Consider the following 72,089-nt stretch of genomic DNA (forward strand, 5'->3'; position numbering starts at 1 on the left):
TAATTATTAGTTTCCTTCGAATCTTTCCCCTTCTGTACTCGTTGTTGAATTTTCTTGCTTCTTTTTCAATGCTTTAGGTTGCTTTGGTTCACTTTTTCTGTCATATATACCTAGTTAATTAGAACTCAATTTATTCTAATATTTCGAACTTTCTTTGTACTGTTGAATTATTCGAAGGTGATGAAATTATCCACACACTACCCTTCTGTTATTTATCTTTCTCTTTTTAATTTTTTGTCTAGTTTAATAATTTTGAAAATTCAATTTTTATTGGTTAGTTTACATAGGCAGACCTAGATTCTGCACCATACCTTTCAGCCTTTGGTGTCGCTTTACCCTTTGAGGTAGGGTATGTTTGCTGATAATTCGATTCTACTCAAATAATGATGAATGAAGTAACAATGTCATCTACAGGTTCCTACGTACCTATTCTACAGGTTCCTACCTATTAAAAATCAACCAAGATATTCCAAGTTACCTGTGTGAAAACATGTGCAATCTATGTTCCTCTTCATCCTACTCAAACACAGTCCTTACCTGCATGTGCTTTGTACCATAGAATTTATTCATATATATATATATATATATAATAAGTCTAGAGGTACAACTAACTTCACAACTAAAGTAATAAGTTTTTAATAATGGATAATAAAATAATGTTAAACAATAGATTCATATGAGAATCAATAATAATGTGTTACCTCAATATGTGTGAAATTTAGAGTTGTTTGGTATGCTAGCTTAAACTCACATTTTTACATTTTAAACAATATTACACACTTTTTTATACATTTTTTCATCCATACGTATTTTAAAAAATTACAAACAATATTACTCAAACTACTTTACCAAACACCCCTTATTGTCTCAATGTCTAAAATTTGTTGTTAAAACTGAAAAGTGAAAACTTGCTGATAAGGAGGTTGGAAGGAGAGTTGCAACACCAAACATTAAATTATACCATAGAAGAAGCCAATAAATAAAAAATGACGTTTACCAAACTCTAATGGCGGAGAAAGAATGCATGATTGATATCGTAGAAGTCACTCAGATGATACAATAAAAATTCCAAAACAAACGATCTAAACATTAGACACAGTTTAAAATATCTGAAAACTTAAGCTAGCATGTTGCTGCACAGTACAGATTGAACGTAGCCCTGTAGGCTTACATATGCAGTACTCCACTGGCATTTAAGCTATTTGGCATATCATACAACAAAATATTGCTGCAGTAACTATCCCTTTCATCTTCAGTACTGCAGTTGGCATAGGTTGTAGTAGACGATGAATTCAAGGGAGTGGGACTCGTTGAAGGTGTCGATATAAGCGTACCAAAACTGAAATTTGGTATGCTCTCATCATTGTTGGACTGTAAAATTTGGTTTTCAAATTGAGGGTCAATAACGGGATCAAATTTTAGTAAGGAATAATCACTCACAGCAAAATCATTAGGATGCTCTCCGTTATTTTGCCACAATTTTGTTGGAGAATTCTGGTAGCTGAAATTGGTAAGATTTGGAGGGAGTTGTTCCATTTTGACTTGTGTGAACTGGGATTCACTGGAAAATGGAGTGCTCATCATGTTTGAAGTTGCACAAGGTTGAATTTCTTGGACAGGGCACTGCAGCTGGTTTGCTTGTGAGGAGGAGTTGATTGGGTTTAGCTGAACTGGTTGGGTGGACTGGAGCTGGTTTTGAACTAAGTTTTGGTCAAGCTGGTTTTGGTGAAGATACTGAGAAGTAATATTTTCTGTGTTTCTGCATTGAGAGGAAAAGAGAGCTGTGGCTAGACTTAGCATATTTGGATTTAAGATAGGTCCAATTCCTAGCAAACTGGGGAGATTAAGTTGAGATGAGTTGTAGAGAGATGAGTTCAGAACTGAAGTGAGTTCAAGAAGATCAAAGCGTGGGGTATGAGTCACTGGATCAATTCCCATTCTTAGTAGCCTCTTCCTGATGTGGGTGTTCCAATAGTTCTTGATCTCATTATCTGTTCTTCCTGGCAAGCGAGCAGCAATTGCAGACCACCTGAGGTAAGCACGAACATTAGGTAAAAGAAGAAGATAAGCAGAAAAAAACAAACTTTTTTTGCCAATGAAACTTAAAATATTCAGCACTTCTAGACTCTAGCTTTGAGTCAAAAATATTCCAAAACAAGAAGTCCATGAAGTAGGTAGCTAGTTACATTGATAGCATCTCTGTTGTACTTTTCTGGGTCATAATAAGAAAGGGATGAATATAATGAACAAGAAAAAACCGCACTTTTGCACAGTAAAGTTGTTTGAATTTCACTTTTTTTTAGGTACCGCTATTTAAAACAGTTTATTTTCAGAAGGCTGGAAAAAAAAAAAGCTCAACGAGCACAAATAATATAGGAGTAAGTAATTAAATGTACTCACTTATTTCCCAAAACACAGTGTAACTGTATTATGGTCTCTTCTTCTTCAAATGAAAACCTTCCTCTCTTGATATCAGGCCTCAAATAGTTTGTCCAGCGAAGCCGGCAACTCTTTCCACACCTTTTCAGACCTAATCAATTCAAGAGTAAAAAAAAAAAAAAAAAGAAATTAAAGAAACAATTAATAAGTCAGTCATGAAAACCGATAGCAAAAAGAAGTTACAAACAGAAAGAAAGAGTCAAATTAACTAAAAATCAAAACTAACTTTTCATGTATGTTAAATTTAATAAAAATGGAGGATCAGTGTATATACACACCTGCATTTTTGGGAAGGATTCTCCATCTACCGTGCCCGTGCTTTTGAATATAATCAATGAGTTTCTGATCCTCCTCTGCAGTCCATGGACCTTTCTTTAATCCTTCTTTGTCACAGCAAGGAACCTTTCCCATTGTATCTTCACAGAAAACTTTGATGGATGCTTTGGTACAAGATCAGTGTGTTTGTGTGTATATTTAAGACAGAGATAGAGAGAGATAAAGGAGATTATGAGCTCAATTTAAACAGAAAACAAGTGTATTGCTGTAGGGTATCAGTGATAACGTGTATATAAATAGTTGAGAAAGAAAGTAAGGTTATGAAGTCAATGGGATTCGGTACCGGCCTTTGTACGCATTAAGAGACGTGTCTTTTTATGTGGAAAAATTACACACCGTCATATTTTCTTTCTGTGTGTACCGTAGAATGTAAAATCAAATTTTATCTCTCTAGTGATCAATGATATGATATCCGAATATAAATAACATTTAAAGCTAAGACTTTTTAATAATGTGATCAATATGGTACCATATTATATATATCAGGCCAATCACATTTCTAAGTTGTAACACATCGTACATACATTGACTGATTGGCAGACACATATTGTGTGCATTATTGGCAATCAGGCTGATTGGTTGTTGCAGAAATCAAGAGTCGGTTTGTTACCGTTGTTTAAACAACAATTTTCAGTATTTAAATAATATTACACATATTTTCACTTTTTTTTTTTATCTATATGTATTTTCAAAAAATACCAACAACGTTATAAGAATAACATTACCAAACAGACTCCAAATAAAACCAGTGAAACAGCAGACTTTAGCTGCTCTGTCTGGTCTCCTGTACTAATACTACACAGTGTCACACCTCGTAATTTTTTATTTATTTTTAGATTAATGTCTGAAATTGTACAACAGTGGTTGACAACTGTGACATAATACAAATTGAAATCGATGAGGTGCTTGTTTAATTTACTGTTGGAATAAGATGGCCACAAACAGTGATTGGACACGTATACGACGCTTCCGTAGACTTTGTAACAGGGAACTCTGGCGTCTGGCTCTGGCGTCCATGCTACGCATATGCATGGCTCCAAGCCTTTAAGCCGATCGAGTTACGTGCTCCATCTAGAGTCGTCTCGCTTGTCCTTTTCTTTGCTTTCTTTATTTATTATTAGTATTAGTTTTTAGACATTTCCTTTCCTTATTTGATCCGTACAGCGGGCAGCTAGGGATGAAAAAAAAAAAAATATTGGTTCTAATTTGAATATTTTAAATAGGATTGAGCTTATGTGTAATAACAAGTGCACTTGATGCAATAATTATAAATGATAAAGACAATTTTCAATCTCAACCATTTATGATTGGATCATGTCAAAGGTATGAAATTTTTGTAAAGACTAAGAAGGGGCACCAGTAGAGTTTTGAGCCTCAGGCACCCCCTTTCTCGATTCACTGTCATACCTGCCAACCATCAAGCCGCATATTTTTAAAGTCAACATAGTTCTGGGAAAGAAAAAAGACCAGAACAAGTGGTGACGAAATCGTGAAAGTCATATTTGAGGCCTTTGAAAACATAAATGTTAAAGTTATGAGTAGAAAAAGACTTTGCCAACTACAGTAAGTTCATTAGCAAAGGATTTTACTTTATATAGGAATTATGTTAGCCTTGTTTGAGACTTTCAAGTTGCTTATGGATTTGCACGTTTTGGGAATTGGAAGCAGAGGCAAGCAAGGATTCAATCAATTTTCTAAGAGGTAGTGAGACCAACAACAAAGGGTCGAATATTATAAAGGAGAGAAGAAATTAGGAGGCTCATTAGGAGTTGGTCTTGACGAGTCCAAGAGAAAGCAAGATTTGGAGTCACGATGTTATTAACACATATTGTAGGAGGACATGGTTGGAACCATCGACAAATTCGATAAGCTCTGGACCTCCAAGATAAGGAATAAATTGTGTTTTTTAGTAGATGTAATTTTGTTGTTAAGGTAAGTGTGATGGATAAAACATAATGAACATTTGATAGAGAAGGAACATAAGCTAATAAGTGGGGAAGGATTAGATGGGTAAATAGTGGGAGAAGATGAAAGAAGATTTTGGAAGTCATGAGGGTTGGGTGACTCTAACACCAAATTAAAACATCAAGTGTTTTAGATGAAATTGTTACTCGCACTGTTTAGCATCGTATGTATTATATTTATATAGTGGAGGATACAAGATAGAATTTGAAACATATTAAAACTACAATGATTCAAATAAAATTAAATACAACTTTTATCATATAGTATATGATATGATATAATTTGAACATGAGTTTATGTAATATATATTTTTATCAAGAATGTTTTGATAAAAATAATTAAATAATTGATTAATATATAATTTCAAAATTCTCATATAACATACCAAAAGACTTTTAGTTTTACATGACACAATTTCAACTCATTAAGTGATAAGACCAAAAGATTATTCATGTATACTTTTAGTAACATGACCTCTTAAATAGTCATGTGTTATACTTAAATAATTTAATAAATAATGTGATTTCATAACCTATTTTGGAGGAAAATTCTTAATGTATAATCGAATAATATATGATGGGTTAATGTTTTTTTTGGGTAGAAGATGGGTTAAGAGCATTCACAGCAGATGTGGTATCTATGCTAAATGCTATAATATGGCATATTTGGCACACCAAACACCAAAAACGGAGCTTTATCAGATGTGTTAAATGTGTCAAACTTTTGCAACATTGAACAGTAACGTTGCAAGTTTGGTCTCTCCTCTCACTTCTTTAATTGATTTTTTCTCTCTCCTCACAATCTGTCTCTCTCTCCCAACCGGTGTTCTTTCCTCTTCAGATTAGATTCCCAGCTCCTCCCTCAACCTCAAACGTCTTTTTCTCTCTTTGCACCTCAAATCAAACCCAAACATCTTCTTTCTTCTCTCTTTGCACCTCAAATCAAACTCCAATTCCCAGTTCAAAACAAAACCCAGAAATGGAATCATCACAAACCAAACAGATCTTCATCCTGTTAGAGAAAGAACAAAGGAATTGGCGATGGAGGTGAGGTAGAGCTTGGTGCCAGGGACGGCGAAGCCATGAAGATCGGCGTGCGAGCAGTAAGCAAGGTTCGTGAGGGAGAGGTCCGTCGCCGGAGTGTTCGTCACGATCATGCTTGTTGACGATGGTGAAACCCAGTTTTTATTCGGGTCGGGCCCATGGTGTTGGGGTTCGGATCGGATCAGATCGAATCGAATGGAATGGGTTTGGTTGCAATCTGTTCAATTTGTGGGTTTTTTTTTTTTGGCTGCAATTTGGGTTGATCTGATATTGCCATATTGGTGAGTAATTGTGGTGGTTGGTTTGCAGTTGAGGTTTTGTTGCGGCAGTGGATATTGGTGGCTGGTGGTTGTGCCGTTGATGTTGTTGCTGTTAACATTGTTGATGATAATGGGAGAGGAAATAATATATTATTTGAATGTGTAATAAATATTATTTTAATATATAGAATTGAATGATAAAACATCTGATAAATGAGATGTTGTAAAATGATGTGATAAAATAATAAAGTAGGCTTTTGGTGTGTTAAAATGACATTTTTTATACCCCATCTGCTGTAGATGCTCTAATGTATGAAGATGGTTATATATATATATATATATATATATATAGTACAGGCAAAAATTAAATAATTAGCCTATCCTTTTGTTTTATTCTACCGTCAAAGGGAATCAATCAAATAAGCAGCTTGGCAGTGAACAGCTGCTTTTATATATCTTAAAGTGCTAAAATCAATGGTTACTACGGAATCCTTTGTTTTCTTTCGGTGTCCATTCCAAAACCCTAATTTTCAGTGGTCAAACAAAAATAAATATATTCAACTCAACTCGCTAGCTGCCACTACAGCTACAGCAAATGCATTGGCACTTCAAAACCTAACTGAACTTTAGTGTGTTTTCACTTATAGATTGATGCTGATTGTAAGGAACAGCCTAACCCAATGTGCACTATAGAGTTTGCTAGTCTATATTTTTGTCTTTCCATCTATACATATCAAAGCAAAAAGAACAGTGGTATGGGTTGTGTAGAAGAAAGAAGCTACACTGTAAGACAGAACTTATAGTCTCAGCTAGCTAGCTGTACAATTCATTAGGTTCCCATAAATATGGCACGCTAGCTAGCGTGAAGAAACCTTAATTCAACCTATGCATTGGATCTATCATCTATATATATATATATATATATATATATGCTTTGTCATGAATTGTTCATCAGGTATCGGTTGTTCAAAAAGAAAAAAAATTAATTCATAGAAAGTGAAAGATCAATTTAATCATTCAAGAAGTAAGAAATTCCTAGCATGCAAATCGCTGATGAGATGGGATTGATTGGGACAGAAATATTTGACTGGTCTTACACTACTGCTAGTAATGTGGTCTTAGTGCACTCAATCATAGTGACCCTTGTTTTCCGAATTCCCCCAACCACCCAATGCTATACTTTAAATTCTTTATTTGTAGGAATGGGGCACAAAAGATAAATTGACACAACTATTAACCATGTGACTATTAAATACCATCTGACAATCAAAGTCAATTGGGCTTTTTATTCTTGTATTTTGGCTATAGTTGTTGGTTGGTCATAAATTTTTATCCATTTACATTGATTTTATAAAGCTCTAGTTGATGCCCTCTTGAACTTGAAAATTAAGGAATAAGAACAGTAACCTTGTAATAATGCTTTAGGAAAGAACTTAATTTCCTGCAATATAATATGTAATGTCTTTTCCTTCATTTCCTGCATGGTTTCCTAGATCGAAACAGGGTCTGAAAGATTTTTTGCTCATCATATCACAAACATGATCTGTTATTTTAGTGAATTAGTTTCTGATGGCTCAAAGCCCAAAGAAGACTGTGAGAACTACTTGGTCAAGTGCACAATTCTATCATGTTAGCTAGGTTTTTCTTTTATACGATTTAGTGTGTATTGAAGCACCAATCATCTAGGTCCTATGACTTTATCCCATTCTTCTTCACAGGTCCCACTAGTTTTCCTTGTCACTGTTGCGGAGGATTTTTTGCTATTGGTACGTTCTCGTCAACAAAAGTTTGGGAGAAGTTTGAATCATTGCAATGAAATAGAATGTGGTATTGTGGCCGTGATGGAGATAACACCTAAATAGGATGTAGATAACACCCAAATAATAACTTGAGTAAATATCTTTGACTCCTACCATCTCTTATATATTGAAAAATATCAAATGTGATTCTAGTATGTTCATTTAGTATTAATAAAATGTAAATTAAAAAAAAAATACACAATAATTGTTTCTCAATATATTTTAAATCAATTATTTATCAAAATGGTACTCAATATTTTTTTTAAACTCAAAAATAATCTATGATTTATACTATACTAAATTTCATAATAATAAATTTTCCTTACGATGTATAAAATTAAAGACTTTTATTTATTTATTTATAAAAATCACCTTCCATGGTTTGTTGTGAATTTTAGTTTTGATAATAGTGATGATGGAAAAAAATAATCTTTTCATGGATGTAATAGAAACTAGAAGTGTATACAAGTAAAATTGTTTTATAAACATGTTGGTAGGTTGCTAATCTTCTAATTTTTATCAATCATTTGACTGAATTTAGGAAATAATTATGATACTAGAATTTCAAAGAAATAATAATATAAAATATATTAACAAAAAAAATGAGGAAGTATATATATACATAGAGACGGAACCAGACTTTAGACTTTGAGAGGGGTGGGGGGGGGGGGGAAGGGGGGGGGGGGGTGGCAGAAGAGGTGGGGAACATAAGCTAAAAACATTTCTTGACTTGTAACTAAATGAGATTTTCTTTTTAAAATTAATATTTCCAATAGTTTCTTTTGTTATTTATTTAATTAATTTTCAGATGTTTTATTAATTTCAAACCTTATAGCTCTACTAATTGAGAATTAAAAAGAATATCTTAACAAAAAGAAGATAAGAAAAGCTCATATATATATATATATATATATATAGAAAAAATTCTTAGGCTACTAAAAAAACTTACAAACTCAAGTATTGGGGATTTTGTTTGTTTGTGTGGAGTGGCCATCAACCAAAGTGATGGGCTTATTTTTATTTATTTATTTTGGTTGGATTCTAAGGGCCAATTTGTAAATTTTTGGGGAGAGGGGGGCATGAGTAATTATGTTGGACCTAAATGTCAAAAAATTCAGAAAAATATATACTATTATGATTTTTTTATTTTTTTTTATTTTTAAATTTGGGGGGCATATTGCCCTCCCCCCAGTCCATGAACAACTTTGTCCCTATATATTATATAGACACACACACAAAATCAACCAACTATCTTACAGTGTTGGAGAGATAATATATTAGGAAGACTCCAAATGAATGATTAAAACCCTTAACTCTTATTATTTCCCGGCTTGTCCTCTTAAATTTTTACTAATTAGAAAATATTTTTGTTCTAAAGCATTTTAGCTTCACAAAACAACAAAAATGTATAATTTTTTTTTAAATACATATTTTATATATTAAAATATATTTTTTAAAATATTTATAAGAAAGGTAAATTAGTTATGTGCTCTTCGACAAATTTTTTTTTTCCTTTTGTCTTTTAAGAATAATTGGGTTCTTGGAAAACCAAACCTCAAATATTTATATAAGTGTATTTTTGTTAATAAATTTTAAGGGAGAAAAGAGGAAGTACTAGGGCATGGTTGCCAAAGGCGCCCTTCCTTTACCTAACTAAGGGCCTCTCTGTTTGCAATCAGTTGAAATATTCCATACCATTTGTTAAGATAAACATGGTGGAGTTAAAAGTTCATATATAAAAAAATTAATGAGAAGAATAATTATTCAGGTGCAAATATCATATTTCAATAAAATTTTGGCACAATTTATCTACTAAGTGTCCATTTTGGAATAATATATTTAGCTTTTTGTTGAAATTTTGTTGCTAAAAGTGTGCTAAAATGTACTTATAGTTTGAAAAAGTGAGATTTTAAAAAACCGTAAATAAAAACTAAAAAGTAAAAACTGGTTTATAATCTAGTCTCAAACACACACTAAATGAAAATTTAAATGAATAGTATATTATTCAATTCTGTTCCATTTCATATCATCAAAAAATTTATCCTTGAATTTACCTTGGCCTAAATCCCAATCCATTATGCTAAATTTTGGTCATTATGGTCATTTCAATTGGTACATGAACAAAATATTAACTTTTTTTTTCCTTCATCCTTTATTTTTTAATTTCCTTAGTAGAATATGAAACTGGAATTTGTTTGTTTGATTTGATATTATTGCTGTGAGAAATTAAAGCAATATGAGTTATTTATTTGATTCTCCTTTTTCTTTTTCTTGATTTGATATTTGAAATTTGAAATTTAATCCTATTCAACTCCACTCGTGATTCATCCTTAATTAATGAGACATTACAAACCTCCTTGTTATGTAGTGGTGATGTTAAGATATGTTTGACTTGGTTTGAAATTTTATCTTCTTCTTCTTCTTTTTTTTCTTTTTTTTTTCTTTGATGATGATGATGATGAAATGCGATGCATTAACAAATCAAAGAGTTACATCAATGTCATGACAGATCCTATTGACATACACACCATTCCTATCATCCTACAAAATATGCAAAACGTCCACAGGCGGACTAAAATAATTAACTAGCTCAAGCTCCTGCTCCACTCCCATTTTTGCCAGCAAGTCTGCACATCGATTAGCTTGCCAATAACAATGCTTGATCTGAATTTGTTGGAAACCTAACACCAGCTGCCTGCAATCATCCAGTATAGGAGATATAATATTGTTATCATAGTTAGAGTTCCTTAGGACATCAACTACCACTTTAATATCCAACTCAACAATCAAACAAGGTATATTCAAAGAGGAGAACAAATTAAGCCCATCCCTTAAGCCTCAAAGTTCAGCTGCAAAGCTGCTAGTAGCCCCTATATGCCTTGTAAAACCTGCTACCCAATCCCCATGTTCATCTCTAACAATACCACCACAGCTTGCTTGTCCAGGACTACCTATAACAAAACCATTAGTATTTAACTTCTTCCATCCCACTGCTAGCCTTTCCCATCTGATGCTTCTTGTCACTACTCAGGTTGGGTTCCTAGGTGAAGCTACATAACACAAAAACTCCACAGCTTGGTTAACAATTGCTTCAGATAGATTCAGGTTTTGGCTTTTCCTCTTAAATATAAACATATTTTTACTCTTCCATAAATTCCACGCCGCTATTGGGAATATAACATTCCATGGAGGATTACCTTGAAAGCAGCTTTTCCTTTCTTTACTATTGATCTTGATCTAGTCTTGCAAATTATTTGTCCAAAAAACTTGGTCAGTCCTCTGAACTCCCAACTGCCCCCAAACTTCTTTGACCTTATGGTAGTCCCTAAGGCCATGTAAGATTGATTCCGAGGTCCTTTGACAGATTGGGCATGACTCCTCCTCAACCACTCCTCTTCTCGCAAGGCAAGCCTTAACCCCTATTCTTCCATGAGCAAACATCCACAAGAAAGTCTTAATACGAGGCAAAGTGTTCAGCTTCCAAATCCACCCGAAATCACGAACAACCATATCAGCTTCTATTCCCATGGCAATTGAATAGGCACTCCTAAGATCAAAGGTGCCCCTCGGGTTGCCCATCCAAGAAATTCTATCCCTTCCTCAACTAGTGATAGGTGTAGATATGGCATGAATCAATGATTTTATATCCAGGGGCAGATCAAAAGGAACTAGGCTCCAATCCCAACCCGTTTTTGTTAGAACATCCTTGATTTCCAAGTGAGTTGCATCTTGAGTTAGAGGCCCGTGAATCAAATTTCGGAGGGGTCCTTAATTTGCTCACCCAATTGCCCCTCTAAAAGCTAATATTACTATCTCTACTAATCATCATCAAACTACCTTTGTTAAAGATTCCCTACCTCTTTTTATGGCTGTCCAAACCTGGGAGCATGGCAATATGTCCGATTTGAAATTTTATCACATCTCTACAAAAAATAGAAAACTATATTTTGGTATCAGACATGTTAAGAATATGTCTGATACCAAAATATTTCATTCCAATAAACAAATCAGAATGATCATTATAATGGAATCAACAACTTTGATTATTATTTTATTAGAACTATAACTCTATAAAGAGTTGGTTTAGTTCTCAAGTTTCATGTGCTTCATAAGGTCATCATGAGTCCATGCATATCCAAATTATTAGTCAAGTGCTCTAAGCTTTAAAAACCCACACACACACACACATATATATATATATATATATATATATATATATGAGAGAGAGAGAATTCGGAACCAATTGTCAAGACAATTTTTTATTTTTTTTTAATGAAAATTGTCAAGACAATTGAAGGTGAACCCACTTGAAGTTAAATTATTGCGTTTTTTCCTAAGCTAATGCTTAGGGCAGGGCCTGCCCAAATTTACCTTTTCCAATCATTGACCCATCATCAATCTGAATGCAATGACTATAATGTCCGATTTGACTACTTTGAAAACGAAAGCCCATAAAAATAGATTATTAATTAGGCCACCACTTGCATCTGCTTAATTAGCGTGTGGAAAGGGCAAACTGAATTCGTTTTCTTTTCGTTTTTATACCTCTATGTTGAGCTGGAAAATTTTAACTCCAAAAATACTAAAAAAATGCCAATTACCTTAAAACTTATTAACTCTTTTATGTCAATCTCTTCTAATACCTATGAGACAAAATAAAAGAGAACCATTAAAATAGAATTTCATATTATGTTTTAAAGATTTCATGAGCTTCCTCATTAATTAAAATAACAAATATAAACTATTGAAAAAGAATCATATTTACTTCTATTTGTCAAGAACTATGTAGTTCAATAGCATTGCATTGCTTGGTATGTGGAATCTTCCCTAAAAAAATAGATATAAACTTTTAAAATTACATTTTAAACTTTATAATTTAAGAATATATCAAATCAAATATTAAGATTTGAAAAGACAATAAATTAAAAATAAGTTAAACCCCAAACATAACAAGGATCTCTAAAATGGATTAAGATTTAATTTATTACTTCTTAAAATATTTTAATTATAACTTTTAAAACTCTAGAGCTTAATTTGTTACATCCTAAACTATAAGGATTAAAATATAATTTTTTCTAGTTTCAAAAAAAGTATATAGTATATGACTTTTCCCCTACCTATTTCAAAGAAAAAAGTCCAACCCGATTTAAACATATTATTTTTTTATAGAAAAATTTAAAGAAAAAGAGTACTAATAATGTCAATTATAAATATTAAAAAAATAAGTTGAACATCCACTTTTTTTATAGAAAAAATATTGATAATGTCAATTATAAATAAATAAAATATTAAAGAAAAAGAACCTACGCCACGGCTCCTACACGTTTGGCTTAAAGGCCAGAAGCTTTAGGAGAAGCTTTGGCTTAAAGAAAGATCTGCAATTTTATTGTTTTAACTGTTTATGTTTTATCACAAATATTTCTATTATTTTAACATGGTATATGGTCAATTCTTAATATAGGCAGAGATCATGTGTTTCATGGACTACTGAGAATGATGGAAATCTGAACTAATTTGGCAATTCGATTCAGATTGTTTTCTGCACCCAAACGTTGATCAGGGCTGTAGATTTATTCCAACATACATAAAAGAAGGTGTGAGTAGTTACACTCGATTTTTCCGAATACAGAAAAAAATATCAAATCTCACTTCCTCTAAGATAAGCTTGCATTGACAATTAAAAAGCATTTCAATCACTATAAACCAGTAAACGACAATGGATTGGTCAAATATTATTTAATTGATTTAACTAAGATATGCACATGGATTTTTCCTTATGATCTTAACAACCCCACTTTATCTCACAATAATGGCAATGATAATTGAGACTTTTAGAATACCTTATTATATATTTTATGAAATAATGGGCCTTTTTTTTTTTTTTTCAAGAGAAATTTTACAAGGGTAACTTTCAAATTATAGCTCCATTCATGAAAGCTCTATTAGGGAGGGTAAGGATTAACAATTTAATACTTATTATAGCTGCATCCCTACTATATTACTGTTGGATTTTTTTTTTTAAATTTTAAACCACCATCAAGAAAATGATTGCTCTAGTGGAGGCTCCTAAAATTTTTATTAACAAGTCAGTTGACATATGCGAAGTTGATCATGTATCAATAATCATATTTAATCTATATACTTAGTATTGCCTACTGCCTAGTGATAAACATTATACTAATAGTAGAACTTGTTTAGTTTAATTATTATTTCTTTTTATAGATTAAATGGGATTTGAAACTTATGTGCTCATTACCATTAAGTAAGAAACTGACAAGTTTCTTTTGGTGTGTGTATTTGAGGTTTGGAAAATATTTTTTATTTTATGACAAAAGTCTTTACTATTTGGGCTAATTAGAATCTCTTTCTTAATTTTGTGTTGAACTTATACCCACTTAAAAAATAACATTATCAATATGATTAATTATATTGTAAAATTTTCGATTTCCTGTTAATTAAATCATTTTAACTTTCTTTTTCTATATAGTACTGTTAACTGTTAAGCATATCTGCATATGGTTTTAGGGCCTAAGCCCATTGCAGTATTTCTAGCGCTAATTGAACCAGTAATCTATTTCCTAATTATGGTACAAGTATTATAATATTGGGGTAAACTTAGGATGATGAGTAGTATATACCTTTCAATATATTCATTCTAGCTAAGACGCAAAATATATTAGTTCTATTTTAAACTCATTCGTGTTCTTGCTCTTATTAATTATATTGTAGAGAACCGTAACCTAGGCTCTTTGTCTCTACGTTTGGTGGCAAAGAGATCTTATAACGTTTACTAATTGAGGATATGATGATGTACTTCAAAAGGCAGAACTCTTAGGTCATGTACTTATTAATTATATATTGTATAAGTCTTTCTTAATGAGGTTTTAATATATACTTAGAACCGTAGAAGGTTAACATCCTATACTCGATATGGTAAGCACTTGGCTTAATCCTAATTTTTCCTTGTGGAGAATCATTCAAACATTACATTCATGCATTTCGTTTTAATTAGCATGACATGGTATTTGGTATAGATTGACCACCTAAACATTATCAAATTCTGTTATGATGTGCGAAAAAGCATCAACTACTATCCTTATGACCTGGGATTCTGGATTATTGTTTAAGTTGCTACGTGCATGGTCTATATATATATTTAAAGGTTCATATATAAATCATAATGGATATGATATCTGTGCACTTGTGGACAAGGAATAGCCCTCACTATTCTATGGGCATCCATGAACTATATATTTTTTTCGTTGTTTCGATAAAATATATCCACGAATGCATGGTGATATAATATACCCATGCAATTATTTAATTATCTCATTATTTTGAATGTATCATATATGATAATATAAAAAAATCAACTAATTAATTAGCATGCATCATACTAGAGAAGATGTGGCTGTAGTAAAGCATTGAAAAGATCCCTCCAGAGCTACAACGTGGTGTGTTTTGGAAGTCCTCCAAAATATATTTTACGCAATTTTTATATAAAAAAATGAATAATTAATTTTATAAATATAAACATTTTTTAATTTATTTGTTATCATCTAGGCTTATTGAAGCCCTACAACGGAATACTATATATAAAGCATACTGGATAAGTTCTTAGTGCTGGTGCAATTTTCTTGAGCATTTTTTTTAATTAGTTTTGCACTAGAAGAAGAGAGGACACGTGGCCATAACTAGCCGTTGCAGAAGTTTCCTAAACAACTAACTAGAGAAAAGCTTTTGTTTCAACTAATTAATGGCTTAAGGTTTGAACATTAAACGAGAGAGGAAAGCCAAGAAAGACGTCGACCCTTTTTCAAGTCAAACTAAAAGTGCAGAGTTTGTTTACCAAAAAAATACCAGGTAGGTGTAGCAAAACAGTAGCCGGTGCAGGTTCCATTTGAACGTACGTATATATGACGTGTCAGATGAAAAATCAACTCAAAACTCTCTTCACAACTTTTATACGCGTTCTAAATCAACAATATGTTACTCAAGAGAGAGAGAGAGAGAGAGAAAGAGAGAGAGAAGAGAAGAAGAAATTGATAAGAAATTTTGCATCCAGAGAAAATTTCTGACCATTGTTTATTTTGGCATTTTCTTTTTTCTTTTGATGCCATAACTCATTTTAAAAAATAAGTGCCTAGCTAAGTCATTTTCCTTTTCAATTAACCTAGTTTTCAAGTAAGCAGCTTCTTTCTGAATACATAAAAAGGATAATATGAAAGCATATTTGCTATGATTTTCTTCATTATATTTGGAGCAATACATATTGAGAAGTGTATGACCATTGACTAGCATGGTCTGGTGTTTTTCACATCCATCCATGTCTTTTTTCTTTTTTTTTTTTCAATTTGGTAAATTATCATTTTCCATTTCTGGATCACTAAGTCACCAGGCAAATATATAATTAACAAAATATTTAGCTAATCAAAAATTTATGTGTGAGCTGGCTGGCCCTTCCTGAGTCTCTCTCTCTTATACACTACCATGTCAAATGTATACATTGTTCTCAAATTTTCTGCATATTTAATGAAATCCACCTACTTCTATATTATATTGCTTGGAAATTAAGACATACCCCGTGTGACCGTGCCTCAATTTCTGGAGCCAATGAAACAAGAAGAAATCAAGATGTTCTATTAGCGTCCTAAACCCTGCGATATTAATACTTAATTCAAGCGAAAAATCTTACCCATAATGCTTGATTAGGTAATTACATGTTCAAAATCTAGGACTCTATTGCACATAAGCTACAAGATTAAGTTGGTTGCCAATATATCTTAGCTCACTAGCTGACGCAAACAAGTGGATTTAAATTAATTAATTTGTTAATTTCTGTTTAAAATTAAGGTTTGTTTATAGCCTTGGCAGACATAGAAGTATATTAACAAATTTAATATGTACTGAGATAGGAATTTAAGCAGGCAACTCAAATACTACGGTCTGTTTTTGGGAGGGTTTAGACCCGGTTTAAGTGGCCGACATGTCTTATTTGACTAACTAATTCAATGGATTTTGTTAATTCTTTCTGTTTTATAAAGTGTTTTTATAGACTTGAATTGATAAAACATAGAATCATTTAACCAAATTTATTATATTGAGATTACTACACAAGGTTTGTTGCTGATATAAGATCTTAGTTGTGTAGATAGCACGTCATCCGTACTATTTTATTATATATATATATATATTAATATATCTATTATTTGCATATTATTCTAAAACCGCATGCAGTGACGGCTCCAAGGATTTTTTTTTTTTGTGTGGTCACTGAAGATATTAAATTATACAAAATTTAATAAAGAAATAACTTGGATGTATGTCACAAAAAAAGCGCAAATAATAAAGAGAATATTGTGAATGTAACATTACTCTTATTTTTGTTAAGCTAATTTTTATTGTTGTTATTTATTTATTTAGGTTTTTTTAAAGAAGTTAAGGATTATATTTGGGAGGCCAAAATTATTTATGAAGTAATGCTATCTATATTCATAACATTTTCATAACAAATCTTATACAACCAGCTATTATATATTGATGGATAAAAAAGTGATGTTAGTATTAGACCCAAATTAAAATTAATAATAGCTTACTACAGTATTATTTCTCAAGTTAGAAGTTGCAATTTGTAGTGAAATTATTGTGAAAATATTGTGGATATAGCATTATTTTTATTTTTGTTAAACCTAAATTCTTGTAATTCTCAAGTCAAAGTGTTCAATATTATTATTAGGGTGGTCAAAATAGGTTATTTTAGTATATATATATATATATATATATTAATTTCAAGTATATATATATATATATATAAATTTTTGGCAAGTGAGAGTGGTCCTGTGACCACCCTAAAATATATGTGGAGCTGCCACTGACCGCATGTGTATAACTGTATATTGCACCTTAATCATCCTATTAATTATAATAAGTAACCCATTTTTTCTATCTTACACAGGTGTTATTATTGAGAAATTCATCTTGAACTTTCCTAAATCATTTTGAACTTTGATATTAAGTGTCTATATATTTGGCAACAATTTATTTAGTTTTTTACTGAAATCTTTTTGCTGAAAATATACTAATAAAGTATACTTATACTTTTTAAAAGTAAGGTTTTAAAAAACTATATATAAAAGATAAAAACTAAAAGCTAATCTTATAAGTTTTAGGCTTTTAGTTAAGTATCCTTTTGAGAACAATTTATTTAGTTTTTTGCTTAAAATTTTTTAGTAAAAGTACTATAAATAAAATGTAAAAATTAAATAAAATTAGCTCATGTGCGATTTGCAAATAGTAGAAAAAATAAGTAATAAACTAATTTATAAATGTCAATTTAGTCATGAACATTCGATTTGAGCAATTAATCCCCAAGACACTAAGTTTGTAACAAATCTAATCTTCAATTAGTATTTAGTATTAAAAATTAATGGATTTAATGAAATGATTTTTAAATGTTTACCTAATTGTCAATAACTTTAAAATGCCATTGTTAATTTTTTATTTGCACAACACTTAAGTAAATCCATTAGGTTTTAATGAAAAATAATAACAGAGTATTTAATTTTTCATAAACCTAAAGTAAGGGGGAGTAATTCTTCAAATTAAAAGTCCAAAGATTACATTTACACTCACATCAAAGCCATTGGAATTAGCAAAATCCCCCATTTCTAAGTACTTTATTTCAAAGCTACATACTTTGGTTGAGCTCGATCACAAATATAAGACAAAATTTAGGTACAGTACTTTAGGTGTTATTCCTTAGATTCCCTTATTAAAATTCAGCCATATGGTTATTTAATTAAAAAATACACTTTCATCTAATGAGAAAAAATCCACATGGCAGAATCTTAAAAGAAAAACCTAAAGAACAGTACTTAAGTACTATACCTAAATCTTGCTCCACAAATATAATATAATATCACACTCAACAAAATGTAGCTAAGAAATAACGGGGCAACAAGAAAGGGAATGAGAAAATGAGGTAATAAAAAAGATTTTAATTTTCCCTCATATTGTTTGGTTAGAGGGATGAAAAAATGGAGTGATGAAAAAAAATTTTGTTTAGTTGAAAAAAAAAATGAGAAGGTAGAGATTATAGATTATATAAATTTACTCTCATGTCCTAGTAGATAATTTTTAAAAATATATATCTTATTAGAAAAAAAAAAAAAAAAACACCAAAATTGAGTTTAAAAAAGTAAAACCAAACGTGTTAAAATGGAAAAAAGAAAAAGAAAAAAAGAAATCAATGTAACATTGTTGTGGGGAGGATTGGGGGTAGATAGGTAATTCCATCATGAGAACCTTATAATTTCTCGTATTTTGGGGGATTAAATTTTTGTAGGTTCAGAGAGAAAACTACCAAGCCCCACCATTTTCTCCCCTCTCTCCCCTCCCAACTAAACACACCAATTTTTAGTTTTCTCTCTTATTTTTTCCCTCATTTCTATCCACCCAGTTTTCATTCCAACTAAACACGCTTTAAGAAAGTTATTAATGGTAGTGGAATAAATTATCTCTTTCTCATATATACATAAAAGAAGAGTTTTTCTGCTGCTACAATAAAATCTCACAACATTTTCATAAGTGAAATGTCAACTCATCTTAATCAAAATAAGATGAAATAAAGTAAAAATAAATAACTTAAAATAAGATTGTTATGAAAATGTTATGAGATTTTATTGCATCGCTAGACTTTCTCTATTGAGAACAATGTGGACAAAAACCTAGATGCAGTTAATGTCACCACAAGATTATATCTAATTAATCTATTTCTTAATCCTCAATCTGAGCTCTTGAGTGGTAGAACCGTAGAATTAATCCTGAGCACTTTACTATGCTGGCAGCAGTTATTGTTAATGTATGTTTGGAAGCCTAGCTGGAAATAATGTTTGTTTACTTAGTGGACCCCCTTTGTTTTGATAAAGACTGTCCAGCCAGGTGTCCTCAGTTTTGACTTTTGAAGGCTAGCCACCATAATATTTTGAACTTCGAAGGTTCCTGAGCCAATTTCTAGGCCTAATCAACGGGTATAAAAGTCTTTGTTGGTACTGCTCGGGTGGAAGGAAAAACGTGCTTGAGTGGAATTATGATGAACTAGCCTAGAAATTCCATGTTAAATTGTTAATGCAATTTCTCCTGAAGTTGCTGAAGCTTTTTGGCATTTAGAAAAGTTGTGTTACAAGTACAACCTACAAGTTACTTGGGAAGGGAGCCTTAGACTTGTGTTTTTTTTTTTTTCCTTCCCCAAGTGATGCTAAAATTATTGTAGAACCAGTCGATAACCATGCTATGGTCCTCGTGGGAAACCTGCCAGCTAGTGAGAAATATTTGAAATTTGTTTTCTTCTCCTATCCACGTGGTGATTTTCCATTTTGTTGGCTTAGTTGCAATTGCAATGGCCGTGAGATATTGGGTTGATGTAGCTTCCAATCTTCAAAGAGAGGCTTACATGAAAATTCAGACAACAATAAATTATCAAAAAAATACATTACATATAAAATTTTGTCACTAAATAAAGCGAACATAAAACATGACTTCTCATAGATTAATAAAATGGGCTCTCCTATCAAAAAAAAAGAAAAAAAAAAGGGCTCTTTGTTGTGCTTTAAATGGCCTTTTGAAAATAAAGAGTCCTCCTTAGGAAGCTCTTGGTCTCCAATTTTGATTTGTCTCTTTTTTTCCCCCCTCTTGTTCAAAGTTTTTCACTTGGGAAAAAAAAAAGTAGCCCATTGATTTCTTTTAAGAGTTTTAGACCATCAATCTTGTTCCAATGAACATAGTGTACAATCCAACATACCCAGCCCACTTTCCTTGACAATATTACAATAATTCGTAGCCTGTAAATGTAGGCCCATGTTGAGTCAATATGCTTAGTTTGCAAGGCAACCGAAATTGTCTTCAGACCCAAAATGAGGGACATTTGTTTGTCATTTCCCAGGAAAAAGCCCTCGCCTTTTCATAAGTTCAAATGGTGGCCACATAGGAAGTTGCCGCGTCATTTCGTAGAAGAACATTGTTGCCGATACTCGAGTATGCATCTAGTACGAAAGCCTCCATAATTGCACTTGCACCACCAATAAACCATGAACGTCTTTTATCTAATATTAATATTTGATACTTCAGTTAGCTCACCTAGTAAAGTTTCTGATGGTTAAATAAGAGATATAGAGTTCCGTAGGGACAAAGTTTGGAGCCCAAGCCCGAACTGTACGGAATCCTGGTCCAAAAAGCCCAATACAATGAATTTTGTAGAGTATAGGTCAAAGAACTAGGTTTAGATGAGTTTGAGTAGTGGCTTGCATGGGATTAAGGAACAAACAGACAAGAATAAAAGCTATTATGATTAAAGGACCTTCAGTCCGAGGAGACTTAGAATTTTATTTATAAATACAGATCATCACATTAGGGTTCTTTTGCATGCTACAGTATTATCTTCCTTTTTTTTTTTTTTCCGCATCTTCTTCATGGGGGCTTATCTACATTATATAGGCTCTTCCTGATCATCTAGGCCTTACACTTATTGATCATCTGGACTCCCACTTGAGTACCTATCCCATCAGACACCTCTTTCAGTCCTTTGTGAGTTGCGATAGTCAAGGTAACACTGTTCAAGGGTCTTCTCCACATTAATGCGGCCAGAAAAGTAGCTATAGTGCATTTAATATGGTGGTGGCAGCTTTTCCTTAGATATTTTGAGTTTTCTTCTCTTTCACGTGTTTAGGGGGCGTACTTCAACCGTTTGAATATACACTTGGTCTGGGTTTGCCGTGTCTGAGGAGAAGTTCTTCCTCGGACTTTCTTCCCTTTGTCTCCCAATGATGAGGCTTGTAAAGTAGATCATTTAAGTCATGTTTCTCTCCTCGGATTTGTTAGTGTCCTCGGACAAGGCCCAAGGCCCAATACATTATTTTGGGCCATAGTCCCCACAAGTTCAATTTCCACCTATATCGAAAACTGATTGATGTCTTAGTTAAGTATCATTTAATTGTATATTAAAGAATAAATATACAATGATGAATTACATAATTCTAACAAAAAATTGTAATGCACATATTTTTTAAAAAGAAAAATAGACTATATTTAATAATTCATTGTTTTGTAGTTTGTATGCATAATTTATTACAATTTTTTTTTTTTTTGGAGAAACCATCAAACAATCTTATTATATGTTCATTATTGCATATTCCATACACATTGCCTCTATAAATCGTATTTTTCAAACACGATTTTAGTTAAAACTTAAATTTGTAAGATTGTGTTTTAAAAACATGATTCTATACACATTTTTATATATTTTTAGGAAGATAAAATTCTATTATAGCTTAATCTAAATGTATATATGTGTGAAATTCCTTTTTGGAGACTTGAACCCCGATCTTTGCTTCCCACATCCCACAAACACTTATACTTATCACACAATTTCTATTTAATAAGTAGTATAATGTACACATTCATAGTCATACTATCACATAAAAATATAATTAATTTGAATTGAGTATTTTTATATTTTATAAGTTTAAATACATGAATTTCCTTGTAGAAATAGTTGACACATAATTAAAGAATGATTGGTAGGACACTTAGCATTAAAGTGTGTTTAATATATAGAGAGATAATTAGAATGATCCTTGATACAGATTGAAATCAATTAGAATTTGATTTAAAAGATTCTCGATTGAACTTTAAGCTTTTATATATTAGAATATAAGATATTTGGTTGAGATTTTTTTTTTTCTTTTGTTTGATAGATATTTGGTTGAGCTTGAGAAACTACAACCCAAATGATATTTCTTGAATAATGGTGATGAGAGATCACAAGTCTAATGATATTGAATCTTTGGTAGTGAGAGTGTAAGTTATCTATATTACTATTTAAGGGGCTTTCAAACCGTGGACTTTAAGCTGGTTTCTAAGGCCGACTTTAAAATTACTAAAAATTAGAACATTATTTTTATATGATTAATTTTTAAAATTTTAGGCATTTCTTCTTCCTCACTAAAACCTAACTTGCACATAGATGCTAGAGAAAGCTACTAAAAATTAGAACATTATCTTTATTTGATTAATTTATAAAATAAGACTCACAAGCTCCTAAATTTTAGGCATTTCTTCTTCTAAATTACCACTTTTATTTGGAATTCGAATTAACTTTCACTAAAGCGTAACTTGCACATAGATGCTAGAGGAAGTTGCTAAAAATTTGGATATTATCCTTATCTGATTACACAACTCACACAGTGTAGTTATCCCAAGTTAAAATAAACGTAAATTATTATTTTTTACTAAAAAATAGAAGAGTCTATGAGCACACGTAAGCGCTTAAAGGCTAGTAGAAGTTGATTAAGTTCTACTATTTGGCAAGGTGCATAAGTCACTTTATGAATTATAAAAAAGAAAAAAAAAAGAAATAGAAAAGAAAAAGAAAAAAAAAAAGGACACATTTATGATTTAAGAAAATATGTCCTCGAATTTCTTTTGTATTCTTGGAGCACAGCAGCACACAACCAAATGACACTTCCTAGAGCCTAGATAAATATAAGGAAATTTTAATGAATGCATATTGGTTTAAAAACTATTTTTAGAAATGTTTTATAGGAAAATAATAAAACAATTAATTTTTCTAACAGTTTTTTATATTTTATATGAAAGTAATTTAAAAACTTTTCTGATAATATTTATTAATAATTATCCTAAGATCATTTGTTAATATGATCCATAAATATAAGCCCTATTAACCTCGTCAAATGTGAAAGTATAATTTTTTTATTTTGATTATATATATATTTTAGGTGAAAGTAGAATTTATGGCTAAAAAAAGAAGTTAAAATCACTAATAAATTATTTATTGATAAAGCCACCTATAGTGAAATAAAAAATTTAAATTTAATTACCATCAACACATTTAAAAAATCAAATAATAATATATTGGTGTAATAAAGCGCTATCATTGCGAACCACGCGCCTTAGATTTGAAAATTTATTGGTGTAATAAAGCGCTAAGCATCCGTCCAAAAATGTTCAAAATCATCTGCTGATAAATCATACTGTATTTTTAGTGTATAGACACGCGGCGTACAGCGTTACAGCGTACTCCATCCAGCTCCTTTCTGTGTAGTGTAGAACAACCGAAAAACTCTACGCGCACACAACACTAATAAAGACCCCACCCCACCCCACCCCACCATTCCTTCCTAACTTTCAAGTGCTCTGATCCCATCCCATCCAATTCCAATACTCTTTCTTTTGGCGCAAAAACCAGCCCAAATCAAAAACTCTTTTTGAGTCTCAGACTCTCAGTACAGTAGAGTCAGAACCCCAACCAAACAAACAAAAAAAACTCAAAAGTCCCAACACCCAACCACACAAGTTAATGTGGTTAGGCCAAATTTGATTTTGCCTTTTAGACTTTTAGGTGAGGAATGAGTAGAGCACTTTCCCATTGCTTTTCCCTCTTTCTCACCGCTTTCTTAATTTTCAAACTCTTAAATATAATAATTAAAACCATATAATAATTAAATATCAAATTTATAATATATAATCCCAAAACACAGAGAATCGGAGAATCGCTTGCGATACCTAACACTGTTCTCATCGCTTCGAATCTGTTTCTTTCATTCTTTCTTTTTTTTTTTTTTTTGAGAATATTATCTGATATCTCTACAGGTAAAGCATCTTCATCCCTTAATCTATACTCTCTTTACGACATCGTTTTATATTAATCGTCTCTGTGAATGAATAACTATAAGTGGAGAGCCTGTTTGGTTGCCGGGAAATCCAAGCTATTTGAAAACCAAAACACTCCTCCGAGGATTTGTTTTTTTAAATGTTTTGTTTGGAAGTTCTTGTCGACCAAACGTAGCGTAAAACGGAAATGGAATTCCTGAACAGGATTTCGATCCGTTCGGGGAATCGATTGCGTGAATTTTCGTTGATTTCTCAAAGTTTAGCCAGCGATATTGGGGGTTCATTTTGTGATTTTCTTTCTAGGAGGTGTAGGAATTTTGTGCCTACCATTTCTACAATTTTTGTTGTTTGGTTCTTCATAATTCTTGTTTTTTTGATCAAATGTGACGTGTAAGCAAGCATGTATGTAAGTTTTGTGACATTGTGTTCTGCTCCTTAGTTTATAAATCTAGAGTTCTTTGACTATATTATGCATCAATGAGAATTTGGTAAGTCCATGTATTAATTCACTTTCGAATCTGCTCCACAAATTCATGTGTAAGTCGAATGATTATGTTTTTATTTTAGTGTATTTCGTGGATTAAATATGTTTGTGTTTCCTGTAAATTGTTAGCATTGTAAAGTATGTTAATTGATTGAGGAGTATACTTATTGTTTTCCTAAAAAAAACATACTAGTCTAATTGCATCGGTGTGGTTTTAGTGAACTTCGAAATAGATTAGTTGTTACTTAATTGTCAAGGTTGATGATTTTTGTTTGATCTGCAGTTGGGAATTCGTAATGGGTGATACTATATCTGATAATAGTTTGAAGGACTTCTACATTCCAAATTACATACTTGTACCCGGGTCAAAGGTAGAAGATGTTTCCCATGTACCTGCCTGTCCAGTGATAGTTTTCATTAATTCTAAAAGTGGAGGCCAGTTGGGAGGGGAACTTCTTGTTTCGTATCGAGCTGTACTAAATAAAAACCAGGTAATTCTATGACTTGCTCACAAGTTGAATTCGTGGTGAACGACATCTTAGGATAGGATATGCAGTTGTGGTTAGGAAATTCATTCAGTGATGTGATTAAAAATTGCGGTGAATAATTTTTTCAGGTTTTTGATTTGGGAGAAAAGGCCCCTGATAAGGTGCTACACCAGCTCTATGTTACTTTAGGAACCCTTAAGTACAGTGGAGATACTTTGGCAACTGAAATTGAAAAGAGACTGAGAATAATTGTGAGTTGAATTTTTGAAGTATGGCTTGTGTTGTTTCCTTCCCCAATTCCCTTAGACACACACACACACATGCATGCATAAGTGCGTGCACATACTCATGGCTTATACTTATTTCACCATGTCTGCAATGACCTTGATTTATTTTCTTTTATTTGTAATATATATATATATATATTGATCATTAGGTTGCTGGTGGAGATGGTACTGCCAGCTGGCTCCTTGGAGTAGTATGTGATCTCAAACTACCACAGCCACCTCCAATCGCAACAGTGCCATTGGGAACTGGAAACAACCTACCATTTTCTTTTGGATGGGTAAGATTCAATGCTTACTGGTACTGGGAAGATGAAATTATTGAATTGTAATGATGGTTATTCTGGATTCATTTTCTTATTTTAGTTCTTGTTTGCATAGATCAGGAACTGCTACTAATGACATGGAATATTTCTTGCATATAACAATTATCTGCAATTGTAGCTACATTTAATACTTGTCATAGGAGAAAACACAACCCCCCTTTTTTTAAATTTTTTATTTATTTTATAATATATATATTGCTTTTAAAGAAAGCTTTACTCTGCGTCTCACCTGGTAACAATGCTAATATACATATTTTAGTCATGCATGAGAATGCAAAATCCTGGGGCTGCTTAGCCTTTTATTTTCTTTTCCACGCCCCCTAATAAGACTGAATATAAATGTGTTCTGTTAATCTTCTTCTTGAGAAACATCGTTTCATATATGTGGAGCATTAAAAGCTTTGTTGACATGGTCACTGGTAATTTACAGGGAAAGAAAAATCCAGGTACTGACTGTCAATCTGTGGAGTTTTTCTTGAATCAAGTTAAGATTGCAAAGGAAATGAAAATTGACAGGTACATTCTACTTCAAGCTTTGACTTAATTTGACATGCACACAAACACACAATCTCAGAAAAATATAAATGTTTTTAGCATCATTGCATGGTGTACTAATGACACTCCTGGATTCCAGGCATATTTAAAATTGCTGTGTTGCCTCACTGTGGCTGATTATTGTAAGACTTGAATTTGACAAGTTAGAATAACTTGTGATAAGGAGCTTTGCAACAGAGAGTTCGTCCAGTTGTAATGCCTACTTATAGACATTTGATTGGATGCATGCTTAATTTATACTATTCTTGGTTGGCTATGTGAATCTATGCTGCGATTTCATTCATGTTAGGTCAATTTGATAGTGGAAAAATCGTTGTAACATCTTTGCATGTAACCTTGCCTCCCACTTTTTTGACCTTTCTAATTGTCTCTTTGGAGCCTTAGTAGATCTGAACAGAGGGAATGAGACTAAAACCTAATATGCTGTATCAAAACAAACATGAAGTGGAGAATCCGGCCAGAAATTTTGGAATTTCGGTGAGAGGGAAAACAATGAAAAGTAAATCCTTTTTGTCAAAATATAGATGAGACATGTAAATAGTAATATTTCATACAATTTTCATTCAAATGCAATGCATGAAATACATCCATTCCTAAGCTCTAGTCATTGGAAATTTTAATATTTTGATTTAGGTTCAAAACTCAGTCAGTGCTATGCTATCATCATCTTCCCCATACTCCTCTCAACAATCTTATGTTTTTAATTCAACTTTTTTTTTAAGGAAAAAATTATACAGAAATGATTTCTTAAAAATGGACTACATGATGATGTACTAGTGAGCATTTTAACTACTGGTTGAGCATGTTCATATTAATAGCTATGATTAACTGAGACCATAAATAGATTTGCATAATCTTTATAATTGGAATAAATGAATGATGATCCTATTTTATTATTTAATTATTTACCTTTTCTTGCATTTGTGTGCTCTCTCTCCTGCTTTTCAGCTGGCATATTATCATGAGGATGAGGGCTCCAAAAGAAGGATCTTGTGACCCTATTGCACCTCTTGAACTACCCCATTCTTTGCATGCATTTCATCGTGTCTCCCAAACAGATACATTGAATAAGGTGAGTCTTCATATAACTCTTCTTCCCTGTACTCACATGCTCTTTTTTCCTTTGTTTATTTTTTTATAATTAATTCTAAATTTGCTGCCTGCATATGAAGAAAAAAGATATATGCTCAATACTATACTTACTGTATGATCTTATTTTGGAATCTCTCTTTAAATTGTTCTAGATAGTAATAGGCCATTATAGTAATTCTTCAAAGAAACTCTGTGGTACCAGAGGTGAACTCTTGAACTCTGTCAAAATGTGAACTTCCAAGTACTAAAAGAATTAAAATTTATTAATTCTTAAAATAAAGTCCTTGGGTTCTCATGTGCAGGTAGTAATAGGCCCTTCTAATCTAGATACCATAATATAAGTTCTAACTTGGGTTATATTTGTATCATGTTACATTTACAACTCAAACCATGCAGGGAGCTTGTATATCTTTCTTTTGTTTTCCATGATTTCCCATGTGTTCTAAATTTTGCTTCATTTGAATTTGGCATTGACTTGCATGCTTAATGGAAAATTATCTATTTGCTATTTTCAGGAGGGCTACCATACATTTCGTGGGGGATTTTGGAACTACTTCAGCATAGGTAAGAAATTTTAGAATGTTTGTCTAGGTTTCTCATGATCTTTCAGAGGCATATGGTGACAAAGAACAATTTATAAACCTTTGACATCACAATCCAAGAAAATTAAAGAAAACAAAATATTAAGAAAAGATGAAAAGTAACAAAATTTCCACAAATATCTAATATAATGCAAAGTTTCTGATTGCCCTTGTTGCCCGTGCCCATCCAAATTTCTTCATTGTCTCAGTTTAATTACTTTTAGATTTTAGAATATTGTTGTTTGTCATTTAACTTAGTAAAGGTTTATATGATCTGTGTTGCCATACCTTCACACTTAAGGTTTTTGCCGACTTTCTTAACCAATATAATTTTTCTTATGTTCAGGAATGGATGCTCAAGTATCGTATGCATTTCACTCTGAGAGAAAGTTGCACCCAGAAAAATTTAAAAATCAGTTAGTCAATCAGGTATTACTACTGTATTTCTGCAATTAGTAATCACTAGAAATTGCCAAGTGCCAACCCCAACCTCCTTCCCGCTCCCCCACTCATCCACATTGTGATATGAAGCATTTAAATATGAGAAAACTTGTCATGACATAATTCTTTAGTTTTCTAAAATTAATTTTCTAGAGAAAAAGGTGATTGTCTATGATTTAATATTTGGTTTCTTGGACCACCCTAATTGAATATATGATACACAAAACTTAACTTATTTGTAGTCTGCACGCTGTTTTAGATTTTAGAAATAGATGGTTTATCATAAGACACATTTAATTTGTTAGAAACACCAAGAGCCTTGTAGATCACTGACGTAGCCTACCATCCTTTATTAGGAGAGTTAGTATTAGAATCTCTTCTCTCACATTTCTGTAACTATTGAATTATCAAAAGAAAAATGATTTGTTATGACCTCGGTGTAACTAGTCCCTTTTCCTGATCGCTTCTGTACAAGAGTCACTAATTATTGCCCTTCATTTTATATTTTATTGATGGGTCAGAGTACTTATTTGAAGCTTGGATGCACTCAAGGATGGTTTTGTGCTTCTCTATTTCATCCTTCTTCACGGTGAGTATTCTGATAAGTGATTGAAATTTGCATATGATTAAACTAAAATTTGCTACTTTGCTTGACATTTGTATGATCAAAGGTTTTATATTTTGCAAAGATAATTAATATTGAAGCCTGTGGGTTTCTGTTTCTAGCTTATTTCCTGTTGTGTTCTGTTCATAATTGTTGGGCTATGTTGTTTGTTCTCCAGATAACAGTTTGCCTCTCTTTTCAATAGTCTTGTTATGTTAGATTGAGATGTTGGACCCATAATCTTCTTTGAAAGATATATCTGTATTTGTTTAATACATTTTTTATTGCATAATTTATGTGTGAAAATTCTGTTAATGTTCTTCCACTGTACTGCAATTACTTTAAATTACTTGACATACCAAGCAGCTCCTGCTTAGTTCATTTGAGTTGTGGGAGCTCAGACCTTGTGTTTTAACCTGTTTCTGTCTAATCTATGAAGTGTATAGATACTTTTTTAATGAAATTATTTAAAGGTTTTCCGGCCTAGGTCTCCTTAATTTGCAATTTCTTTTAAGGGTACAAATAGAGTTTATTTACGTTTATTTTTTGAACTAAGTTGTCAGACTCAGAACTTCAGATGGGCTCATGTGGGGTCTTCAGGGTAATTTGCTGGGACACTTAAGAATATGGATTTGGTGTATGTATTGCACATTTTAATTCTGACTCTACAGTCTTACCTGTCTGCTGTCTAGAACGGTAGTTAATATGAAAGATGTCCACATGTCTGGATCGCCTGGCTAAATTTGTCTTCAACTTACTGGTCTTCTGTCCGTTGTTTTTTGACAGTGAAAATGGCTTAATCTTATTTCAGGAACATTGCACATCTGACAAAGGTTAGGATCATGAAAAGACAAGGTCAATGGGAGGATCTTAAAATACCTCGCAGGTAAGACATAAATACTAATGTTCTGTTTCGCTCTTAGTATCCTTGTATGTGGTTTTATCATTGGTAACAGTTGTGTTGTATTTTTCTTAAAAAAAAAAGTGCACCTAATGATATTTCAGTGCAAGCTTTGTGATTTAACGGTATTTGTGTGTGTATTTTCGTACGAAACGCCCTATTCAAAAAAATTTAGAGAAAATTACAGATTACCCCCTTCCACCTCCTGCTGGTAACATCTTTTGCAATTTACTCACTGACTTTTCTATTGTGTTACCAAACTCCGGGAAGTTCGGAGTAAATTGAAATTATTAAGTTTCAATCCAATGAAATAGATTCTGCACACGTGAGATGCACATCTGATGTTGTGGACATATATACCCCTTGAGTAGAACGACCCTGCCAGTTGTCATCTTCTAGCACCTGATCCTCCCATCAATATGACCACTTCACACCACTCCACTCTCCACATCCCCAACCAAACACGGTGGATGAAGGGGATGTGGACTCCCGCGACACTACACACCACTCTACTTTCTGCATCCTCATTTCCAGTCTTCACCTCCCCAATCCCAGGCTTGTACAAGTCCTTGAAATCTCAAACCCCAGCATTGCACTTGGTCCAGCCCCATAACCATAACTAGGATTCCATACAGGTAATGGTCCTAAAAAATCAGCCAATTTGGGTTTCATGAAGTGGGTGGGGCCAGAGCTAGTGGTAGGGCAGGCAACCAGGTGGATGGCAGATGTGGTTGTTGGTTTGGGAGGTTGTGGAGCCATGTGAGATATTTGTGGTTGAGGAATTGGAGGATGAAGTTGAGTTTCTTGGAGGTGGGCTGAATTGAATTGGAAGAGATGTCATCATTTGAGTTTCACTTGGGGAGGAGGAAGAGGAGTAGAAGTGATGTTTAAAGAATCTAGGAGTAATGAGTGGATTGGTGGTGATGAAGAAGAAAGAAAATGATCCTGCTTATGTGTGTGTTTGGGTGCAATTGGGACAGAACAAAGAGAGGAGTGGTTGATTAGTAGAGATTTGAGTATTTTCATCTGTTAGCTTGAATAGAAGTTCATGATTTCAATTTAGTCCAAAGCCAAACTTCAGGGCATTTTAGTGATAGTTTCAAAAGGGTGTGGAGGTAAATGAAATACGTGTAAACGTGGGATAATCTGTAATGTCCCTAAAATATTAATTATTGGTGAGCGTGCTTTGTACTTTCACCCTTCCCTTTCCATGTTTCCCATCAACTCTTGATGCAATATTTGACTCATTTATTTTTTCTGTTTTTTTAAGGGTTGACTCCTCATTTCACTAACACACTTTCTTTCATTGCAGCATTAGGTCTATTGTTTGCCTTAACTTGCCCAGTTTTTCTGGTGGACTTAATCCTTGGGGAACTCCACATAGGAAGAAATCGCATGATGTTAGTTCTGATTCTCTCTCTTTGTCTCTCTAAATTTTTTATTAAACAAAAAATTACTGTACAGAGTCTTTGTCCAAAAAGGCAAAAACTAACAGTTCAGAAATATCTCTAAGCAATACATTTGAACTGCTATTTCTGAATAAATTTGCAGAGGGACCTAACTCCCCCGTATGTGGATGATGGTGTAATTGAGATTGTCGGTTTTAGAGATGCTTGGCATGGGCTTGTTTTGCTCTCTCCAAATGGACATGGGACTCGTCTTGCACAGGTAGGAGCTAGATTAAGCTTTGTCAAAGTAATATTTGTTGCATACTCATGTTTTATTCTGCTCTTTAGTTCAAACACAAATCAAATTCCTGTCTGAGTTTTATGCTTTATTGTCCTGTCTGCACGTAGGCAAATAGAATCCGTTTCGAGTTCCAAAAGGGCGCAGCTGACCATACATTCATGAGAATTGATGGGGAGCCATGGAAACAACCCCTCCCAGTTGATGATGATACGGTTGTGGTAGAAATTTCACACCTTGGTCAAGTGAGCATGCTTGCCACCCCAAATTGCCGATCTAAAAGTGTGTATGACCCCTCTTCACCTGTTGGTCACCTTGATGAAGAAGAGGATAGTGCTGAAGAATCCGTGGAAGATTGGGAAGAACGAAGGAAGTTTGGTGCAGCCGACACTTTTAAATTTCCTGATGAGTTTGACATAGCTCATCTCAGTTAATTACCTAAGACCTGACCCATTCTTCTTTTGCACATATATCTTTTCTTTCTTATACTTCATTAGCCTTCATTTTCTTATTGCGTTTGATTTATTTGTAGTAGATGCGAATGTGATCCAATTAAGAATGTGATCCAATTAAGTATACCGGTATGCTATTGGCAGTATGCATTCTTGTAAACAGCTTTTCTTGCCTCTGTAAATTTGAAATTCTTTTACAGAATTACAGTCATATACATGTATAGTTTTTTGAAAACATCCCAGTGGATCCTGAATCATCCAAGGAGAATCTCTCTCTCTCTCTCATTTATTTTTTTTAAAGAAAATGCTAATGAATGCTTTTAGGGCAATGGTTAATAATCTATTGAAAGAAAGTTTTTATGAGAAAAGAAAAAAAAAACAATTAATATTTTGACAGTTTTTTTCATTTTCCATAAAAGTTGTGTTAAAACTTTCTTAAAATGGATTGTTAATCATTGCCCTAAAAGCACCTGTTAGCATGATTCTTTTTTTAATTATAGAATTCATTATGGCATGAATTTTATAAATAAAAAAATGGCTAAATATTTTTTTGGTTTATAAAATGGCTAAAATAGTCCAGGTCTTTGTTCCTTTTTAAAGTTTATAAATTTTTATTTCTGTCCTTTAAATTTTAAAATATTCTATATTTAGTTTTTCCGTTCACTCTATGTTAAGATTTGGGGTGAAAATAATTTATGTGATATTTCAATGACAAAAATAGAATCTAAACTATATCAATATTGAATCTAAAATATAGTTTCAATTCTTTTTTCACCCTAAAATAGGTTTAGTAAAAGTGGACAGAAGGATTAGGGACGAAAATAATTTTTTTTTTTTTATATTTTAGGAATGAAGTAGAACATGCATTACATGTAAGGATACAAAAGAACATTTTTACCTAAAAAAAAAAAAAATTGAAGCCTGAGTTGGAACTGATATTTGGTTCTTTGGCTGCTATATACGCAACAGGCGGGATCTCTCTCTCTCTCCACATCACACTACTGTTGAACAATGTCTCAAGGACAGCTTGTGAGGTTGACTGTACTTCTCCTATTTTAGTTTGATTAAATAATATTGAAGCTTATCAAAAAAAAAAAAAAAAAAAAAAAAAAAACAATGATATCAATATATATACCAGTCACAACCGCACTCCCTTGGTGCGATGGTCACTCCACAAGTATAAGTGCTTGTGGAGTGTGGGGGACAAGGGCCGGGGTTCAAGTCTCCAGGAGGGAGCTTCACACACATATACACTTAGATTAGGCTAGAGTAGAATTCTATCTTGTATAAAAAAAAAATATATATATATATATATATACCAGTCAATATTTATCATACCATACTAGTTGATATTTACGATATTAGCCATTAATCTAGTACAAATACCCCTTAAAATGTGCCACATAAAATGCTATATGAGTATACCTTTTTAGGTGTTTATTGTATTTGATGTGGATCTCAAGTTAGGCATAAAGATTGAGAGGATATTGTAACTATTTTTATAATTATGGATTTATTCTATGATTTTTCCCTTCAAAGAAAAAGGTTGGTTTTCTGTGTGAAATTTTTGTGTTAATTTTTGTGTGATTGATATTTTGGCTTGATAATTTTGGTGTAATGATTTTTATAATTTTTGAAATTTATTAAAATTCTTAATTGATTTTCTTAATTAAAAAAAAAGAAGACTAGATTTGGGACCCAACGCTATGAACTATGACACAAAAGTCTAAAAGAATCCACTAGGCTATTTTGGCTAAATGAAAATTTTCTGAGTCTAAAGCCTAGTGCACCTTCATTTAAAGGCGTCTTACATTACATTGCCCCTTCCAAGCAGCCGGAGCTGCATAGCAGTTACGAGATTCCTTTTTAGGATTCCACAATTCTGCTAACTAAAACACCGGACTCTTCACATGGTCCTTGGAAAGTTTAAGGCTAAAGGTTAACAGTTTTTATTTTTTATTTTCAAAAACTTGTTTATGGGAATATAAAGAAAGAACAATTTTCTTGTATTTTTGAAATCAAATACATGTTTGGTAAGTTTAAATTAAAAATATAGTTTTTTAAAGAAAAATAAAAAAAATATTAAAATATGTTGTTACTAGGATTTGAATCTAATGCTAATGCTAATACTAACTGTGGGGGCCGGTTAATCAGTAATTATTGAAACTGTGTCAATTGGGTCTGTGGCTCATCCGAGGTCGTAAAACTGTCCGAGGAGGCCCATATCAGATTATAAGGGTAACCAAATGAAAAGAAGAGTAGATACCTCGGGAGATAAGTTCAGTGCTCGTCCGAGGACAAAATCCTTCTCGGCAATATGTGTCTGAGAATGACTTGAATGCCAGGTTGTTGCAAGCACACTTCAGAGCTACATTACCACTAAAGGTGGGATATGAGACCAAGAGAAAGAAAGAAAAGGTAAACAAATATCTATAACAACAGTTGCCTCCGCATTAATTGCCTCTCAACCAACTCTCTGGTCGCATTAATGTGGAGGTGATACCTGAAAAGTGATGAAGCAGCTTTACAGTTGTTGGCTGGAGGTTCCAGAAGGTGTTAGATGGGACAGAAAGAGATCCCCCGAACCCAACCTACACGTGTGTGGTGAAGATGATATTAAGAGGGTAGTATATAATATGAAAGAAGGCATTGAGGGAAAGGATCAGAACTTGAAAACAAAGAGTACTGAGAAGAAAACCATATGAAAGAAAGAACTGAACTTGTTTCAAAGAGAAATTGATCGTTATACTAGGGCTAATCCATCTATAAACGTGAAGAAAAATTGTTTTTCTTTTGGAGTTAACCTAGTTCTTTAATATCCACGCTCTACAAATTTATTGTTTGGGCCTTTAATGTTCAAACCCAATACGAATTTGGGATCGTTACAAATTGAGTCCTTACAATTGGCGCCGTCTGTGGGAAGAGCTTGATCTAACTTAAAAAGAAATCCGGTGCAACGTTTATGATGGAGGAAACAGGTCCACATCACTATGTAGCAGGACCACATCAGGAAGATGCCAACCCACTCCAAGCAGAGTCAAGGGGCTCCCAGCGTGGTGATCCCCACCGGAGTCTCGAACGGAGAGAAGGCCGCAAGGGGAGTGTGCACACAACTCATACCACCAAAAGTCACTCTTATGGGAAGAGTCATGTTTCCCATGCAAAGAGCGACAGGAGCCTACGACGTGAAGTTGATGAGTTGAAGAGAGAGTTGCGCCACGCCCGGCGTGAACGTTCCCCATCTTGCTCCGAACCATCATCCGAGGAGACGGATGGAGCTAGTTATAGGCGGAGATCCAGAACTCCGTCTAGTGAGACCTTTTCCTATGAAGAGGAGCATAGCCATCGACATAGGCACAAAAGCCTGCCTAGCAGGGGCTTGGGGAACAAAGCCATGAACAAAACGTTGAGCCAAGTTTCCAAATCACCCTTCACAAGGAACATAGAAGATGCGATTCTTCCTCGGCGATTCCACCAGCCTACATTCATCATGTATGATGGCCGGTCAGACCCAGTAGAACACGTTAGCCATTTTAGCCAAAAGATGGCTATCTACTCCAGGGATGAGGCCTTAATGTGCAAGGTCTTTCCATCAAGTTTGGGTCCGGTGGCGATGAGATGGTTCAACGGTTTAAGGGCCAATTCTATTGAGTCCTTCAAAAAGCTTACCCGGGCTTTTGGCGCACGCTTTATCACTTGCAGTAGGGTTCCCCGGCCTTTGGGATCCTTGCTGTCTATGTCCATGTGAGAAGGCGAGACTCTCAAAGCTTATTCAGATAGATACTGGGAAATGTTTAATGAAATAGAGGGAGAGCATGATGACGTGACCATAAGTACTTTCAAAGCTGGCCTTCCAGCCGATTATGATTTGAGGAAATCTCTAACTGGCAAACCTGTTACCAGTGTACACCAATTGATGGATAGGATTGATAAGTACAGAAGGGTAGAAGAGGACCAGCTTCAGGGAAAAGGAAAGGCTAAGGTAATCCCTCAGGAGAGGAGGGATTTTAGATCGGACCGTTACAATAGTAGCCGACCTCGAAAAGACTACGTTGGGCAATCAGGTTCTGCTGACACTCAGGTGGTTAACGCAGTGTTTCGGGAGCCGGTGCAGTAGGTGTTGGAGAAGATAAAGAATGAGCCCTTTTTCAAATGGCCAAACAAGATGGCGGGAGAACCTAGGAAATGCAACCCGAACCTATATTGCCACTATCATCAGGATCATGGGCAAACGATGGAAAATTGCAGGAATTTATGGGACCATTTGGAATAGTTGGTCCGAGAGGGGAAATTGAAGCAACTCTTGCATTATTCCAGTGGTAGGGCAAGCCAAGCAGGCTCGGAGATGCGTGGGGACGCTTCTTCAAGACTCCCCCTTGATACGATCAACGTTATTTTTGCTGCCCCAGGGAGGACTGGATCTTGCCTTTCTAGGGTACTGTCGGTGTTCCGACCTCCAACCGAGGATCATTGCCAAGCGTAGGAGAGATTGCTGGAGTTCCTCAAAGCAAATGTAGACGTGTTTGAATGGAGCTCATATGAAGCCCCGGGTGTGGATCCGAATTTCATTTGTCATTGACTCAACGTGAATCCTTCCGTTATTCCCAAAAGACAGCCACCTTGGCGACCATCGAAAGAGCACGTCGAAGCTGTTAGGAGTGAGGTGGCCAAGCTCAAGTAGGCTGGGGCTATCAAAGAAGTTTTTTATCCCCAATGGTTGGCTAATACGGTGGTAGTAAAGAAGAAGACAGGAAAGTGGCGAGTGTGCGTGGATTTCACGGACCTCAATAAGGCTTGTCCCAAGGATCCATTTCCCATGCCGAAGATAGACCAGTTGGTGGATGCAATCGTGGGTCATCCTAGGATGAGTTTCTTGGATGCCTTCCAAGGATATCACCAAATACCACTAGCATCTGACAATCAGGAGAAGACTGCTTTTGTCACCCCTATTGGAAACTATCATTACAAAGTGATATCCTTTGGTTTGAAAAACGTCGGATCTACCTACCAACGGATGATGACTAAAATGTTCGAATCACAACTGGGTAGAAGCATTGAAGTTTATATCGATGACATGGTAGTAAAGAGTAAAGTGGTGTCCGAGCATGTGGAAGATCTTATGAACATCTTTGAAATACTGAGAAAGCATAAGCTACGTCTGAATGCTTCAAAGTGTTCCTTTGGGGTAGGTTTAGGAAGGTTCTTGGGATACATGGTGACTCACAAAGGAATTGAAGTGAACCCCAATCAGATTAAGGCCATCAACGATTTATAAGCACCTCGGAATCCTAAAAAGGTGCAGAAATTGACTGGAATGACTGCTGCTTTGAACCGATTTATATCCAGATCGGCCGAGAGGTGTCGGCCCTTTTTCCTTCTACTGCACAAGTGGAAAGGATTTGAATGGACCGAGGAGTGTGTTGTGGCGTTTCGGCAGTTGAAGGAGGACCTGTCCAGGCCGCCTATCATGTCTAGTCTTGAGGTGGATGAGGTGCTGTTTGCTTATTTGGCAGTTGCCCCTCATGCAGTTAGTTTCATCTTAATACGAGAGGACAGTGACGTCCAAAGACCAGTTTATTACGTAAGCAAGTCCCTTCATGAAGCCGAGGTGAGATACTTGTCATTGGAAAAGGCCATCTTGGCGGTGGTCCATGCATCACGCAAACTTCCGCATTACTTTCAGGCCCATACTGTGGTTATCTTGACTCAGTTACCTCTCAAATCCATACTTAGAAGTGCAGACTACACTGGGAGAATTGCTAAGTGGGCACAATTCTAGGTGCTTTCGACATCAAGTATATGCCTTGTACCTCTGTGAAAGGCCAAGTCCTTGTTGATCTGGTAGCTGAGTTCGCCGAGTGTCTAGAAGAAGCTAACATGAAACAAAATGACATGGATGAAAAATCGGTTGGTCTGATCTCCACACAACGCACTCCCTCCTGGAAAGTATATGTGGATGGAGCAGCAAACCAACGGGGGGCAGGATTGGGACTAGTTTTGATATCCCCTGAGGATGTCATCATTGAGAAGTCCTTGAGGCTGGGATTCTCTGCTACTGACAACGAAGTAGAATATGAAACTTTATTGATGGGAATGAGCATGGTCCAGAAAATGGGTGGAAAGGTAGTAGAATTATTCTCGGATTCAAGATTGGTAGTCGGCCAGGTGAAAGGAGAACTGGAAGCCCGAGATCTAAGAATGCAGGGGTATTTAAGTCAAGTTAGGCGTAGGCAAACAAAATTTGAATCTTTCGACTTGTCGCATGTCCCCCGAGGTGAAAATACTCATGCCGACTCCCTGGCAACTCTTGCCACCTCTTTAGCACGGAGTCTTCCTCGAGTGATCATCGTCGAAGATTTGTGTACCCCCACCCCACCAGAAACTGATGTTTGCCAGGTTCATCAAGTCAATCTAGCACCGAGTTGGATGGATCCCATATTGCAGTACCTCGAAAGTGACATCTTGCCCGAAGAGAAAGTAGAAGCTGAGAAAATACGGAAGAAAGCTCCTTGGTTTTGGTTATCTGAGGACAAAAAGTTATACAAACGATTATTTTCTGGGCCGTACCTACTTTGTGTGCATCCCGAGATGTTAGAGTCACTCCTAAAAGAGCTGCTTGAAGGCATTTGTGGAAGTCATACAGGGGGAAGGTCCCTATCACACCGGGCCATTACTCAAGGATATTGGTGGCCAAATATGTAGAAGGAAGCGCATGAGTATGTCAGAAAATGCGACTAGTGTCAAAGGTTTAGCCCAAACATCCACCAGCCTGGAGGAATTCTTAATCTTCTGTCCAGCCCTTGGCCTTTTGCTTAGTGGGGGTTGGATATTGTCGGCCCTTTTCCTAAAGTCTTAGGAAATAAAAAGTATCTGCTGGTCGGCACAGATTATTTCACTAAATGGGTTGAAGCCAAACCTTTGGCTAACATCAGAGACGTAGATGTTAAGCGGTTTATCTGGAAGAATATTGTCACGCGATTTGGAACTCCGCGCACCCTTGTCTCGGATAACGGTCTTCAGTTTGATAGTAAGGCCTTCAAGTAATACTGTTCAGACTTAGATATAAAGAATAGATATTCCACTCCGGCCTATCCTCAAGGGAATGGGCAAGCAGAAGCTGTTAATAAAGTAATAGTCAGTGGGCTTAAGAAGAGGCTGGATGATGCAAAGGGAAAATGGGTGGAGGAATTGCCCTATGTTCTTTGGACCTATCGAACAATGCCTCGACGGTCAATAAGAGAGACCCCTTTTTCCATGATCTATGGAGCCGAGGCCGTCATCCCTCTAGAAACTAGATTCCCAACGTTAAGGACTAGTACATTTTCCGCGGATAGTAACGATGGGATGTTGGAAAAGAGTTTAGACTTGATTGAAGAGCGAAGAGAGAATGCAATGGTCCAGTTGGCTTACTACTAGCATAAGCTCAAGCAAGGCTATGATATTAATGTGAAGCTGAGACCGTTAGCCGTAGGAGATCTGGTGCTGAGGAAAGTTCTAGGAACCACCAAGAATCCAGCTTGGGGAAAATTGGGGCCTAATTGGGAAGGGTCTTATCGGATTACTTTGGTAGTCGGAATAGGAGCCTATTATCTAGAGGATCTAGATGAAAAAGCTGTACTTCATCCTTGGAATGTAAATAATCTCAAGAGGTATTATTATTAATCAAAGTAGACTAGTTTGGATTTTTCCTTTGATTTATGCTAGTCATGCATCCTGTGTTTCCATACCAAATGACATCTATTGAAGTATTAAACAGAAACTAAGTCATGTCAGATCCTCGGACCACAAATTTAGTGAAAATTAATACCCTATGACATCTATTGAAGTATTAAACAGAAACTAAGTCATGTCAGGTCCTCGGACCATAAACTTAGTGGAAATTAATACCCTATGACATCTATTGAAGTATTAAACAGAAACTAAGTCATGTCAGGTCCTCGGACCACAAACTTAGTGGAAATTAATATCCTATGACATCTATTGAAGTATTAAACAGAAACTAAGTTATGTTAGGTCCTCAGACCACAAACTTAGTGGAAATTAATACCCTATGATATCTATTGAAGTATTAAACAGAAACTAAATCATGTCAGGTCCTCGGACCACAAACTTAGTGGAAATTAATACCCTATGATATCTATTGAAGTATTAAACAGAAACTAAGTCATGTCAGGTCCTCGGACCACAAACTTAGTGGAAATTAATACCCTATGGCATCTATTGAAGTATTAAACAGAAACTGAGTCATGTCAGGTCCTCGGACCATAAACTTGGTGGAAATTAATACCCTATGACATCTATTGAAGTATTAAATAGAAACTAAGTTATGTCAGGTCCTCGGACCACAAACTTAGTGGAAATTAATACCCTATGATATCTATTGAAGTATTAAACAGAAACTATGTCAGGTCCTCGGACCACAAACTTAGTGGAAATTAATGCCCTATAGCATCTACTGAAGTATTAAATAGCGTATGAGCATCAACTAATGTACATTCGAAGTACTGAGGACCCAACTTTATTCAACTTTTGAATATTCCCTTAAGTTCTAATTGATTAGAAAGAATACGTGTGCATCCAAAAGGTCTCCCTGAGATCTCATAGTATTAATGCTTATCACCCATTTTTAATCGCCAATTATTGATGTTTGTAAGTTATTTTTTCTTTTGCAAACAAAAGATAGTCAAAGTAAATCCATTCAAATTAAGATAACACAGTAAGCAAGTACAAAAATAAGATAAAAAGGCAACAATAATAAACAAATAAACATAAATATCCTTACAAAAGTCCTAATCAAATTACAAGATAAGTCCTATTTTTTCAATTTGATTTGGAGCTTTGGAGCTTAACTGGCTGATTTATCTATCTTCGAGGTGGTGATTTCCTCTTTATCCTTAACAGCTCCCTCAGCTGGCATGACCGTGGAAGCCAAATCCTACTGAAAGCCTTGAGAGGCCACCTCTGCCCCGGAAGCAATTGCAGTCTTGTCCAAGGAAGCTCCTGGAGGGGCATTATGCTCTTTAGCTGGCTTTGGTTGCCCAGGAGGAGGAAGACTTGGAGGCAGAACCCCCTCATTAGGGTTAACAGCTAAGGGAGTGTCTTCAGCCTGACTGGGTGGAGGAGCTGAGGGGCGGATTGCTTCAGGGTAGAATACGCTCTCTGGCCTCCTTAACTCAGATGAAGCTTCAACCCCAGCTCAGTTAAGGGCTTCATCCCAAGTTTGGGCGCAGTAGATGCAGCACACCATTGGCACCTCGGCCCTCAGAGTCTCCTCCGTCTCAGCTACCCCGATCTCATAGCCCTTCTATTCGGCCTCATTCGTTGCCTGTTCGGCCTCGGCCTTTTCTCTCTCAGCTTCCTCCTTGGACTTCTCAGCTCGCTCCCTCAGCTTTTGAGTCTCCTCCACATGCTTCTTAATAGCAGCGATCTATTCCTGAGCAGATTTCAGTTCAGCATTTGCTTCATGCAAGCGCTTTCCCTGGTCCTCGGCTTGCTTTTGAAAGCCTTCCAAGGCCGAGTTAGCGCTCTTGCGAGCTTGCTCCTCGGCAAATAATTTTTTCCTCATTGCGGCCAAGTCCTACTCGGATTGTGTCAGAGACTGCACTGCCGATGCCCGTTGCTTCCTTTCATCGTCAATCTGACTATAGCAGCGATCAAGCATCTCATCCAGTTTAAAAGTGTTCTGGATGACCTAAAAGAAAGAGATTAACATTATAGTCAGTAAAAAATACAAATCAGTAAGTGATAATCGCAAAAAGAAAAGAGTCAATTCCTTACCATGCCCAAGTATCTTTTATTGTTAAGGTGAGTTCATTCTTCCTCACATTCTTTATTTCGGCCATGTCTCTTGGGAGCAACAAGGCCTCCTCTATAGCCGAGGCTATGTGGCACCCAATGCCACCGTTGAAGTCCCTAATAGATGCATCATCTCGTAGGGGCTCCTCGCCATGCATGGGTGCTGGCAACCATGCTTGTGGCTCAGAAAGTTGGGTATCAGACTCTCCTGGCCTCGTTGAGCTTGGTGTTTGGTTTTTTGCTGCTTTGCAGCTTACTGGACATCCTCCTCGCGAGTAGGACGAGACTTACCAATGTCCACCACATCCTTACCCTTCTGCTCCTCGTGCCTTTTTAACTCGGCAGCATCAGGTCGGACTGGCTGGGGAGGTTGATGAGAAGGCTGGTGAGGAGCAGGAGGAGGAGACCTGGTGGGAAGAGATGGAATCTGGGATTGTGTTGATTTGGCTGGTGCATTCTTCCTGGGTTGATTCTCAATCAACTCCATCAAGCTTCTTTGAGGTTTCCTTTGTATTCCCATTTCTTCAAAGTTTTCCTCGGATTGTATAGGTTGATCGAAAACTCCAAAGTCTTCCGAGGAGTCTGAGAGTTGCACAACTTCTTCTTTTTCCTCTTCTCCTTCCTCTTCTTCCCTTAGGGCAGGCTGGGATGAGGAGGCTCCTGTTGAGACAGCAGCTACAAAAAGGGGCTAAGTGTGGGTTTCATTCTCAGGAAGAGGAATACCTTCTGGAACGATGAACCCCTTGTAGGCCACACTAACCCGTTGAAGCCGAGGATCGCGGGCTCTAATCACGTACTTCGGCGCTTGGAAAGCAAACGAGATGGGGTGTAGCCGAGGATCAAATGGGCTGCCCTGAGTTGACCGTCGGCTTCGTTCACGTATATCTCCGCTCTCAATACTCTATCTAAACTTGCCTTGTTGACTAAACCAAGTTTGGGCTTGGTAGAACGTTTATCTGCAAAGTCATTGAATCGAAAGGAAACATCATTAGGGATAAGAGTACTCAAACTCCAAAACAGAAAAGAGAAAAAGGGCAAAAGACATGTATATGTAAACCAAATGTTATGAATTTATGACTAGTTTCCCACCTGGAACTCCTTCCTCCACGGGGCATGGCAGACAATCATGCCATTCCCCAGAGAAGATAAGGAAATCCTCCTTTAGGTTCTTGTTTGAAGTGGGAAGGCATTGAATTAGTCTCACCGCGGGATACCTCAACTTGAGATAATATCCCTACCCTGACAAATGGTGGAGGTTGTATACCCAGTTCACGTCATGATGGGTCAGGTTTAGGTCCATTCTCTCATTCAAAACCTCTATACTTCCCAGGACTCTAAACATATTTGGGGCACATTGAGCGGGGGATAGCCTAAAAAACCTAAGATAGTTCCTAGTAATAGTTCCCATGGGGATGGTCATCCCACCTTCTATAAAGGCGATCATGGGAATAACCACCTTCCCTGTTCTTCTAGTGCCGGCCCATTCCCCTTGGGCTGCGTACCTCATACCAACTGTTGAGGGGATCTTGTACTTTTCGCCGAAACTCCTCATACCCTCCTCGGACTCAACTAGACATCGAAACTTACCCTCATTTTTCCCCATTTTCCTAAAGAGTTTAGTAGAGAAATTGACAAGCTTAAGATGAAAGCTGTAAAGGTTTTGAGAAAACTTACTGGTTTGAAAGAGGGTCCTCGGACAAAACTTAAGTATTTGTAGACGTCCAGGGTAACGACGAAAAAGGAGAAAGACAGGTTCAGTGTATGAGCTCTAGAATTGTGTGATTGCTGAAGATAAGAGAGAGAATTGATTTGAGAATCCCTTTATAGTTGTGCAGAAGTTATGAGCGGGAAAGTTCCCGCTCACGAAACGAGATAGACCCCCTACCGTTCAATTTACATCTCACCATTGAGCGTGGGAGACAGGGGTGTCACCAAAATTTAATGCTGCCACGCTCGGGAAGCTGAAGCGTCAGGAGGATGCCTAAAACATAAAAGGGTATGGGCAAGTGACATCAAAATCAATCTTTTCTCCCGAGGAGTCGAAAAGCAAGATTTTGAGGGGCTATTGCGGGGACCGGTTAATTAGTAATTATTGAAACTGTGTCAATTGGGCCTATGGCCCATCCGAGGACGTAAAACTGTCCGAGGAGGCTCATATCAGATTATAAGGGTAACCAAATGAAAAGAAGAGTAGATACCCCGGGAGATAAGTTCAGTGCTCGTCCAAGGACAAAATCCTTTTCGGCAATATGTGTCCGAGAATGACCTGAATGCCAGGTTGTTGCAAGCACACTTCAGAGCTACATTACCACTAAAGGTGGGATATGGGACCAAGAGAAAGAAAGAAAAGGTAAACAAATATCTATAACAACAGTTGCCTCCTCATTAATTGCCTCTCAACCAACTCTCTGGCCGCATTAATGTGGAGGTGATACCTGAATAGTGATGAAGCAGCCTTACAGCTGCTGGTTGGAGGTTCCAGAAGGTGTTAGATGGGACAGAAAGATATCCCCCGAACCCAACCTACACGTGCGTGGTGAAGATGATATGAAGAGGGTAGTATATAACATGAAAGAAGGCATTGAGGGAAATGATTGGAACTTGAAAACAAAAAGTACTGAGAAGAAAACCATATGAAAGAAAGAACTGAACTTGTTTCAAAGAGAAATTGATCGTTATACTAGGGCTAATCCATCTATAAACGTGAAGAAAAATCGTTTTTCTTTTGGAGTTAACCTAGTTCTTTAATATCCACGCTCTACAAATTTATTGTTTGGGCTTTTAACGTTCCAACCCAATACGAATTTGGGATCGTTACAAATTGAGTCCTTACACTAACTTATTAAATGAGACAGATTCATTAAATTAAATGCGTGTTTTCATTAACTTTTGAAAATTAAAAACTGAAAAGAGCATGTTTTCAGTTTTTTTTTTTTTTTTTTTTTTTTTTTTTTTTTTTTTTTTTTTTTTTTTTTTTTTTTTTTTCACAAATTGAGTTTTGAGAACAATTTTTGTTTTCTGTTAATTTTGGGTTGCCAAATAGGTTTTTTAGTTTCAAAAATAGAAAAATTGTTTTTGAAAACAAAAAATAAGGAAAAAACAGTTACCAAACATACCCAAAAGGTCGATATGGTATAATTTTTTTTTTTTTTGGGGGGGGGGGGGGGGGGGGGAAGTTGCTTGATCCATCTAACATAAATTCTTGCATTTCCAGCCACTTGTTTTGCTTCCAACTTCTCTGCAATGAATAAAAAATATTTCAATATGTTGTTTGACAAAAAAAGAGGTAAACCCAAAAACTTAGGTTATTTTTGGTAATAGTTTTTGTTTTCTATTTTCAAAAACTTGTTTTTGGGAATATAAAGAAAAAAAAAAACTTTCTTGTATTTTTGAAATCAAAAACATGTTTGGTCAGTTAAAATTAAAAAAAATAGTTTTTTGAAGAAAAAATAAAAAATACTAAAATATGTTGTTATTAGGATTTGAATTCTAATGCTAACTAATTAAATGAGACGGATTTATTAAATTAAATGCATGTTTTCATTGATTTTTAAAATTAGAAACTAAAAGAAGCATTTTGCATGTTTTTAGTTTCTTTCACAAATTGAGTTTTAAGAACAGTTTTTGTTTTCTATCCATTTTGAGTTGTTAAACAAGTTTTTTAGTCTCAAAAATAAAAAATTGATTTTGGAAACAGAAAATAAGGGAAAAAAACAGTTACCAAACATCTCCTTAGACCCCTCTTGATCCCTCACTTTTGGAACTTGTAGAACTCATTCCTATTTATCAACAGCACACAATTCCAATTTTTTGTTACTCATTCGGTCATTCCTACAACTAGGAAGCGTAAGCGAATATTGGTTTGTGGTTCAACAATTGAAATTGCATAAGCAATAGGAACGAAACACTTGTCCAAGTAGGAGATATGGCATACAAAACCAAAAATTCAAGTATTGTTTATAGAACTTTTATATTACAAATACAATTTATAATCATTTTGCTAATATCATATTATTGGGCAGTATGTTTCAATTATCTCAATTTTAGAGTATTTTATCGTTGAATTAGGAACTTGAGATCCAATGTTGCATCCACCAAAAAGAAACTGATTAATTTTTTGTCTTGATAATAAAGAGTAATTATTATGATGGAAAAAACATTATAAGTTCAAATCATGTTATATATCATACGACATGGTTGAATGTTGGAACTATTTCATCTTTTTTTACACCCAAATGTAGATTTAGTTTTCTGAAAAATCGAAAACAAAAACCCTACCCAAACAAAAATACTATTGGGGCCCACAGTTTTAAAAAATGAAAATGAAAAACATTTTTTGAAAATAGAGGAACAAAAAAGGCTCTTAACATAATTACCTCATATTCTCAACATTTTGAGATTACCGCAATGTATTATTCTCCCCTCTCAAATACTAATAGTGGGTTTTACTAATTAAACCTATGATATAATTCACCATTTAAATGAAAGGAGAGAGTATCATATTGTTGAGTATTTCAACAGCAACTAATAATTTTAGGACTACAACCTATTTGACACTTTACCACAATTATTTTATATGATAGGTTGTAATTGGCTGCTTGACACTTTTACATGAATCCATTTTTTTTTTTTCTCTACTATTTGTAAAAGGTCACGTTGAAAAATTGTAGCAAAATGTATGGAATCTAAATAATTTATATTAAGTTTTGGGCCTAGTCGCATGTGAATTGGGAGAGCAGGTATTTGCATGTTGTCATTTCTTGGTCATCATTATCTACACCACCAAATCCACTATCACTATGGACCATTAATTGGAGCTCACATTCTTTTCCAGAGTATTGTCTTATGAATCATGATTAGAGGCTAGTAATTATTTTATCATCTATTCCACCATAAGGATACTAGCGAGAGAGAGAGAAAGAATGGTTTGGAAGAAGGGATACTTAGATGTAATCTTGGTCCCAAGTGGATTATTGATCATGTTTGGTTACCATCTTTTCCTTCTCTATAGATGCTTAAGATTTCCTGAGACCACAGCCATTGGCTATGATAACCACTACAGAAAGCTTGGGTTGAGAAAATGTTGCAGGTACCTCTCTTCACTAGAAAATAGCATTCCTCAACTCAACATGATTTACCTTTTTCCACCTCAATAACTTTAGCGGGTACTTGCCGCAGGTTGAAGCTAAGGAAAGAGGTCCATGTCTAAGTGTGATCTCCAGCACCATATCAGCTGCAACTTTCTTTGCTTCAACCTCCCTGGTTTTAAGCTCTCTTATTGGGGCCTGGGTTGAAAGCAGTTCAAATGATTTCTTCAAGAGTATTTTCGTATATGGTGACACAGATCCATACATCATTTCTGTCAAATATGTTAGCCTTCTGTTTTGCTTCTTAGTATCTTATGCTTCTTTTCTCCAATGTATAAGCAGCTTCGTCCATGCAAATTTCCTTATCAGTATGCCAAATAGTGATGTCCCAGTGGAGTATGTGCAGATGGCACTGATACGGGGAAGTGCTTTCTGGTCAGTTGGGTTACGGGCAATTTACTTTGCAGCCACATTACTGCTGTGGATATTTGGTCCAATACCGATGTTTGTTTCTTCAGTGGCTATGGTGGTGATTTTGCACATTCTTGATACAAACTCAACTCCATTGCATCACTTTCAACCGGCCAAGAGTCATAACTTGTTGAGGAAGATAGGTCAGGATATAACTGCAATCTCAAGGGTTGTTGAGCACCAAAAAGGATTGCATGTTGATGCGAGCACTACTACTTCAGGTGCTCAAACATGATCTTCACTTTGATTGATAATTGTGATCGAGTTCACTAGAAACAAGCATGTAGAATATTTGCTTTTCAAGGCTTTAAATTGGCTATACAACTTTAAAGCAGCGGGACTTCAAAAGCGTTTGGGGCTTTTATGTAGTGAATCTCCCCATGGTCTGCAAGTAAAAACGTAGCAGCTACTGTATCTGAATGTAATGCTAGTAAATTTCCTCAATTTGACATTCTGTTGACAAGGTATAATTTAACTATCCTCGCTTAATAGCTTTAAAACCATATAACAACAATAGTAAGCATCTCAGATCAGGAATCTAGAAAGTAAAATTACACTAACAATGTATGAAAACCTCATTTATTCCATGACTACATAATGATTAATGTACTATCAGGATATAACATATAAATATATAAAGCATGTTGTGTGCTGTCATGGAGTTTACGCCATTGAGAAAGTGGCTTGGAACACACAATCCATCTTCTTCGGAGTTCCTCCTAACAGGAGAAACTTGATTTGGAATTGCAAATAAAAATAATGCATATTTATTATGAATCAAAATACCAAAAGCAAAAATTTAAGAAGGGTGTTGGGTTCTTGGCTTCATCCGATGTTTCATTCCCCTTTAGTAAACGATTATTACTCAAAAACAAGATCTAGTGAACTCTAGGTTGCCAATATGATGAATCAGAAAAAGACATGCATAGATTAATTTGTTAGCTGTCTACATTTTTTAGTACTTTAAAATGAAATTTAGAGTTAATTGCACTTTTTCTGTGCAATTACAATGTCCTCAACGATGCATAATAAACACTTTTACCAGATGCTGCTAGGTTTTCAGTTAAATTTAACAGCAATGTCAATTTTTTTTTGAAAAACATATCTATCAGAAATCTGTATTTTTTGTTCAATTTGACAGAAATCTGACAGTAAAGAACAAAGTGCTTAATATCAACAGCTAAAGGGAGCACAGTTCAATTTTGAAGTTTAGGTAAACACTGCAACTGCACTATAGTTAGGGAGGAGTGCAAATTACCCAAAAATTAAAAACCATATACAAATTACAAACATCCTTCCACATTACATCACCTCTAAGGTAAGGTCAAGGGTGAGAATTCAAAAGATTCAGTTTGAAGAGCCCATTTTGCCATGAAATAAAGAACAGAATTCATTTCCCTGTACAAGCAACAAGACTAATTTTAGCATTCTACACTTCTTTAAATCATCCCTCCTTGATCATCGCCAAAACCAAAAAGAGTTCTGGTGTTCTCTCTCTAAGGGATACCAATAATCATCCATTGCAAACCTAGCTGCGTATGGTGTCTTAGTTCAAGTTCCATACAAATGTGCTTATCAAAAAAAAAAAAAAAGTTCCATACAAATGCTGTCTAAAAAGTTCATATCTAGAGCAACATCAATTATTTGTTCTGCAAAATGTGCATATAAACGCACATACACAGCAGTGAATTCATAACACCTACTATTTTCAGAACCACCAACGTAAGCCATAGCATGTATTGAATAAGTACACCTGAATTTCCAACTAACGCCATTTAGTGATAACTATGCTAATTGCAAAACTAGTATCTACTATCTACAACCAGGCTTCATGTATCTTACTCACTAGGCTTTCACAAAGGCAATTACTCTGATTTTATTTTTGCATATATCATGATTATATAGCCAAAGGTCATCTTTGGGAAATATTTCAGAGTAGCGTTTTTTGTTTGGACAGCAGCTTTGGGAAATATTTTGACGATTGGTAATTTACACAAGAGGGAAGATGTGGATTCTAGATTGGTGTTACATGCATGATAGAAATGGAGAATCAGTAGATCATCTTTTACCATATTGTTCTATTGCATTTAAGCTATGGTCTATGGCGTTCGCCTTGTTTGGTATTTATTGGGTAATGCCAAAGACTGTGGTGGAGCTTTTAGCATGCTGCAAGGAAAGTTTGTTCGTCATTGTAATGATGTTATTTGGATGGCTGTCCCTCATTGCTTGATGTGGTGCATTTGGCAGGAGAGAAACAACCGATGCTTTGAGGATTCAGAAATGATAGTAGCTGATCTTAAAATTTTCTTCTTTAGAATGTTGTCTGATTCAGACTGATTGGATGTGCTTCATTGGGGAAGCCATTCTATTTTTTCAAACTATGATTTGATGGATGTTTTTAACTTAGGATGTTTGTAACTTATGTACTTGATTGTTATGATCCCCATTTGTAGGGGTGTGCACAAGTTGGATTGGGCGGGTAAAGGCCAATATTTATATCCAATTTGCCACTAGTGGGTTGGAAAAATTCCAATCCGCCACCAATCCACCAAAGTCTAAATCCGGCAGATTGGTTACAAATTTTGGCGATTTGAACTTAGTGGATTAGGCGGGTTGGCATTAACAATGTTTTTTTTTTTTTTTTTAATTATCACAAACTACAATTTGTTATTGAATAATCTCAAAATATAACTAATGCACACAAAAAACTAAAGGTAGATTTCATTGAATAATCTCAATTCCAACACAAACATAGGGTCAATGAAAAATAGATATATCATCTCTAACAAAAGTAGGCTCTGCCTTACAACTTATGAAATTAAAAAAACAGTAGGCTCTGCCTTACAACTTAGGAAAATTAAATCAACAAACTCAAAGTCTTAACATTCCCAAAGTCACATCAAGGATTCAAAATAATAATATACCAACATAACAAATAAACTTCAAAATGGTATGCATGGTCTCAAAAGCCACAATGTAATCAAATTAAACCCACTGAAAATAAACACAATTCTAACAAAAGTTCTTCACAAAATAGACTTCATCAATCAACTTCAAGCTTGGTACCACTCCAAAAATTAAGTCAAACTCCTCCAAAGCAAGTAGCAACCTAATCAATCATCCATAACATAAGATAAAATGAATGTTACTGTTATTATATTGTTCCTGTTATCATTTATAATGTAATCAATCTAATCAAGTTTAAGCAAATGAAGAAAGAGAAAGGATGTTGCCTGCCTAAGCCAACTTCCTCAAAATCAACTAAATCAATTCTCCACATCTTTTATATTTAAAGCAGCAAATTCTGAATATATATATATATATATATATATTTACATATAATAAGCATGTTACTACAATTAATCAAAACTATCTAAATTAAAGTATCCATGAACCAGCTTCAACAAATAAATTTTTTTTTTTAAAATGTTACCTGACTCAATTTCTTCATATTCTTCTAAGTCATCCATAACCTCTCGAAGGTTGATTGGAATTGGTGAAGACCGCAACCAATTCTGTCCACAAATAAGAGCCTCCACCATCTTTGGAGTTGGAGAACTTCAAAATGGATCAAGTACACATCCACCAGTACTAAAAGCTAACTCAAAGGCCACTGTAGAGAATGGAACAGCCATGCTATTTGACAGAGAATTTGATACTTGTGGCTATTAAGCTTCCACCATGCCAAAATATCAAATTCAGCATTGCCTAGACCCTCACAATTTTCTGTCAAAAACCTATCCACTTCAGATTTATTCTCCAAACTTTCTGCCTCCTCCAAGTGTTTCTTATATTGAAAGGAAAATAACTTGCTAGCATCTTCCTCCTCATCATCAATATCCATCTCAAAAGTTTGACTTACACTAGGTTTTGCAACATTAGCACTAGTATCCTTTTGAAGATAGTGCTTCCATAATTTTGTTAATGTTGCCTTCACCATTGCTGTTAGTTCTTCTGCCTTGGAATTCTCATAAACTTGTTTAAAGGAAAACATGATATATCTCAATTTATAACGAGGTCTAGCACAACAACAACATACAACAAAAATTGATATTTTTAATATTCTCCCAATATTTGTCATATATCTTTCTCATGCTAGCAGCCATATTCTTCAACATATTATCCTCACTTCTACTTAAAGTCAACAATTTAGATTGTACTGAAACAGGTTCATGAAAAATGCATTAGATGTGACATATAAAGAGCCTGAAAATCGCAAAGTCACCTTATAAAAAAGTTTTAGAAATTGCACAAAGATTCTAGCCTTTCCCTAATCAAGCACATTAGGAGGCCCAATATTCTTTCTCCCCCTCCCTTTTCCTCTCCCATTATCATCCTCAACCTCATCTCATCATTATCATCATCATTGAAATATGAGTCAAATTGTGAGTCTTCCTCTTGTAGCCACTCAAAAGCATTTTGAACTTCACAGCTGCCTCCAACATCATATAGGTTGAATTCCACCTAGTTGGAAAATCTAGGCATACAAGACTTTTACTAGGAATTTTTTCATGCTCTATACAATTATTAAAAGTTTGAAGCCTAGATGGAGAAGACCTAACATATCTCACTGCATTTCTAATCTTAACAACTGATTCATTTTGATCTTTTAAGCCTTCACACACAATAAGATTAACAATATGTGCACAACACCTCATATGCAAAAACTCATTATCCAAAATGGTGGTCTTCCAATCCTTAGTTTTTCTTTTCAGATAATTTATGGCAGTATCATTTGAACTTGCATTATCAAGTGTGATTGTAAATATCCTATCTATCCCCCACTCTTGCAAGCACTTCTCAATATGCTTACTAATTGTGACACCCTTGTGATTAACAACAATACAAAAATTTAAGATTCTTTTATGCAAGTTCCAATCATTATCAATCCAATGAGCAGTAAGACACATATAGCTAAGATTTTGAATTGATGTCCAAGTGTCAGTGGTTAGGCATACTCATTGCTTTTGAAATGCATGGGGCATTGATTATAAAGATGATTCCATAAATTACTAGTCCATCCCTTTCCCACGACGCCCATAGTCTTTACCACAGTAATTGCATGATGCTCTAAGGTAATTAGGATCACAATCACCCATCGTTGAAAAGTGATCTCAAACTTCAGATTTTTTTTTTTTTTTTTAGGACACTTAGGAGGATGTGCATTGGTATTACTTGTGGTTGGAGACTCGGGTTTGTCATTAGGTTTGTCATTGTGGGCACTAGGTGTTCCACCCTTCATCACCTATTAAAAAAAATTAGACAAAGACAATGAATAAGATGAACTGTAAGAATATGTAATGTATAACATATTAACTTGAATATACAATGAACAATAGATACTTGAATATACAATGAACTGCCAGAAATAGAATGGCCTTACATGTAATATATTAACACTTTTTTTATTATATAAATGGATCAATGACAGAAACCGAAATAGAAAAAGACAAACAAAAACTAAACAATACAAGACAAGAAAGCAAATAAGCAATTACCTTTGTTGTTGTCGGTGAAGAATTGAAAGGATATTAAATAGCTTACAAAAAGTTTAAAGAAGAAAGAGGAAGGGAAAAACAGTGGCTAAAGGTATAGGCAGTGAAGAGAAAAAGTGAGACTTAGATCATATAAATACAAATTGTATAAATACACTGTATATATGGCCGAAGTAAATGGGGTGGGTGGTAGGTAGGGGTGTTTAGGGTTTCAATGTTGACTTTTAAGATTTTGTTTAAGGAATTTTTTGAAGGCCGGTTCTGTTTAGGGAATTGATGATTGATTAGTTGTAAAAATTTATTAGGTGAATTGATTAACTTTAAATACTTAACAATTTGAGCTAATATATATATATATATATATATATATATATATATTTATATATTATGTATGTATAATTATTAATTAAGCGGGCGGGTCGGGTTGTAGTGGGTTGGCAATTTTTCAATCAGTAACCCAATCCAATCCGCAATTTTGGGAGTCTAACCTGCCCTACCCAAACCGCCTAACTTAATGACCTGCACAGGGCGGGCGGGTCTGCGGGTTAAGTGGATATGTTTCTAATTTAGTAAATCAGACTCACCATGTGGAGTACAGAAAGAAAACTGAGGTTGTGTATTCAGTACACGGGACATTCTTTTTGCCTTTTTAATTTGATAATTAAATTTTTTTTTTTTTATAGAAATAGAAGTAACTGGATATGGATATTGCATTAATCCAATACGTAGGAATGTCACTGTATGATTAAGAGAATAAGAATACTGTTCTCTAAAAAAAAACCAAAAAAGATGTGAATTGTTGATATAACTTCAAACTAGCATAATCACTCGAGGTCCTGAGGTTCATGAGATGGAAATCATTAGTTAGAATCTCTCTTTTCTACTTCCTCCTTTTGGCCAACATTTATTTTTTATATAAAAAAAAATAGTTGATATGATATTATTGAATGAGTTCAAATTCATCAGATTAAATTGGAAAAAATAAATAGTTGATATAGCATTATTAAGTGAGTCAAAGCCTATTGGAATATACTGGTCACAAACCCCGCACGAGAATATATAATTATTTTATAATGTGATATAATATATATTTATTTTATGAAATATTAAGAATAGTCGTATGTGTACCTTTTTTTAATATTTCATTTTAGATGTATTAAATTATTAATTTAAATATGTTTTTTTTCTTTATCTTGAATTTTATAAAAACCAACCAATGACATTTTTTTTTTTTGCTAAAATAAATGATGTCATAACGCTTTTGTATGTGCTGATATCTTAACTCAATAGTTTAGGGTACTAAGCAAGGTATACGATACAACTAATTTACGTTATGGGTTTGTATTGATCCACAATTGGAAATTTGGACATTAACACATAAATCATTCAAAATGAACTATTCTTTATTTATTTTGATATGATGTTACATAGATATTGCTATGGAATGTTTACACACTCTCTCTCTCTCTCTCTCTCTTTGCATATTATGTGTTGCTCTTCTCTTTCTTCTCTTTTATATGAACCATCTCATCCTTTTTTGTATTTTGTCCTTGTCCACCTAGATAACTTCTGGTTTTATGGGGCTCTCATTTTCTTGTTCTTCATCATAAATGGAGACTTCTGGGACCTCTTCTTACTATTCAGATGTCCACTTAGATAACTTCTGGTCTTATCAGGCTCTCCTTTTCTGGTTCTTCATCATGAATGGAGACTTCTAGGGTATTTTTTATTGTTCAGGCTTGCCTTTTTTGCATTAAATGCGGTGGTGCCAAGCAGGTGACCTTCATTAATGCAAAGGCTGTTGTGGAATCATTAGGAAATTTTAGGAAGCTACCTCGGAAAAGTGCACCTTCTTTGGGATTTACCTCGGTAGCTTGGACATTTCTCAGACACGATCTCGGCACTGGGCCTGGAAGGTCATTGGTTTTGACCAATGATCCGAGGATCTTCGTTTATTATCAGAATGGGCTAGTCAATTCTGGATTTGTTTCCTCCGTTTGGGCCAATGCTTAAAATAGGCCCAATGTTTAGCCCATTATAATAAGGCCCAATATTCACCCTACTACAGCTTTCTTTGTCAACTAATGAAAATTTTGTGTTCACTATAAAAAAGAAAAAAGAAAATAAAAAAAGAAAATTTTTTTTTTTTAGAGTTTCAACCTATGGCGTCCACTCCTAATGATAGCTCTTATCATCAGACCAAGACACCAATCAGTTTTTGGTGTAGGCGGGGATTGAACCTTAGATCTCTAATACAACCATCAGAGACTTTACCAGTTGAGCTAACTAGAACCCACAGAAAAATATTATATATATACACACACACACTTTTGTTTTCATTTAAAATTTTCATCTACTCCTATTATAAGCCAATTTGCTAGCGGTAGTATATGGTAAGGATTAAGTTTTTCTAATTATGATAGTTGGAAAAGAAAGAGAAAATTAGAGTTTTGTCTCCATTCAATAAATTTCAACTTGCATACGTTTTTTTTTAATCTCAAACCATTATATTATCATTTAATATTATAAATTTATCTCTTTTGAAGTATACAAAGGTATGATCATTATCTTTTTCATTGAATAAATTACTTATCTCAATACATATGTATATACGTACCAAATCAAAATACACCCATATCAAATACTTTGCAAACAAAACACCAAAATTTTCATTGAACAACTTTTTCTATTTGCATTGTGGTGGGACCTAATACAAATAGCAAAAGATATTTGGTGAAAAATTATGTGATTTTTTACGTGCCTCTAGCACGGCTCAAACACAAAAAATATCATATCAACAGTTGTTGCTCAATAATGATTAACTAGACTAATTAGAAAAACAACTTGTTGATAACTTATTGAGATTACTATGGAAAAAAAAAAACTACAAATTTGTCCATTGAAAAAGATTATTAAATAAAAAATATTAGCAAAATCTCACAATTAAGTTTCTATACATGTCATTATATTAAAAAAACCAATAATAAAAATCCAATTGCAATAGCTAAAATATGTCACTTGTCCGCTTATTTCATTTGACTATTTTATTTTCTTTGTCTAAATAAGTGTCACTATAAAGTACTTTTAAAACAACCATTGAGAGTACTTTCTCCACAAAACTACAAATAGTGCTTGTGCCACATTTTGGTGACCAAATCTTGAACACTAGGTTACTTGTTGAAGAGATGAAGGTTGCTGTGGAGGTGGAGAGGGAAGATAGTGGGTGGTTTTCAAGAAAGAGCTTGACCAAGGCAATCAAGTCTGTGATGGATAAAGATAATGAGGTGGGTATTATGATGAAGAAGAACCATGCAAAATGGAAAGAGATATTAGCTAGCCCAGACTGCATGAGTGGTTATATGGATAAATTTGTCCAAAAATTGCAGGATCTTGTACTAGTAAACAAAAAAGCATAATTCAAGAATTTGGTTCCTATAATAAAATGGTAAGGATCTTCATTGTTGTTGCATAACTATTCACTTTCACGGGGTCAAAAATTTAGGAGATTTTGTCCCTCAACTTCAGTCTCTCTATTCCCTCCCCATGATTGTCCATTGCTTCGGGAAGCCATTAAGTGTGATAATGCTCTCACTAGGATCGGAACAAAGTAGCTTGTGAACTTTGTTCTTTTTCGTGCCCTACCTTCAGAGGTTGTAGATGTCTTTGATTAATGAATTGAGTTATATAAATAAATAAATAAATAAATAAATAAATAAATCCTGACAAATATATCATTTGAGTTATAGCACGGATGACCACTTGAGTTTTATGCATATTATTTAATTCTAATATTTCTTTCTATTGCCTTGATATTTCCTTTATTTCACAACACATTATCAGCACGAAACTTTAATCAAATTCTAAAAAGGAAGTTGTCCACATCCTACCTTTCAAAATTATAAGAATTGTTACAATTTGGAATTGTTATTATAACTGTTTGAGTGGTATTTGTGTTGTATTATCTCATAAGTTTGAAGTGAATTTTTACCAAGGAATGAACTACATGAGTTAACTATTCACGAGTAGGACCTCCATTCCTTTGTGTGAGAGACTAGGCCCTTGACCCGTTTTGAATTAATGGTTTAGGCCAAACTCACTTGAATGGGTGGAGTCGTGTTATTGCCTCTCAAAATGGAGGCTTGACTGATTACATTTTCCCTTTAGATTAAGGGTTTTAAAATGGAGTTGCTACTTATTTAATTATTGGAAAAAATAAGAAAACCATAATTGAAAAATTCATCATTTTATTGATTTGAGAATGAGCATACATTGGTCATAGGAAATGACATGGTTTTAGTCCTAGATACAATCTAAGATATATTACATGACTTTGTTTCCTAGTTACAATCTAGATATTGAAAATTACATGGATAAGTATTTGATCTACTAAACCCTTGATCTAAGCTTGGAAGCCATGTTACAAGTAGGGGTGTGCACAGATCGGATTGGGCAGGTAAAGGCCAACATTTCTATCCAATCCGCCACTAACGGGTTGGGAAAATTCCAATCCACCACCGACCCACCAAAGTCTAAACCCAGAAAATTTGTTACAAATTTTGGTGGTTTCAAATTGGTGGGTTAGGCGGGTTGGCATTAACAATGTTCTTTTAAAAAAATTATCACAAAATACAATTTGTTATTAAACAATCTCAAAATATGACTAATGCGTACAAAAAATTAAAGGTATATTTCATTGAATAATCTCAATTCCAACACAAACATAGGGTCAATGAAAAGAGATATATCATCTCTAACAGACCTTGTCTCCACAAAAAAAAAAAAAAAAAGTAGGCTGCTACCTTACAACTAAGGAAAATTAAATCAACAAACCCAATGTCTTAACATTCCTAAAGTCACATCAATGATTCAAAATAATAACATACCAACATGACAAATAAACTTCAAAATGTTATGCATGTTCTTAAAAACAATTATCATAAACTACAATTAGTTATTAAATACAGAGTATATATATACTTTTGATAAACTATAGAGTATATATACTTACATACAAGGATAACCAACCTTGGTGCCCAAATTAACCGTATTACAAACTATAAGAACCACTAAGAGTATTACACGTGCACAACAGTATAACTAACTCTATTATTAGAAACTAAATGACCTCTAGCTTTTCAAAAAGGTTAAGGAAGAAAAAGAAAAAACAACAAGAAAGAGGGAGGGAGAGGAAGTAGTTGAAGGTGAAGGCTAAATATAGAGTGTATTATATGACTGAAGTGAGTTTAGGGTTTTAATGTTGACTTTTTATATTTTGTTTAAGGAATTGATTACTGATTAGCTGTAAAAATTGATTAGGTGAATCGATCAACTTTAAATATAGAATATAAAGTTGAACAATTTGAGCTAATATATATCTATATATATATATATATAATTTTATTTATGTATAATTAAGCGAACGGGTTGGGCTGCAGCGAGTTGACAAATTTTCAATCCATTACCTAACCCAATCCGCTATTTTGGGGGTCTAACCCACCCAACCCAAACCACCTAACTTAATGACCTGCATAAGGCGGGCGGGTCGATTGTAGGTCAGGCGGGTCGGCAGGTCATGCAGATATTTTGCACACCCCTAGTTACAAGATGAGAAGGTGTTAGGCACCCACCTTGCCCAATGAAACCGGTCGTCTAGACTATGGTGGTCAACATTCATGTCACATCATCCAACATATTATCAATCAATTGCATATTCATTTCTTTGCTTGAATTTAATGTGTATGTATGTGATAAGCCCTAATTCCGTTTATTCATTATCACCTTTGAATTGAAAAATAAATTCTAGTGAATGTGTGTGAATGGTGATATCCTAGATTCAAGTATTTGGAAAAATTATGAAATTAACATGTTTTTCATATTTTGGATTTGGATTTAAGATCAAAGTTAGTGTTGCGCATGAACATGTGATGAACAACCAAGAACATGTGAAGAACAACCAAGAACATGTGAAGAATGCATATTAACAACATTCAAGCATATCAAGAACATTCAAGCACATTCAAGTAATTTAAAAATAATCTTAAATTAAAATTATAGCAAAATGAAAAACAAGTTAGGGAAAGAGATTATACCTGTATACAAGATTCACATAGTAAAGGAGGAGGCTTTGGGTGGAGGTCTTAAGGGTGGAGTAGAGAAGAAGAACTAGGAGAGGGAGAGTGAGGCTTAATCAATATCTTGAGTCTCAAGAAGACCACGAGATGATAAGACTAACTTCACTTCACTAAAACTCAAAAGAAGAGAAGAGATAGTGTTTCTATCTGTCTTTTGGAATGGAAGAGAGGGGGGTTTATATAGTAGTGGTAGTAAAAATATGAATAAAAGGGTATTTAATGAGGGTTGCAAAGGATCAGAGAAAATCATGAACTTAGACCTCATTTCAAAGTTTAGGGAAGGCTAGTGCATTAAATTTGGACATTGGTGGGAGTGATGAGCATCAAAATGACTAAGATTTTGGTTTTTTCAGTAGCTTATATAACAGCCCTCAGAGCCAATTTCAAAAAATCATATTATATTCATTTCTGATCGAAGTTGTCTCATTCTGGTGCTTAAATTGAATCCTTGGATGTCTAGTTTCTAGTAAAATTAACCTCACTCAAAAAGTCAAAGAGGTCTAGGAGATATCAACGAAATAGTGAACAGAGGTCATTTGTCGGAAAATAGTTTCAGAATAATTAACATTAATAGGTCCCAAATTAATTAGCTTCCAATTAACATTAATAGACCCCAATTACTTCCATTTCAGAATTAATTAGCCCTAAATCATGACCTAATTATCCCAATTAAAAAAGATAATTACACCAATTACTCATTAAATAATTAAAGTTTGATCATCTAATTAATCAAGTGTACGCAACTTTACCAGAAGATGTAGTCCTAGCGAATCGAATTATGACACGTCAATGATTTCAAATTGATTATAATTATAACCAATTAGAATTAATTGCTTATAATCTCATATAATCAGACTTAATTTGTGAGAGTGCATTTCGGCCATTAAAACTTGATTCAATGATAACTTTCAATCTGATGGTCCAATTATGGCTTATGACTAGTCAATTTTATCGTTATAACACCAAGATTATTTTCATGAAATGAAATTAAGATTCTAATGACCACAATTAAGATGTTTATCTCCAAGGTTAAATTATTCTATTACCCTTCATATGAGGTTAAATGCAGGTTGCAAAATAGGGTGTCAATATTTTGAAATAAGTTATTGGTTATGGACTTATAGTACCTTGTGTCATTGAAGGTATCTCATAAGTTCAAAGTGATTTTTTACTAAGGAACTACATGAGTTAACTATTCATGGGTAGGACCTCCAATCCTTTGAAGTAAGTTGTTGGTTATGGACTTATAGTACCTTGTGTCGCTGAAAGTTAGGCAATGCTTGCCTAGTAGATTTGCTAATTCTAGGATCACTTTCCTCCTTGAACTTTTCTTCCCTCCCCATATATAGTGGTAGAGATGGTGTTCTAAGCAAACGCATTGCTTGGCCTCTTAATTTAGTCCTCCTACCATCACTTTGTGGGTACAAGTGCCCTTGACAAATGGTTTCCTCATGGGAAGTACGTCTTAGCCTAGAGTGGACTAGGCAGAAGGTGAAAATGGAGTCGTTACCAGCTGGTTTAGGTCCAGGAACCAAATTGGGCCTTTTGGGCCACTTATTTATATGCATTGGTTTGCATACCAGATTATGGGTCCCGAGTTTGGGTACGGCTTAGGAAGGTGTTAGGCACCCAAGACCGCCCGCTTGTGAGCTAGTGTGGGCGCAAGCGCTTGCGATATGGGTTTCTTCCTTCTCATAGGAAGTACACCTTGGCCTAGGGTGAAACATGGCAGGGGGTGTAAATGGAGTTGCAACCTAGTTTAGGTCAAGGAAGCATAAATATAGCACCTTTCATGGAAGGACTGATCTTTACCAGAGCACGTGTCCAGAGTTTAGGTATGAGGATGGGAAGGTGTTAGACACCTAACCCCACTTGACCCGTGGGTCGGCTTCCACTCATTGTGTTCAAAGTCTTAATCTCATTAAAGACATATTTAACACGTTATTCTAACTCACACACTCTCTAGCATGCATCTAAAGCAATCATCATGACATAATCATCCCCAAACCTAGCATTTATCTATCAAGGCATATAAGCATATATCTTAAAGGACAGAAACATCAAACAAAACCAAATTCATGTTCATCTATCAAGGCAGATTAGGATCAACATGTTATAGCATCAAACACATGGTATTCAACCAAGTACTTTCAGGTTTATCAACCATATCAAACTCATCAACCAAACCAAATTCATGTTCATAACCTTATGCATGACTTATCTCACTTCCCTCACTACATCACAACACCTATGTGTCAATGTATCATATTCATATGCATGTTCATGGTATTAAAAAAAACTAAAACCCTAATAAGCATAAAAGGAGTAAAACAACAACAAAACAACACAGAACAGAGAGACAAGGACTTAAGGGCAGACCATAACAAGTTAAATAAAAGGTAAAACATATAAAAAACAAAGGAAAAGACAAATAGGAGTGAATTAGGGTTTCTAGGCAAGAGTATGCGTGTGCATACATAGGTATTCGTACGCATGCGCACACATACACACCCTAAGAACCCTAAACCAGAAACACAGAATAGAAAGAGATGAAAACACAACAAAACAAAGGAAATCTAACAACCTATCATGCTTCAAACATAAACACGAAAATAAACCTAAGCTAAACAAACATATTAAAGCAATTAAAACATAGATATAAACACAAGAACAAAGAAAAAATAAAGAAAAGAGTGAAGAGCCAAAATTAGAAACTTTACCTCAACACTAGTACTCACTAGAGCTTAATTTTGACCGTTCCCCTAAGTCAATCTATTCACAACCAAATCAAAGATAATTAGTAAGCTTAGAACTCAAAGATCAAGACCAGAAAAGGTCCTAATCAAATAAACTTTGACTTGAGGATGTTTTGTGAAAAACTCCCTCCTTGATTCACTAGAAACTATTTTCTAGTGAATCTTAGTTTCTAGTGAATCTTATGTGTTTTACCACCAAAATTCGTCCTCCTTGAAAAAGTACATTTTATGGTTTTATATAATCGAAAAATAGGGGTTTGGAGTGACTCCCAGACAATGTGGGATTCATTCCAAGCCAAGTTTTAAATGCAAAAAACTCGTCTTTCATAGTTTCTGGAACCCTAGCATGTGTACGCATGCACGTGTATGCGTATGCATGCATGAAGTATGCGTATGCAGATCTTGAGCATGCGTATGCATACACGTGTATGCGTATGCACCCCCTAGGGGTTCCATGGCCTTCCTTTTCCAAAAATTGTTTATTTGTTCCAAAAATAAGTTATATTTTCCATAAACACTTTCTTCAATCAATTTTTATCTAATTGAGCCCTAAACCAACCTTGGGCTTTAGAATTCTAACATCATTAGGGAACGGGGGGCCCGAGCTAAAGGGTAAAAATGCAGTGTCTATAGTTGGCCCCCATTATGTGTTGCTAGGCGATATTTAATTAAAGGGTTTATTAAGAGAGTCCTAATCCTTAACCCTAAATATACATCATGCACTTAATAAAAAAGGGCACACAAAACATGTAAAATCACATCACAACATAAAAGGAAACAAATTAAAACCAAAATCAAACATATACTAAAAAGGAAAAGGTAATAATTAAATAAATACAAAAGGAAAAATATCACAAATAAACCAAACATGGCAAAAATACTAAAACGAACATGAAAAACAAATAAACATAATTAATTAAACTAAAGCAGAGTTAAACTAATCATATAGCATGTGAAAAATGATTAAATTAATAAAATAAGAATTTTGCCCAAATCTGGGTTCGAGAATGAACGCATGGTCGAAATCATGTGCACGCATTCTCAATGATGCATACACATCCTTAAGCATAGTTTCGAAAAAAATACATTTTTATTGAATCAACCAAACACAAAACTAAAGAAACACAAGAGAAAACCTAAAAATAAATATGATCAACTACTCAAAATTAGATTAACATGACAAGAAAAGGAGCATGGCAATTAAACAAATTAAACACAAATATATAATAAACTACATTAAAAAAGACATATGAATATGACACAATAATGAAATAAATGCAAGGACAATAAAAACAAATTATAATTAACCTTAAATCAGATTAATACATATTAGAAAAATTAAAATTAACAAACAAATCAAATAAAACAATCATAAAAATTAAGTTAAGAAACTCATGTGAATCATATTAAACAAAGAAAGAATTCATGGAAAGAATACTCACCTTACTTAAGATTATGAGTTTAGAGTTTATTTAACCAACCTTTCAGTGCCTACAATACTGAGATTATATTGAGAAAAAAAAGATAATCAAGAGAAAACAACATAGGTTAGTAATTACAACTCAATAACAACTTCTTTTGAAAAAGGTTTTGAAAACAATTAGAAAACAAATTTTCTGCCTTAGAACTAACTAAAGAGAGTTTTTTTATCTGTAAAAAATGATCTTAGGTGTTGTGTGTTAGTTTAGAAAAGATGAACTAGGGTTTTAGAAAAGATGGAGGACAAAAATAAACTCTCTTTCTAGCTTGGGTTTTGATTGGAAACATAAAATGAGTATTTATATGTTAAAACTAGGGTTTTCAGAGCTTTTTAGAAACCTTTGGACGTTCCTAAGGGATTAGGGGCTAACTCATATCAAAGAATGATGTTTTAGGCCCTTAAAACTAAAGTTTTGAGCACTTGGGAACGAGCTTGCGTATGCAGGTTTCGAGGGTGCATATGCACCCTTAATCCCATGCATACGCATGCTTCCCGAAACCTTATATTTGACTGCATTGTTGGCTTGAGTTCAAACAGTGATAATTCACTCAACATAAATCCAAATCACGCAAAATTATATTCAAATTGAAGCTTAGGATGTCTATTTTCCATGAAACAAACCTAATTCAAAATATCTTTGTGGATAAAATGTTATGGTCAAAATAGTGAAAAACAATGTCATTTTTCAACATTGTTTTCAAAGTGATTTAATCACTTTTAAGTTATAATTACTTCCAAACTATTGTGAACTCTTTAATTACTCTTGGATGACGTATGTCAAGCTCATTATTGGGATTAGGGACCGAAAGTCTTTAACAAATACAAAATGAGATGTCTACACGCTTTCCTTTTCTTGAATTCCTTCTCTCCTCTCTATACATGTTGGAGATTGAATTGGTTTTTGAAGCAAATTTTGATGCACTGTTTTGGTTCAACTTGCTCATAGTGTGATTGCTTTCTTTGTCTCAAGTTCCTTCTCTCCCTAAACAAGGTGGTAAAGATGGCGTGCGAATCAAATTTGGACTAATAAAATCATTGTCTTCTTTAAGCGTCCTTGTCAAGGAAGCATTTTCACCAATTAAGTTCTTCACCAACATCTCTTGATCAAAATTTGAGGAAGGACAAAGATCAGAATAGCACCTTGACATCCTTCTTTTTCTATTAAGCATGTTCTCAAAGAACCTGCTTTCCTCCAAAAGATCCAATGCTTCTACTTTTTCATCTCTACTTGACGAAGACTAAAAGGGTCATCAACATATATGCTCCATGCTAGCTTGCATAACTTACCCCTCAACTAGTTAAAAGCATCCACATGGGCTTTCTTGTGTCTCTGATGACTTAATATGCTATCTACTAAAATATTCAAAAGCCCAACTAGGGAAGCCATGTGGGATATAATTTATATCCTGGCCCAAACATTTCGGAGGCCGATCCTAAGCTAAGATCCTTTTATGTAGCTGCCTAAACAAAAGGCCATTCGCATGGAAAGTGTGCATGACAGTGTCATGCGTCTAATCAAACAACCATACTAATCACTTCAATTCGCATCTCTCTCTTTGAGCACCTCATCAAACGTCTTCATAAAATACCATTTTCCACATAGAATATACCTTGTTCCATGTCCAAAACACATGGTTTTATTTATAATAGGGCCGGCCCTAGGCCTAGGCCACTTAGGCCATTGCCTAGGGCCCCTACTAGAGAAAAGCCCCAAATTTGGGGGGCAAAAATTGTTTTTATTTAATAATATTTTTGGGAGATACTAAAAAATATATAGTTTTCATTTTTTTTTTTTTTACTATTAAGAAGGCCCAAAAAATTAAGTAAATAATAGAGATAGAGATAAGACAAATTTAAATAAATATGATTTATAAATAGACGTGTTACTAATTACAAGTAATTCAAATGGGAAAATGTTAAAAATACTATAAATTTTATTACATAACTTTTATAATTTGATGTGACAATGAATATGATAAGTGGACTTTAACAAATTATTATATGCATTTTTTAATGAATTTTTGTGATTTATGATATATCTTTGTAATTCTCATGTTGTAAATTTTATAATATCTCTAGCATTTTTGTAAGTCTCATGTCACTAGCTACATCCATTACAACATAAGTTTGTAGTAAAATTTGCTATAACTTTAGCTTTGTCAAAAAAAATCCATGTTAGAAAGTAAATAGAATGGATTTAAAAAAAAAAAAAATTATTGTATAAAATGCTAGTTAAATATTATTTAAGTGATAACATAAATGCCCGTATCCCAAAAAAACTGATACCACCCAAAAAAAAAAAAATGCACAGTATTTTTAGAAAAAAAGGTAATGGGTTCATGTAAAAGTGACAGACAAACAATTATAATCTACCATGTAAGATAATTGTGATTTTTTATATAGTACTAACATTACATTTTATAGACCCACTAGAATTCCTAACCTTCCATTATGTTCCTATTAATTAGGATATAAACATTAGGCTAAAATGATTGTACTGTTTAAGTTTGATTGAAATTCATTTCGGTTTTCTAACTTTATTTTCATTTAATGGAGTTCTCTAAGTTTTAAATTACTTCAATTCAAACATTTTATCCAATTCCGTTAAGTATGCAATTCACTAATGAAAAAAGATTTTTTGAAAAAAAAAAATCTCAAATAAAAAATCTATAAAATATTTTTATTATGTTTAGATTTTATTTTTCATGTGAAAATAATATATATTTTTTAATGGTAAATTTTTAACAAAATTGGAAAGAAGACCTGAATTGAATAAATTTGAAACTTAGAGGACTGAAATAAATTTCAGCTAAACTTAGAAGGTGCAATTTGTATTTTAGCCTAAACATTAAAATTTTCATTGTTCATTCTATTCCCACAAATTTGGACATGAAAGTGAAAATACTTATGCTCTCTTATCCATTCACTGCCCCCACTCACAAAAATTCCCCTCCCCCTTTATTTTAATGTTAAATATTCAAAATTTTGATAAATTTTAGGCAATGCCCCCTTCAATTAAAAAAAAATTATAAACACTCTTTAATTTATTGTTGCCTCCTTTATTTTCTTTTTATTATTGATTTTTTTTGTCATATATAAGTCATTAATTCTAGGAGCATTTATAACATAGGTTTATAAAAATATAAAAGTAAATCAAATTAGGAAAAGATTTTTTTTTTCTAAAAATAAAGTTATACAAATTTATATTGAGAGAATTACGATTCATTTAACTTGGGCCCTTGAGAAAAGTTTATGGCTTTGCCACTAATTATTTGTGTCACAATAGAAATTAACATCAAAATATCCATCAATTTTCAAATATTCCTCATTAAAAGTCAATATATGACTTTTAACAACTGCCCAATAGATCTCACCTGGTTTACTTTAAAATCTACTTAGAAGACTTACAATTAAAAATAAATAAAAAGTAAGACCAGGTCTAGTACATAGCATAGAACACATTTTCTTAGATAGTTTTATTTGCTTATGAATGAGAGTATCTATGATTTGAACTATATAAAACTTTGTACAATTTTATCAAGATATTACTCTCAAGATAATTGAAATTATTTAGATTTCTATTTCTAATAATTTGCATTCCTAATACATAGGATGCTTCACCCAACCCTTTCAATTCAAACTAGAATTTTAGAAATATTTGAACTTCACATGTAAATGCAACACCATTATGACCAATCAAAATATCATTGACAGAAAAGATATAAAAGTAGGGCTGGGATTTCCTTTGCAAGAGTTGCTGCAAATAGTGTTATGTAGCAACTTATGAACCTAACATTTGTCTTAAGTCATGTGCATGTCACATGACCGACCAAAGTCACCAAATTTCCTTTACCACAGCCCCAACCCAAGTAAAACAAAACAAAACCCTCAACCATTTTTCTTTTTGCCGGTCCACCTCTCTCTCTCTCTCTCTCTCTCCACCACCATTTGTTGCCATTGTCATCCTTGGCGGTGATATCTCAGGTAGGTTGGCTCAAATTAGCAAAAAACACTCCTTTCTCTCTCCATTTAGTCTTAACTCTCTTACAAAAATAGGAAAAGAAAAAATACTCTTTCGTGAGTGGATTTAGCTGTAAATATAGCATTTGATTTGGATCGAATTTCTTGTTTAGAACTATCAAGGTAAAAAGAAAGATTTATTTTTGAGAAGTTTGGCTTGAAATGGGAATTGAGAGTACATATGGGGCAGTTTGTTTCTTGTTTGAAAGAAAAATTTGATTTGTTAGACTACTGCAAAGGAAGTTGAGTTTTGCTGGTTCTGAAGAAGGTATATTGTGAGTTGGAGGGAATATTTTGGATGCCCAGAAGTTTTTATTTTTTTGGGAAGCATGGAGATGAAAAGTTCGTTATTTCTTTTGTTGTAAACCTTTCGCTTTAGTTTTATATGTGAAATTCTTTTCCTTGGTTGCTTCGTTCTAAAACTCTAAATCCCTTGTAGCTTTGCAAAAAAAAAAAAAAAAAATGGTCTTTGTTGATTTTGGCTGTAATTGCTGATGTGGTGCACTTAGTAATCAGATCAGGTATTGTGCATGCACAATGAGTCACAAATTTTGAGATCTAAAAATATTTCCTCTATTCTTTTATTTTTTCCCCATTTTTGTAAGAGAGTAAGAGTAATATTGGAGAGATAATGGCTTAGTTGAGTCGAGCTCATTGATGGTGTTGCTGCCAAGGGATAGCGGTGGCAATGAACATTGGTGGAGTGAGAGAGAGATGGGATAACTGGCAAAGGGAGAGATGGTTGGGGTTTTATTTTACTTAGGTTGGTTGAGAGAGGGGGGGGGGGGGGGGGGGGGGAGGGGGTTGGTGCTGACTGTAGTTAAGTGAATTTGGTGACTTTGGCTGATCATGTGACATGCACACGAAACACAAATCTGTAATTCTTGTTATGATTTATAATTTTCTATTAAATTTATAAAAATGGTGAAAATTCATTTGAAAGTTGTTTAAAAGTTTTAAGATATTTTTTTAGTAAAATTTTGTTAATTTTACCATTTTAATACTTTTTTTTGTATTTTAATTATTATTAAATTAGTTTTGACGTCATTATGGTTCGACCTCAGTTGAATCTTGGTCCAACCTTAAAAGCCTTGAATCTCTCCCTTTTCTAGTTCTTTGAATGGTCTAAGTCTAAAAACCATTGTAGCAATATTGGACATTAAAATTCTAATGGAAGTAAATCCCTTGTGTGTGTGTAAATTGATTTGCCACTAGTATAGCTTTATATTTAAAGGAAATGAGGAGGGCTTGGAGAACAAACCCAACCTACAAAGTATAGAGGGGAAGTCGGGCCAATCCATGGGCCCAGGGATCCATCCCGAGGAGCCCCCCTCTGGAAACCCAACATAAACCAACATCCACCACTTTGGTTGACGAGACAGAAACTTCTTGCTGAGGAAGGGTCTGAGAATCCCCCAGTAATTGCGAAAGGATGTCGACAAACCAGAGAATGTGTCATCTAAACTTAGCAACATTCACCTCCGCATTAAATAGGCAAATGGACCAACTATTGCATTTTATTAGCAAGGAAACAACAATAAGTTAGTAATACTTCATCAATCTTAGTCTCTCATATTAAGATTTTACAATGTTTCCCAACACATTTTAGAATGAAAATGAATCTCAAAATCCATTTGCATCCATTTAAGAGACATGTTATTTTTCATGGTGGGTACCATTAAAATATATACATCAGACATATAAAGATTTTCTTTCTCCAGGTATCATGATTTTCATAGTTCCAATATTTAATACTTTACAATAAGTATTATTACTATGTATACATAATGATCACCGACTTTAACCTCTTTCATGTGAACAACGAAGTTTCTCATCTTTGCCACATGACACGATAATCCAAAATTTACCCACTAGGCTTCATAGTCAACGTTAACTAAAAGTGATTCAATGTCACACAAACTATATCTTTGGAGTCTTCAAAATTAAATTTGTTTGTATTGTTGCTATTTTTATTTTCACAACAATTAGCTTGATAATAACCTTTTTAAATTTTTTTTTTTTTTTACCTTGATCATTTTTCCCCTACTCCACTTATTCTTGTCATTATTTTTCAAATTCTTTCCTTTGCTTTTGAAACTTTTAGAAAGAATTTCTCTTTTCATTTTTACGGATTCCATTCTTTGAGGGTTCACTAGCAGAAACAACTATTATGAGAGATTTAGATGTGTTCTTTTAGAACTTCTTTCTACTTTTATCCCCAAAAGAGTTGATAATTTTTTCATAGTTTCAGGGATTATTATATATTCCCATGAGTCAGGCAAGTTATAAAAAATTGAAGATACTTGCTTCCTATGAGGAATTAGATCCTATCAAGAATTAGATTTCCTAGAACAACAGACTCTTTTGCAATAACTTACAAATAATTGACATGTTCAACAGTACTATTATTACATTCTTTCATTCTGGTTCTATCAAATCTCTCAAATAAAAGTTGAATGTATGTTTTAGAGGATGCATCATGCATGATATGTTTTGATTATAGCATCTACCATTTTTCTTGTAAGCATAATATCTCTAATAGTTTTTATCATCCTTTAAATGTTTCATATACGTTCTTTTAATATTAGCAATATTGACTTCTGGTACTACTCGCCATGACTAATGCAACAAGAAATAAAAGGTTTTAGTTTAGAAATCTGAAGAAGACATGCATTTTCTTGTACTAAGAGCCTTGTAGCCCAATTGGTTATCACCTTCTAGCTAGTGTCAGGTGTATTATCTTTGAAAGCAGCTTCATCACTGCTTTTCCAAATGGTTCAGAGAGACTCAAAGTGTAGTAGCCAATACTGTAGAAACACTACTATCTGGGTATAATCTCCAAGAACAAAAGGGAGAAACAGGAATTTGGGTTTTAATTTCTCTACCGCCTCTTATTTCTCATTGCTCAATTTAAATACATAATCAGATAACAACTCATATCATCAAATCTTAGCCGTAACAGAGATAAGATAACAATCATTCCCAAGATAAAATTAAATAACAATAAAGGATAATACCGAACCAAAAGTAATGTAATCTCCTATTGAAAGGAATTCTCATTGAACTAAACAACTTCTTGAGGCAATCCATACGGCTAATCTGCAATGTGATCACCCAGTAGTAGTAGTGATCCTGCCTTGGGACACAGCAGGATCCCTTTCAGATTTATTTCATTGGACCAGGTTGTTAACCGTGGAATCAATTGGCAAGGTTTGTAGTCTTTCAACTCTTAGGTTTAGATCAAAGCTCCACTATACTACTCTTGTGAAAGAGCATGTCAAATGTTTCATCCTCGGTTTACATGAGGGGCAAACAGTGTCACATTTTACGTGTCTTTTGGACAAACTGTTCTAAGAGGAAGAACTTTCTGGCTAAGCCTCCATAAAAAAAACAATTACTTTGTATGGGAGTTTGAGGGACCAAAGGTTTTTCCAATTCAAATGAGGAATTCTATTTGACTGGCTGTTCTGAAATTCTTGGTTCCCAACCTTTAGCTTAAATAAGAGTAGTAGTCATAGTGTCAAACCTTACTTCATAGCAACCTTTAGTGAGATCAAATGACTAGCAGCATCATATATAACCCTAGGTCCATGCCATTGAAATAAAGTGTAATCTGGGTGGCCATAGATCATGCCAAAGGAAAATTTTTGTACCATCCCCAACCTTTAGCTTGAGCAATGATCTCCAAACCCAGGTATAGTCTTAGGGAAACCTACCACCATGTCATTTTTATAGAAAGTTCTTATAATTTTTTTGTGAATAGCAATTTTTTTTTTTTTTGGTAATATTAAAATACATTGATGAGCCAAAATTAAATTAATTTTTTTTAAAAAAATGAGTGTGTAGTTCAATGACATTATTTAATTTCCAATATAGAAAGAATTTCGGTTTGAATCCCTCCTCCAACGCTTCTTGTACACAAACCAAAAAGAAAAAAAAGAAAAGTTAAAAAATTTTTCGACTTGTACAAGAATCCATTCAAGTCAAATATAATTCCAATCAATTCATTACTAATATCAATAGTAAATATTCATATTTGCTCCTCACTGACTGGGCCTAAGATCAGCCATGTGGTGCCTTTTGGGCCAAGGTCTATGACTACATTTCTGTGACCATGACTTAGGCCATAAACTCAACATCATGTTGAACAAGGCTACGTTCAAGGTCAATGCCCCTATTTTCCGCTAAAAAACATGGATTCTTTGCAATTCTCTACAAGTTAGAGAGCCACCTAGTCCTAACCGCTTAGTACAATTTTATAAAAGAAATTTCTTTGCGGCTATTTTTCCAATATATTAACACCTAGAAGTCTAGAACCTTAGCTATCAGAAATGGAAAAAAAAAAAACACAAAAAAAAAAAAAATTCAAAGAACAAGGGCCCTTTTGAGTAGCTGCCTAAACAAATAGGCCATCACATGGGAAATTTGCTGT

The 72,089-nt window shown here is 34.3% G+C and overlaps 3 protein-coding genes across 4 annotated transcripts; 2 read left to right on the forward strand and 1 right to left on the reverse strand.

Annotated features, from left to right (window-relative positions):
* Positions 1-992: 992 nt before the first annotated feature.
* On the reverse strand, positions 993-3,001 carry LOC126694856 (transcription factor MYB41-like). Its single transcript, XM_050391374.1, has 3 exons — positions 2,718-3,001; positions 2,401-2,530; positions 993-2,029 (listed from the first exon to the last, which is right to left on the reverse strand). The coding sequence occupies exons 1-3, from the start codon at positions 2,848-2,850 to the stop codon at positions 1,168-1,170; spliced, it is 1,125 nt and encodes a 374-aa protein (XP_050247331.1). The 5' UTR covers positions 2,851-3,001; the 3' UTR covers positions 993-1,167.
* A 21,326-nt stretch (positions 3,002-24,327) lies between these two features.
* LOC126694857 (diacylglycerol kinase 1-like) lies at positions 24,328-32,659 on the forward strand. 2 transcript variants are annotated; one of them, XM_050391376.1, is made up of 13 exons: positions 24,328-24,507; positions 25,296-25,503; positions 25,629-25,751; positions 25,937-26,065; positions 26,541-26,626; positions 27,614-27,737; positions 28,273-28,321; positions 28,685-28,767; positions 29,301-29,368; positions 30,195-30,269; positions 31,597-31,684; positions 31,836-31,952; positions 32,081-32,659. In XM_050391376.1, exons 2-13 carry the CDS (start codon positions 25,309-25,311, stop codon positions 32,402-32,404), a joined length of 1,461 nt encoding a protein of 486 aa, XP_050247333.1. In that variant the 5' UTR covers positions 24,328-24,507; positions 25,296-25,308; the 3' UTR covers positions 32,405-32,659. The 2 variants fall into 2 exon arrangements, with proteins under 2 accessions (XP_050247333.1, XP_050247332.1); XM_050391375.1 differs by lacking the exon at positions 24,328-24,507 and adding an exon at positions 24,542-24,834.
* Positions 32,660-47,040: 14,381 nt separating this feature from the next.
* LOC126694858 (uncharacterized) lies at positions 47,041-48,219 on the forward strand. The gene is made up of 2 exons (XM_050391377.1): positions 47,041-47,306; positions 47,396-48,219. Exons 1-2 carry the CDS (start codon positions 47,298-47,300, stop codon positions 48,008-48,010), a joined length of 624 nt encoding a protein of 207 aa, XP_050247334.1. The 5' UTR covers positions 47,041-47,297; the 3' UTR covers positions 48,011-48,219.
* Positions 48,220-72,089: the final 23,870 nt, after the last annotated feature.

This window comes from Quercus robur, chromosome 8 (genome assembly GCF_932294415.1).
Source record: "Quercus robur chromosome 8, dhQueRobu3.1, whole genome shotgun sequence".
Lineage (NCBI taxonomy): Eukaryota > Viridiplantae > Streptophyta > Magnoliopsida > Fagales > Fagaceae > Quercus > Quercus robur.

Excerpts from the sequence above, each read along its gene's own strand:
- LOC126694856 (XM_050391374.1), bottom strand. The coding sequence starts at position 2,850 with ATGGGAAAGGTTCCTTGCTGTGACAAAGAAGGATTAAAGAAAGGTCCA. Across the intron at positions 2,531-2,717 it reads AATCCTTCCCAAAAATGCAG|GTCTGAAAAGGTGTGGAAAG; the intron begins GTGTGTATATAC and ends TGAATTGATTAG. Across the intron at positions 2,030-2,400 it reads CACTGTGTTTTGGGAAATAA|GTGGTCTGCAATTGCTGCTC; the intron begins GTGAGTACATTT and ends TGCTTACCTCAG.
- LOC126694857 (XM_050391375.1), top strand. The coding sequence starts at position 24,716 with ATGGAATTCCTGAACAGGATTTCGATCCGTTCGGGGAATCGATTGCGT. Across the intron at positions 25,752-25,936 it reads AAAAGAGACTGAGAATAATT|GTTGCTGGTGGAGATGGTAC; the intron begins GTGAGTTGAATT and ends ATTGATCATTAG. Across the intron at positions 28,768-29,300 it reads AAAATCAGTTAGTCAATCAG|AGTACTTATTTGAAGCTTGG; the intron begins GTATTACTACTG and ends TTGATGGGTCAG.